Below are 72089 nucleotides of genomic sequence, written 5' to 3'. Positions count from 1 at the left end.
TTCTAAGCCTTTGTGTTCTCCTCTGCAAAATGGGGGTAATAATACACCTACCTCATAAGACACCTGAAGATTAAATGAAATAATGATTTGTATCCAACATTGATATTGATCAAGTCACTTAGCCTGCTTTGGCCTTATATTCTTCATTTAGAATAAACAAAAAATAATAACACCAACTTTCAGAATTGTTGCAAAACTAAGGCTGCTACTTATGAGCCAGTCCAAATTTTAAAAAGACCAAAATGACAATTAGAAACATGACCAAAGTTGTCATCTGTTTGAAGCAGAATGTCTAGGCTAGGCATAGATCAGGACCTTTTCCTTCAAGCCCCTGGCTTGGTGTGTGACCTTGGGAACATGGCAATCCCTTCTATTTTTTAAATCTGAGGGCTGACTCAATAAAAGGTCAGAATTTGAATGAGATAATGCATGTGTCACTCTTTGTCACCTGTAAAGCACTTACATATACAAACTGTCTTTTGATGCATGAGGCTTTGAACTTGGGCAGACCCAGATGCAATTTCATTTCTACAATTTACCAGTTCCATATCATTGGGCAAGTTACTTAAGTTCCTGTGGTTCTAAAATGAAAACAGTAATACCTGCTGCACAGGTCGTGTATGAAACATCTAACACCAAACCTGGGATACAGGATACAGTAAGTGTCCATCTGTCCCACACTTGCTCACTGGGTGATCCTGAGTAAGACAACGGGGACACCTCATCCCTCTGCAAAGGGGAGAAAATGTAGGCCCAAACAAGTATTAATATGACCTCTATACCTGAGGGTGGCGGGACACAGCAAGAGGTATATAAAAGCACACAGGGAAGAGAAGAAATCACTCTCAGCCCTGCACGCAGCCAGCAAAGCCCTGGGCATAATGCGCGATCCCTGATCTAAACAGACCCAGGAGGGAACATGGCAGGGATGGAAGAGGGCAGAGCCCTGTAGTCATTTTTTTCTGCTGAGATATTCCCTAGCTGCTTAAACCCTCCCTTTATCCCCAGAGCTTACATTTTTCAACACCAGCAATCTGTACATTGAAGTCACTTTACTCTGTTGGGAGGCATAAATCTGGCCTCCTCAGAGTCCACTATAGCAAATTGCTAGCACCTTCTCAGACACAAAGGAGAAAATCAAGGTTGACCGCAAAATTCTTCTAGTGGCTTTGAGAAAGTCATCCTACTTGAATCCGATGGACAAGCATTCTTTAAGTTATACCCTACCAAATGCTGGTTCCAAGAGATACTTTTTTTTTGGATTACTTTATGTTCAAAAGTTGGCAAAACACTGCATGCTCTGTCTTCCTTTTTGAAATTGACAATCAGCGTTAGCTTATTACCAGAATGGTATGCTGGTAAAGCATTTTCTACATTTTGATTAGTGTTTCCTTAACTGATTTGACAATGGGGCCCATTTTCCAAAGAACACCTACAGAAGTCTATGTGGGTGCCTGGGTGGCTCAGTTGGTTGCATGTCTGACTCTTGATTTTGGCTCAGGTCATGATGCCAGGGTCATGGGATTGGGCTCTACATCGGACTCCACGATGAGCGTCTGGCCTGCTTAAGATTTTCTCTCTCTCTCTCTCTCTCCTTCCACCCTTCTCCTGCTTCCTCTCTCTCTTTCTCAAATAAAAAATTAAAAATAAATACACGAGTGTTAAGGTCTATGAAATTAGTTTCTAGGAAGGTACGTTTGGCAACTCTGCAAAGAGTCTAAGACTGTTTTCTCTCGCATATCCAAAATTCTATTTTAGGTTTTAACAAGTCTTTGTTAGATCGAGACTATTCAGTATTTGCTAAATGAATGAATGGCTTCCACAAGTGATTAGCCATTCGGCAAACAATCAGAAATTACTCTATGTTGGTTAATGTGCCACCACAGTCAACTAACCAACCTATCAACTCACAAATGTTTATCCAATGCATACACCCTTTGCTGTGAGGGGAATGCTTTCATATGAGACAATTCTGTTATTATAATGCAAAGAATCCAAAGCATTGAACCTCAGCCTTGACTTGGTTCAACTCCAGAGAAATCTGTCAGTTTCCTTGTCTCTCGGTCACTCTTCCCTCTAGCCACACAGGAGGACAGTTACCATCTTAGATTTTTAAAAAAAATGTTTTAACATTTACTTATTTTTGAAAGACAGAGAGACAGAGCATGAGCAAGGGAGGGTCAGAGAGAGAGGGAGACACAGAATCCACAAATTTGTCAGCACAGAGCCCGATGTGGGGCTTGAACTCACGAATCATGAGACCATGGCCGAGCTGAAGTCAGCCACTTAACCAAATGAGCCATCCAGGCACCGCATCTTAGGTTTTTTTAATGTCTGAATTTTCCATGGTCTCTCCCATCTGTCCCATAAGCCACTGAAATGCACACAGCACTCTAATACTTCAATGCCTAAACACCATTTCATAGATTTCTCCTTTCACCTATCATCAGCACAAACATTTCTTATCAGATTACATGTCCTGATGTGAAATTCATAAACATGGTCCCAGTATTCCTAGGTAACACAGTAGGAATTGTTCGTGCCAGATGAGGTGAGGGAAATCTGATCTCTGTTTCCAAGGGTGATGGCAAGGAAAGATATAATTTCATGTCATCTTTTGTCACTGGCTTTGTTTTATAAAAGGCCATTTTGTGGTTATCGTATGTAAGTTTCTGCGTGTGAGCTTATGTACTCAGAAGATGACCTTAGTCTGAAAGGAAATACATACCACAGGGTCCTCACATCAATGCAAATATTACCTTCTTCCCAAGGTCTTCGGAGAGCCAGCAACGGTGGTGGCCGTGATGATTTACATTCCACAGCAAGGGTTAACCTCATCTCATGGCCACTGTTGTCTTAGGACAACTTGTCAGCCCACAAGAACATCCCATAATGGATTTGAAGTGGATTGTGCAGCCCCTTGCAAGGTGGATGCTGTATTTATTGAATAGACATTAAAAAGAACATTTCTCAATTTCTCAGCACTGAACTCAGGGTCAATGGATCTTCTTGGCACTGACATGCTGAGTCAACTCCTAGCTCAAAGCTTTTAAAGGGACTGGGGTTAGATTAAAGGATTAGACTCCGTCTTGAATGTTTCCCTGGCAAAATCGTTGGGTCTTAAATCATTTATGTTGCCTTGCAGTGCTTTACTTGGCCTTTCACTGCTGGCTTTGAAAGAAACACACACAAGCAAACAAACACGGTTACACAGACAACACACCAAGGCCATAACGACCCTCTTTTGCAGACTGGACTAGAGACTTTGAGCCTCTGAGAGGAAACTACTCCAGATTTATCATATAAGTAAATCGCTAGGCCATTAGTATTCATTTGAAGGTAGAAGACCATGCCTATGGACTCTAAATCCTGTACCCCCCAGATGGAAAGCAAGCCTGTAATGGCTGTGCCCTCCTATCCTGCCACACCCCTTAATGTAATGTAAACCCAATTGACTAATTGACTTTGTCTGAGACAACCACATTCCCTCTCACACCTTATGCACGCACCGTCCCTACTTCAGTATTCATGGGAATACCCACCCATGCCGTCAATCATTGTCACCTGTCACTCTGCTGGAAGTTTGTGTACACACAATGCCATTCATTCATTGATGGCTTCTTACAAAAGAAAACAAGGTTTCAGTTCTTGTACACACTACACTCACCTACAGTTAAATGCAGGTCTAACAACACACATGCATCCTTTATGTAGTTTTAGATATTCCAATGTAAGAAGAATACGCGGCATGTTACTCGAAGCAACCAAGAGGTCAGTTCGTGCTATTGATACCCAGGAGCTCAACCAAGAGATGTTTGTGGAGGGGTGGAATTGGATATTTACAGGGTTACTGTAGATTGGAGAGAATACAGAATTTAGGAAAGGCCACCTGGAATGAATTTTGAATTCCAAATTAAACTCTTATTAGCTTATTAGCTATACTACAAACAAAACAAAGCAAACATTCCCTTGTGACCATGCAAGTTAAGAAATATTTTAAGTGTCCTTAAAAATCCATAAATCAAAATGTTAATCTGTTTATTGCTTAGAACCTCCTTATCCCACCCAATTCATAGTTGAAGTCAAGATAGGGACACCGGGGTGGCTCAGTCGGTTAAGCCTCCGACTTCAGCTCAGGTCAGATCTCACGTTCGTGGGTTCGAGACCCACGTCAGGCTCTGTGCTGACAGCTAGCTCAGAGCCTGGAACCTGCTTCCAGTTCTGTGTCTCCTTCTCTCTCTGCCCCTCCCCCTCTCATGCTCTGTCTCTCTCTGTATCAAAAATAAATTTAAAAAAAACATTTTAAAAAAAGATAAATGGAACATGGGGCACCCGAGTGGCTCAGTTGGTTAAGCAATCGCCTCTTGGTTCTGCCTCATGTCATGATCTCGTTGTTTACAAGTTCAAGCCCCACGTTGGGCTCCTCGCTGAGCCTGTTTAAGATTCTCTCTCTCTTTCTATCTCTCTCCTCCTCCCTTGCTTGTGCTCTCTCTCTCTCTCAAAATACATAAACTTTTTTAAAAAAAAGACAAATCAAACAACAAAAAGGTAGCTGTGATGAGGTAAACATTAAAGTATAATAGAAGATGTCAATAATTATCCCTTAAATATCGAATATGAACTCCATTTCTTCCTTTGGGCTTTATCTATAGTACCTTCCTACAAAAACCTTCCCAGCCAGCCAACAATGGCTTTCTCCTGATGTGCCAAGACATATTTACTTCCACTACCTTGTCCAGTGCCTTTCTTCCCACTCAGTCAACTTTTCCCTTTCTATCCCAATCCTACACTTCCAAACGAGGTCAACTTTAAGTGCATCCCTCTGGTGAAGACTTCTCTGACCATCACTCACAGTCACCCTGGATTTTCATGTATTCAATCGCAATGGTTATTCTTTTTCCATGAGAATATTTGTTATGACTTATTTCCTCAGGTAGCTTGAGAACTGAACAAAAGCTACCACCAAGTTCTTATATGTTTTGTTTTTGCATGTCATCTCTTCCCTCTCAGGGTCACACACACATATGCACACTTTTATGTTCCCCACTTTTGTACTGAGCAAACTCTGTTTAGGATAGGTACTCAACAATTATTTGTTTCTTATCTCACTGTGCTCTTGAATAACTGTTCTGAACTATCTAGCTTTCTTCTTGTTTTTTTAACTTCAGTTAAAGTCCTGAAATCAATTCTATTCTATGGGAAGATTTGCACTTGAAATTGTTGTCCTGGTTCTGGTACCTAAGCTACTGCCTCATCTCTGTGAAAAAGTTCCTACTTTGTATACTACTCGTGTACTTCCTTAATTTGACGATGGTTGAAGCTCTGTCTCACAGTCCCACCCACTTCCTCATTTTCTCCAAGAAGAAGACCATATGTAACTCCTGCTATTTCTCTCCAAAACTTGAGCCTTCCCCCAAAGACCCATCCCAAAGCTGAAAGTCTAATATGTGTTCACCAACTGCTCTTCACTCTCTGCTCTCAAACTCCTTGATCTTTAATTCAGCCTCTACTGCACCAACAAATCCTACTCCTACTGGATACTAAACATAAGTTTCTCATGCTCCATTCCACTTTATCTTAACCTGCTCTCCCTGAAACTCTCCCTGACTCTGAAACCCTACCTCCATATCCCAGCTGATTTCTCCCACTGGCCTCCAAGATCTTTCTAACTCCCCTGACATCCATGTAACCATTGTCTGGATCTCTCTGATTCAAACAGTAATACTCCATGTCCCATGACAATGCTAGATTCCCAACTCTCCATCAAGGAGGGGCCAGACTCATAAAGCATCCATTACTATACTTTTTGGACATCATCATTCACTTGCCTAGCTCTATTATCTCTACCATCTGCAGTTGAGCCCAGCTCCAAAGGCCTGCCAGTTTCTAATCTCTATATCCAGATTCCCTCTACCCCATTCTGACAATATCAGTCCCGGTGTATAGTGTGGGACTAGGTCAATGGTGGCCATATTGACTTGAGCTCAATGTTGTTTAATGAGCAGAATCATCTGGGGATCGACTATGGTGTCATTTTAGTAGTTTGTTACATCTTCTAATGCTCTTAAAGACAAAGGGTGCCAATGAATTGCTCAAACAAATTTCATTGAGTTGCTGCCACTCAGTGCCTGTGAACCCAACAAACCAGAAACAATGCTCAGAGGTTTTACTGCAAAGTGACCGGATCAAGAGTTTGTTACAGGGGCTAAAGAAAGGGAAGCAAAAATCATAAGCAAAGAGACAGAATAAACACAAAGTTGTTCCATAGCGGGAACAGGTTTTATACATCTCCTGGGACATAGACTCATTCTCATTTCTTAAGACTCCTTTGAGCCAAAGGATCTTGCTCACAAACTTAGACACAGATGGCAATTATGTTAACTCGGTGTGTGCCAAATCACTGTTATATCTCAGGCCACAGGGAAACTAGTAGTTGTTATCAGAACCAAGCCACAAATGAATAAGTAACAGAAATTCATTGTTAAGAAAGAGGTGACCCTAGAGAGTATACCTAGAGAGCATCTTCTTTGACTGATTTCTTTTGAAAAAAAATTTTCTAAAATTTATTATTGAGAGACAGAGCATGAGCATGGGAGGGGCAGAGAGAGGCAGAGACACAGAAACTGAAGCAGACTCCAGGCCTCCTGACGCAGGACTCAAACTCACAAACCATGAGATCATGACCTGAGCCAAAGTTGGATCCTTAACCGACTGAGCCACCCAGGCGCCCCATGACTGTTTTCTTATACCACTCGAGTGATAGTGAGCTACCGATCTACTTTAATCTTAGGCTTAAAGCATTCATATTAATGCTTTGACTTCGATGCCCATTAGACTAAGCCCCTCCAAAATTCAAGTGTCTCCTTGTCCTATTCTGGGATCCTGTCATCCCCGTGAATTCATGGGATCCACCTTGGTGATGGCATGTCCCATCTGCCTCCAGAGGATAACCATTACAGAGCCTTTGAGGGATGCTACTTCTTCCCTGACCAATATATATCTCAGCATCTGATGAAGGGAGCTCCTCTGTACCCCAGTGGGGGACAGGGATGGGAGAGAATTACAGACAATACATAATAAAGCCCCCCCAGCATTCCTATCACCCTAAGCCTTTAAATTCCTTCTCCTACAGTACACCAAGAAAGTTCTAGCTTCTCACCTTCATTAAAGATTGAGTAGAAGGGGCGCCAATCTGGCTCAGTCAGGAGAGCATGTGACTCTTGATCTCAAGCCCCATGTTAGGTAGAGAGATTACTTTAAAATAAAATCTTAAAAAAATTTTGAAAAGTGAGTAGAAGTTTTAATTAGCCAACTGAGAATATTGTTAAAGTCCTTTGCAGATGCTTGAGATGCATTTAACCTCTGGTTAGTGCTCCTACATTAATCAGCTGGACTCAGTCCACCATTAGATGTCTCCCTTCATGATTTAACACACTCAGATCCATTACCACACAGATATCTCCATAATATCTGCTGATTTAAATTGGCAAAAAGGGGTCACCTGGGTGGCTCAGTTGGTTGAATGTCTGACTTTGGCTCAGGTCACAATCTCAGGGTTTGTGAGTTTGAGCCCCACATCAGGCTCTGTGTTGACAGCCCAGAGCCTGGAGCCTGCTTCAGATCCTTTGTCTCCCTCTCTCTCTGCCCCTCCTCTGTTCACACACTCTCTCTCTCAAAAGAAAATACATTAAAAAGTTAAACTGGCAAATACTACAGATCTTTGGTATGTATGTCTCTCCTGATGAGCCAAACTTCATGTTCGTTCTCTCAGGTGCCAAGGCTTTTGAGTTTAGTTATGAGTCTGCAGGAACTGAGAGATGGAGGAGAGGGTCTTCAGGGAGCCAGCATTCACAATGAGACAGATGCCTTTCCCAAGGTCAATATGGGGGTCCTTCCTTCTAAAAGGGCAGACAGGACTCCTTACACACTGAAAGCGGGGAAGGAAAGCTTGATGGTATTTGGAGGCTCATGAACTCAAATTCATAATAGTCTGTGAAAATACTCAGTTCTAACCTCAGGGTGTCATCCTTCCCTTATTAAGGCTTTATTAACATAAGAGATGGCACAAGCCTATGGCTTTAATTGCCATCTAATTCTGCCATCTCTGGTATCCTATTTTGATTCTGTTTTTCAGAACTCTCAGCCCAATGGTTTTAAGGAACAGAGATTCCTTTAGGGCAGCTCGAGACATTTTCTGGTTCTCTATTTGAGCCTTGTGTTGGGAATTTAGTCTTTGGCTTTTGGTTTTTCTTCTCTAGACTCTCCAGTACAGGAAGAAACAGCCATCCTACCTTCCCAACTCTGTGTGCTCCCCTAAAGTGCTGTCAGTACAACCTGGTGGTCCCAAACCTCATCATCTGCAGACACCTGATTCCAGGAAACTGAAGGGGAAACTTAAGCAAGTATTTTATCATTACATGCTGTAGACTGGTTGTGACCCACTTTCCACTGACAGTAAAGTCCTTCCTTCCTCCAAATCTAACCTGATCACGGAACTAATTTGCAATCCCTACCTTTTAAATTTTCTATTCTCCTGGAAACATTTCTCGTGTCCAGAAACTTGTCTCAATCAAACCCCATCAGAAAAAATAGGAAGCATTAAATGTATTGGGATATGAAAAAGCTTAATATAGGAATGAGGGATTTGTATCATCTTTAGAAAAGCTGGAGAAGCAAAGATCAAGGAAGTGGATGCTGATTATATCAGACCAAAGCCCCAAAGTGGATGATTCTCGAGAGCTTTCCAGGAAATTGCAGAGAAGCTTGCACCAACGGTCTCAGCAAGCCAAGGGTTGGGGGGGAGTTTTGGGGGGTTGTTTTTTTTGAAAGAGAGGGCACAAGTGGACAAGGGTGAGAAAGAGAGAGAAGCAGGGCCCACCTGAAGCAGGTCTTATGTTTGTACCCAAAACATGAGATCATGACCCCAGCCAAAGTCAGATGCTTAATGACTGAGACACCCAGGCACCCCACAGCACAGTTTTTAAGAGCTCCCTGGAACCCAGGTGAATCTCACCTCTGCCCTTGCATCAAGTGCAATTGTGTTCAGGGAATAATGTCTTCTCCTTTTCCACCTTCCAAAGTATATGTGAGTTCTTCATACTGGAAAACACTCTCTAACCTAGAACTACAAAAGGAAAGGGATTCTAAGAAACGTAACATCTGGCTTTACTTCTGCAATACACAAGGGGATGATGGTGATGGTAGTTGACAACAGACAATCAGGACACTCATCAAAAGAAAATAATCACTAAAGATAGACTTCCAGGCATTGGTTTACACATCACAAGGATCATATTGGGGATAGATTTTCTCCAGGAATGTCTAATTCACAATATGTAGATAAATGGTGACTGTAACTAGAACCACACCTATTTTGGCTCTCTCTTATGAGACAAAAAAATTCTCCATATAAATTTCTGAAGATTCTGTTTTCAAGATAGCTCTCCCTTAAGTCTATACCTTTCTGTCTCTACTGGCACTACTATAGACCTACCATTTCTCGTCTAGAAAATTGTTTTACCCTCTCTCAGTTCTCTACACGCAATCCATTCTGTGCAGCCAGAGAGAGCTTTCTAATAATGACACTTCCTTTCTTAGAATTCTTCCACCTGTACCTACACCCTACCCTGTTTCATCCATCCTAAACACTTGATTTTTTGGTCATACCATATTTCCCTTCTCAAGCACTGTTTTCTCTGCCCAGCACAACCTCTCCTCTTTCCTGCTCCATATCCAACTCTTCTGACCTTCCTTTGTACAATCAATGTTCATCAAACCCTAAAACACCATTTCCTTGAGTAGCTTTTCCTGGTCTTACCCATTACTTCATTGTTGCTCTTTGTTCCTTTGGCTGAAGGCTTCTTCTAAGCTGCCTGATAGTCCTAGCCTTTTTACTTGACTCAGATATCTCACCACTGAAACTCTAGGAGCAGGAAATTAGCTAGATCAGGAGGAAAGAGGGTGAGCCCCACCCTAAGGACCAAGGCCACCCAAGCTACATGTTAGGTCTCAGTTGGGGCATGAGGTGCTACTTTCAGGGTATCTCCATGAATAACATCATGGAGCACAGAGAGAGAATGATAAAAAAGAAGGCGCTTAAAGACAGCAAGAGCTTCAAAAATGTCCTTGATAGCATGCCATTACACAGTTCAAAAGGTGGAATCAGCATCGTACCCCACCATCAGCAAGCCCTCGTAAGTACTCATTGAATGAGTAAATACATGAGGACATGGATGGGTAATTGAATGAGGACAGAATTATTCCTTTCTGAGCTACCTTTAGAGTTTAGGTGGCTCAGCTGACAGTAGCCATTAGAAGGGGACAGTGTCCGCTCATATGTCCGATGACCTATACCAGGGCTATTGTGTGCACATGCTTGTGTCATGTTTGATCCTTCTTGTTCTTCTTTTCAAAAGGAATTTATTTCTTAACATAAATTTTCAATCTTTTACTTTAACATACACTTTTTTAAATTTAGGATATTTACCTCCTTTATCATCACTTAAAAATGCATATTTTATATAATTTTAAAATTTAAATCCAAGTTAGTTACTATATAGTGTAATAATGGTTTCAGGCGTAGAATTTGGTGATTCATCACTTACATACAACACCCGGTGCTCTTCCCATCCAGTGTCCTCCTTAATGCCCATCACCCACTTGGCCTACCCCCCACCACTTCCCTCCAGCAACTCTCACTTTGTTAAGAGTCTCATATGATTTGCTTTCCTCTCTGTTTTTATCTTATTTTTCCTTCCCTTCCCCTATGTTCATCTGTTTTGTTTCTTAAATTCTATGCATGAGTGAAATCATATGATATTTGTCTTTCTTTGACTAACTTATTTCACTTAGCATAATACATTCTAGTTCCATTCCATAATACCCATCTAGTTCCATCTTGCAAATGGCAAGATTTTATTCTTTTTGATTGACAAGTAATAGTCTATCATATATGTATATGTATATATACCCATCATATATATATTATATATCTATCATATATATGGGTGTGTGTATATGTGTGTGTGTTTATACATATATATATATATATATGTATGTGTGTGTATATATATGCCACATCTTCTTTGTGTTCAGTACTTCTTATAGGATGTATCCATATCTCTTTTTATGGTACCTGTTCTGTAACCACATGCACATGCATGTCTATCACCTTAACCTTTTAGAGATCAATGTTTTGTCTTCAGTGCTCTACAAACATACTGCCACACAGTAAGTGCTCAAGAATGCCCATTGAATGAGAGACCGTTATCAGAAAGAATTACCATATTTTTTGCATTTTCCCTTCTAAATATGTAATTTGGTGGACATGAATATAAACACTAGACACTTTTACAAAGAACAGAATTATTGGCAATACAATTTTGAACTCATCTATTCATAAAGTAGCTTGATTTTTATAATTGCCCTTCACTATTTCAATTTAATGGGAATGTCTGTATCAAATCACAGTCTTTTTTTCCTTTTTTTTTTTTTTGAACATTTATTTATTTTTGAGAGGCAGAGCAAGACAGACCATGGGCCAGAGAGGAGCAGAGAGAGGCGGAGACAAAGAATCCAAAGAAGGCTCCAGACTCTGAGCTGTCAGCACAGAGCCAGACATGGAGCTTGAACTCACGAACTGTGAGATCATGGCTTGAGCTAAAGTTGGAAGCTCAGCCAACTGAGCCACCCAACTGTCCCCAAATCACAGTCTGTTTTTAAAAAATGAAAAATAAACTGGTTTCCACCTGTAGATATGATATTTCCATAGTTCTAGACCAAAGAGCTGCCAAATGCCAGGTGTAGATCTAGCCATCAGGCTAATGAATCCTTTCTCTGCTACAAAAGAGAACCCCTCTCCAGGAATGAGAAAACTGGCATCTTCTGTGGTGTGTGTTCTGACCCTTTGGACAGTCCTTGGTAAATGCTAATGAATTACAGTTCTTTAGGATTCTGTGTCTTCTACTTTAGGTCAGCTTGCTGTCTTTTAGCATTTCCAGGCGGGGCACAGTACAATGGATTAAATATTCCCTTACCAGCTTTCAATTACATTCAACCCCGCCTCCCTTAGATGAAACCCAGTACACTTGATCGGAGTTTGGGGCACCTTAGATGTTACCATCACATTTTTTTTCCCTCACAGTCATTAGGTGTATTGCCACTGATGGCCAATTTCATCTACTATGTGTGCTTTGGATATGATCTGTTTGGGATACAAAAGGACGGACCCATATTCCCCATTCACAGATTCTTGATGGGGGGCGGGGGGGGGGGCGCAGTGTGCCGCAGACACACAGCATAGCTGTCACGTGGGGCTCCCTGGCTGCATTCAGAAGCTGGTGAAGGGAGAATTCCCTGTTGACTTGAGAACAACAAAATGAAGCCTGCTCGGGGAATCTAGAATCTAGAGTAGCAAGACCAATGCGAAGGTATTTTGACTCTCACACTTTTTCAAACGGTCAGCACATGGACTGCAAAATGACTCCTTGGGGGCATTAGGCTTTTATGTCACCCAGAAAAAGAGCCACAACAGATGCAGGCTATTTGGCCTCTTAGTGGAAATTGACTATAAGCGAATTGTTTATTAGGGCCCTCTATTTGCCTCTATTTGTTTGCCTTCTCTGAAACTCTTGGTGTCTGTGAATGAATCAGTCAGGCATGGTCTATGGTCCCCCACATAACAATTTTGGACTCTGCCAGAGCAGACCACATTCGGGCAGAACTAATCACAATTCTTTTCAAAGCTCATTCCAGTTCAAGAAGAAAGTGTTCACAAGCGCATACTAGGACTAAGCGTTCTCATCACCCCTGTAAGGTCTTCAGGACTCAACACCAGCTTGGCACAGGAGCCCCCCACACGTTTCTGTAAAGATAAGGGGGCGGCAGCATCCTCAGGAAGGATCTGAAGAGAAGACACAGTTAAAACGGGGGAAATTTCAGCGTGTGCTTTGTGACAATATTGTCTCTTTTACAGGAAATGTAGAAATAAACTTTGTAATTGGGAAATTGAACTCTGAAATGATTCCTCTATTAATTATTCTTATAGCTTAAATGAGTGTGAGTTTTTAAGTAATCAATGGGTACTTAACAAGCACGAAGTCATTATTTTTAATAGGACCATTAGTGTATTTTTTCACAAAATGGTGGTTATTGAATCTATACAGCCTGAGAATTAAAATGCCAGATTTCATTATGACTATTCCCTAGTAAAGTTTAATGGGTACATTGTATTCCAGTCTCCGTAGCTATGTTATATTATAAACCATTCCGTATACCCATATTCATCCCCCCCGTAGATATATGGTTAACATATCCATCAAATATTTCTGACCCAATAATCATTAAACCTATCTCAATGTATTCATTCTATTTGGGCTGACAAACCATATGTTACTTTTTTACATTTAATGTTGAAAATATCAGCCTCCTAATACATTAACTCTGATTTTATCCTTTTAATCTATAGTCCAGTCATCTCAATTGATTTTTTAAAAGATGTATCACAAAAAAGTCACCTTTTTTTTTTGCAAGCAAGTCATTACTAGATGCTGGAGGTATGGAGATGGTTTACTTCTGAAAGTAGTACAAATAAAGACAAACGACAGATGCAGCAAATGTGATACTGATGGATTCTAAATATGTAAAGTTCACTGCATATGAAATCTGATCATCTGATACAAAGTTAAAGTTATAAGAGCCCCATAAAACAATGTGGTGACACAGAGAAGCAGCTAAGAATGTATTTTACCTATTTTCACATTCACAGATTTATCTATCCCATTAGACGACTGGTAAAACCTGAGGACAAAAAGATTAACTTGTGACCACTTTACGGAGTCATAAGGATGCGATGAGGAAAGTAGACAGGAATCTAAACTGTGTTTGTGCTGGGATTTGCACATGTCTATAGGATTGGTTGTTTATAGGAATGTAAACGTTGTGTGCATTAACCCTCCACCACCACCAAAATGTCAGTTGGAAAAGACCTTCCTTAAAGGAGAGAGTAAGGCACACCAGCTTGGGCCAACCATGGTGCCCGTCTATCCTGAAGGGAACCTGATCTGGGCCCAGTGATGCTAGTCACTTAATTTGTCCATGGGCCTAGAGCTTTCTAAAATCATATCTGAGTTCTATGGAAAGAAGGCCCAAAGTGCAACTTTCTTCATCAAAACCTCACCGCATTATACACATAGCACCGCGAGGCAGCACTATTTTGTCACCTTGTCATGTAATTTGTTTTAAAACACAAAGACAGGAACAATTGTCCCCTCCTTGAATGGACACCGATCAACGGCACCATCCCCTCATTAATGTCAGAAATATTACTGGGCTTAACCACGGTGCTTTGGGGATTCTAGAACTCACCATGTCATGGATACAGTACAACTTTGATGGGCATCAGCAGAAGGTGCTGCAGCTGGGAAGTATCCTCGTCAGAATTCACAGGTGATAAAGGAAGCAGAAAACAGCCAAGAGTCAAAGCAATAGAAGGGAACAGTGGCAGCAGTCGCATGAGGGATGGAGGTGTCGCTTTCCTGGCACACGTAAAACAACGTTCTACTTCCTCTCCTGGAGAATTCCAAGCCTGCAGACTTCATGGATTAAAGCCTCCGCATCAGCAGAAGGAGGCAGCACCCAGAAGCCCTTTGTGGGGCAGTAGCTTTATTGTGACCTCTTTTATGATTCCTAACCTGTTTGGGAGAAGCAGCACAGATAGAAAGAACACACAAAAAGGTAGACCATGGCCTTGTGCACAGACCATACGTAACAAAGCTAGAACTTCTCCAAAAGCCAACCAGGCAAACTTCCACGAAGCCAGGGCCCCAGCCAAGTTTTCTGGTAGGAGTCCCACACCCAAAGATAAGCCTGATGAGAGCTGAGTGGCTCCACAAAGACAAAATAGTCAAGAAGCCAAAATCAAAGAATAAAAACACGTAATGGTAGAGTACGTGTGGGCAGTCATGGTCAGTCACCTACCAGACAGGGAGGATGGGATCCGGCCACAGCTGGACCAAAACATGGCCAATAGTCAGCACCCCGGGAGAGGAATGTGTCCCAAGGTAAGAAGAGCTAAGTTAGGGACATGGCAAAGCAACCCCCAAAAAGCACAACTCTTTAATTTTTTTTAATGTTTATTTATTATTGAGACAGAGAGAAACAGAGAGTGAGCAGGGGAGGGGCAGAGAGAGAGGGAGACACAGAATCTGAAGCAGCTCCAGGCTCTGAGCTGTCAGCACAGAGCCCTACGCAGGGCTCGAACCCATGAACCATGAGATCGTGACCTGAGCCGAAGTCTGACACTTAACCACCTGTGCCACCCAGGCGCCCCCGCAGAACTCTTTAATAACTGACGTTTCGTTGCTAGATAAAAGACCAAAACAATGAATTCAATTAATATTTGGGCTACTCAGGATGTCACCACTCGACACTCAGTTAGGAATATTGACATGTAGTTAATGCAGGGAGCTAGGACACTACCATCAGGCGGCTTCTTAGCTTCATGTCAAGACAGAACTTATGTGGGTTGGAATCCCTTTCCCACTTCATTCTCCCTCTGTCATTACTGGTCTGAAATCTCCATGAGGCTCCGAAGTTCCTATGGGGCGTGTGAACCAAGCCATCCATTGCCCCTGAGCTAATGTTTGGATAATAGTAATAGTCTTCTGGTGGGAAAGGACTACTGCCACATCAAACATTTCAATTTATTGTGAAATCCATCCGAGTTTCAGAAATATTTAAATGGGCATCTTCACATTGAAAACATTACGGTTAAGACACAAAAGTATTTTTTGAACAAATAAACCAATTCACCCTTCCCGAGTCTGTGTTTCTTTGTCTGCGCAATGGTGATACCAGTCCTGCTGTTACAATGATGAAATGAGACCCGTGTATGGCAAATGCTAGGTCACAGTGACCTTTAGAAATACTTTTTTTGAGCGCTTTCTGCCCTACTTGGAGAGAACGAGGAATTAGGATGTGAAGTGGCTTGTCCATTTTATTTTTTTAATATTAGTTATTTTTAAGAGACAGAGAGACGGAGCATGAGCAGGGGGTGGGCAGAGAGAGAGGGAGACACAAAATCTGAAGTAGGCTCCAGGCTCCGAGCTGTCAACACAGAGCCTGACTCAGGGCTCGAACTCATGAACCGCAGGATCATGACCTGAGCTGAAGTCAGATGCTTAACCCACTGAGCCATCCAGGTGCCCTGTCTTGTCCGTTTTAAAAGAACAAGTACAATATAAAAAGCAACTGTGGGAGCAGAAAGGTTGTGTTGAAGGATATCAGAAACCAAGAGACAAAAAGAGGGGATTCAAAATGCTACAACTTAAGAATCCCACTGGAGTGGCGGGGCTGGGCAGGTAAGCCAAAAGGAACACTTCAGGGCCCCTCGATCTTCTGTTGAATTCAAGGCCCGGGCTGCTCCAGCCAGAAGAGGGACAGGAGGGCCTCCTGAAATCTGAAGCAGAACAATCCTCCACAAACTCTGAGCCTTACATTGAATGTGAGGTGGATGGCCCCTCTGGCTGGAACAGAGTCAAGAGCCTGAGAGACACTTCCCCAGCCCCACTCAGAGACATCGTGTGCTGAGGGCAGAGCAGGGGAACAGACACTGGGCCCTTGAGCAGCTCAAATCCCTGCAAAAGGAAAAATTCTTTCCAGCTTCAAATCATTTGATGCTGTGGTTAAAAAAAAAAAAAAAAATTGAACCAAAGCCGCCACAAAGCGCCTACTCAGGTCAACCACAGAGTAGATGGACTCAATTTCTGACCCCCCTTCACTGTGATCTGACAAAGGGGCATGTCCTTTTCTGAGGTTAAACATTATTTACTCTAGTTTCGATGTGTCTTTTATGTATAATCTGTGGCATTTAATCCCCAATCATTATACATGTGAAGAGGCAAGAAGATGTGGCCAATTGCCAAGAAAGGAAATGGTCAATAGGACCAGACCCAGAAATTGTCCAGATGTTAGAGTTATTAACACAGACCTTAATATATCTAGGCTAAAGATGTGAAAGGACCTGGTGGGAAAAGTTACATGAGCAGATGAGGAATTTCAGCAGAGAGATATAAACTGAAAAGAGTCAAATGGAAACCCTAGAAGGAAACAAAGTCTTATGGGATGTAAAGATTCTTTCTTTTAAAAAAAATGTTTAATGTTTATTTATTCTTGAGAGAGAGAGACAGAGCATGAATGAGGGAGAGGAAGAGAGAGAGAGACAGAGCATGAATGAGGGAGAGGAAGAGAGAGAGAGACAGAGCATGAATGAGGGAGAGGAAGAGAGAGAGAGAGGGAGACACGGAGTCCAAAGCAGGCTCCAGGCTCCGAGCTGTCAGCACAGAACCCGACACGGGGCTCGAACTCACGAACCGTGAGATCATAACCTGAGCGGAAGTGGGACACTCAACCGAACGAGCCCCCCAGGCGCCCCAGAAAGAATTATTTCAACGTGTTTATCAGCAGGATGGACGAAGCTTAGGAAAATCATAATGGGTCCAAAGACTCTCTCAAGTAAGGCAAAGCAAAGTAAGGAACACATGAAAGAGAAGACCTGTTTCCACTAGGCAGCCCATTCAAGCCATATGCAAATTACCGCAGGGTCCCAATTCATTTTACCTGAATTGTGGCCAGAATAACGTAGGTTAGGATTCCTTTATTATAAGTCACAACCTAGGCGCAGAAAACATGGTTGCTGGGATAAGACTGAGGAAACAGGGATCAATAAGGCTTCAAGGAAAAAGTGGAATTTAGGTTGAATGCTCAAAATAGAGATACATCGGTCGGCCTTCTGATTAGTAAGACTGGATGAGCAAATAAAGGCAAGGCAGGTTAAGCAGAAGGTAAATTCACAAAATAATAGAAAGGATCTTGAAAGTCATACTGAGGAAAATAGTGGGTCTGCCTTTTTACAGAAAGGACTTTGCCACACACTTCAGACATTCTTTTTTCTTAATCTACCCCCCATAATTAATACTGTACTATGTGGAAAATAGGCACTAAATAGATATTTATTAAAGAAGAATAAATCAGCAAATAAGTGAGTGAACAAACTGAAGAATGGAAGTAGTTGCCAGCACGTTTTAATAAGAGCTGGTAACAGTGATATCCAATCTGTACACTATCATTGAAAACTCTGGTGGTTCCTTGGATCAGGAGGCCTGACTGCAGGAGGAGACATCTGCAGGGAGAAATAAGAAGTGAGATCGTGAATGTTGAAGCCAGAGCCCTAAGACATTGCAAAGAGAGAGTTAACCAAGAGGAAAATGGTGTCCCCCGTTCTGAAATGGTCACTCTGTGTCTTGTTAAACATGGGTGACCCTGTTCTAGGATTTCTTCCAACAACCACCACTCCAGTCTCCTGAGTCGCTACATCCGCCAGCCAAGGGTCAAGTCACCACTGGATCCGCATGTGAAAGAAGCAGTTCTGATTCTGTCCTCATGAAGCTCACAGACCAGTGGAGGTTTTAAATGCTGTGAACTGCAGACGGGAGTCCACGTGGGTTCTGAGATCCCATGATTCTCGGCTTTCTGGACTCAAGAGCTCTGTTAAGTGGCCTTGGTCTTTAGAACCTTACTCTCTGTCACCTCTCTCCTTATTGACAAGCTACAGAGAGAGATTACCAAATGTAATAGAATTCAAGCCACAAATACAAATCATATGCAATTTGCAATTTCCTGGTAGTCATATTTTTAAAAATAATAGAAACATGTTAAATTAAATTTAACCCAATATCCAAAATATTCTCATTTCTTTTTTTTAATGTTTATTTATTTTTGAGAAAGTGTGAAGGGCAGAGAGAGAGAGAAAGAGAAAGAGGCAGAATCTAAAGCAGGTTCCAGGTTCTGAGCTGTCAGCCCAGAGTCTGACATGGGGCTCAAACCCACATACCGCAAAATCATGACCTGAGCTGAAGTCAGACACCTCCTTAACGGAGCCACCCAGGTGCCCCAAAATATTGTCATTTCCGCATGAACTCAATATAAAATGTGTTCATGAGATATTTTATAGGGTTTATTTTTATCTTAGTGTTGGAAATCCCATGTGTAGCTTACATTGGCTACTCATCTCCGTTCTCGGTAGCCACATTTCCACTGTTCCGAAGCCCCATGTGAATGCAGCTCTAGAGGCTGCCCTGTTTCAAGAGCCATGTAAGCCTGAGGAAAGAGGGCGCTATCAGGAAGCTCTCAAAAGTAGGTATGAGAACAGAGAAAACACAAGTGCTAAAAATATGAAAAATAATACTGACAAAGGCGGATCAAAACCATGCCAACTCAATAGGAAAGAGGAGACACCGGGAAATGGGACCCCCAGCTGAAGGAGCTGGGTAATAGTCTTCCCACGTGCCTGCTGCATGGGCCCCAGCAAGTGACCTCCCCCTGCATGCCTCGGGGTTCTCACTTAACCAGGAGAATAATAATGAAACCTGGGTTCACACAGGTCTTCTCAGCCCAATACTGGAGGTGGGGGGAGGGGGATGGGAATCACATGAACCAGGACAATGGGGATGCTTCTAGTTGTTCACTTATCCTCAAATGCAGGCTCTGTACCCTTTCCAAGCAGTTTCTTCTGTATCCCAGGGGGCTTTTTTTAAAAAGCCCCCAAGGGATGTCTTATAAAAACAGTCTAATCCACCAAGCTAGGACTTCCTTGCCTGGCAATCCCTGTGTCCTGTGGGACATCACTCTCCTCGGGCAGCATTTCAGGGTTTATTAAAATAGGTACACTTCTCCCTGGTGACAGATAGGAGTAAGTCAGTTCATACAGTCAGTTCACATTCAAAGCAGTGTGAACCACAATAATGGCATGTTTTAAGTTCTGTGTGAAACCAACCCAAGACCGATGACACAGGTACAGTCACCCCAGGTCCAAGTTTGGATTTTTTTTCCATGAAGCCCTAAAGGGACTGAAAATAAGTGAAGTCCTGTTGGGATGAAATTAGTGGTCCGATAGCTAAATGTAAGTTCCCATTTCTGAAACCTGCCAGGAAGAGTAGTAGGACATTCTAACATTCCTATGTTTTTGGCATTTTTATCTCAAGCTGTGGCTTCCTCAAGAAGTTCCTGGGATTCATTATTACTTGAATGCTAAAAGCCTAAGAACAAATGGATAAAAATGCAGAATAAATAAGTCACTTGAGGATCAGGCCTTGGTTTAAAAGGGTAAGAGCCCTCAGTGCAGAAGAACTTTATCAAGGGGACACTGATGTCTGAAAATGCATATGAGGAGTCAGTCCTTTGAACATAGATGTTTTACTCTGCTAAACTATAAATATTCTGAGCAATGCAGCATCAAAATGCTGTCAGATACTTATGCCTCCAGCAGAATACATATTAAATCTTTTTTTTTACATAGCCTGTATTTCCTCAAATGCAGAGGCTGAGAAAAAGGCTGACATACAAGTAACTGATTTGGGAAGCAATGCTCTAGAGAGGAAGTAAGTTGAGGAGGGGGGATGAAACAGAAGGAGGAAATGCCAATACAGCACCTTAAAGCACGACAAAGATGGACATCTGATATTCAATCCCCTGGGACTTTCTGAAAGGCATTATGAAGTGAGTTTCAAAGCTACATGCTTTAGATTTGGAAGGACAACAAATTTATCCATTGGCTCCTTCTCCATGTCAAGAGTGGCCCATGGACATACATGTCAAGCATATTTCAACTACTATCTGAGATTGTGGCATCAATACAACCTTGAGGAAAGAAGCAAGAGGTATGCAGTGTCGGTCCAAGTAGAAGTGTAATTAGGTGTCCCCATGCAAAGCTAATCAAAGCCTACATGGAACATGCTTTCCAACATTGGCTGGAATAAGAAATGAGGTTGAGTAGATTGAATGTCCAATACAGTCCACCCCTTCTATCACTTAGCTCTCTGTTAAGTCCAAACTTTTAGTCCTGTTTAAGGTCGTGAATAGCCACAATCTTTGCATGTACTAAATGCAAGAGAGTTAGCGGAACAAATAGTAAGTCTTCAAGTACTAATTGATATTCATCTTCTCCCTCCAGCACAGTCAAGCCTAGATTTTCTTCACCATCAGCCAACACTTCAGTTGATCCAGACTGCTTTCCTGATGGGGTGACCCAGAACTTCATCCTTAAAGAATCTCCATGACTTTGCTGCCTTGCTCTTGTCAGGCAATGATTGTACCTATTATTTGTTCACCCTTTTCACAGGGCATGGAAGCACCAAGAGATGCCATAGTGATTGCTTCAGGTTCTGGATATGCTCCCCTCTGACCTCTTTGTCTCAGCAACCTTAACTCTTGGGGATCAATGAACCCATCAGTATCACTGATCTTCTTTTCCTATTGGTAATGCTGGCATCAGGTGCCCAAAATGAGAAGGTTGTAACTATAGTTTTACATTTAGTGGAACTATGTCCTGGTGAGACCTCCACCCAACTACCATCATCTCAATCCCAGAAACCAGGATGTCTAGTCTGACAACCAAAACTACTGAGGTCTGATAGTGAGTCACAGGGGTGGATCACTGGGAGTGACGTGAGAGAGTCAGTCCTTCTTTCAGTGTTTCATTCACAGACTCAGGTATTTAGTCTATTGGGGGACCAATATTAATTTCCTAAGGCTGGTGTAACAAATCACCATAAAGTGATTGACTTAAAGAAATAGAAATTTATTCTCTTGTAGTTCTGGAGATTAGAAGTCTGGATTCTCTGAAGACTCTAGGAAAGATTCATTCTTGCCTCTCGGATTCTGGTGGTTCATGTCATTTTTAATGTTCCTTGGCTTGCAGCTGTGTCACTCTGATCTTTTATCACATGTCCTTCTTCTCACATATCTCTGTGAGCTTATGTCTAATCACACCAGTCATTGGGTTTATGGGTCACCTATTCCAATATGCTCATCTTGCCTGGATTACATCTGCAAAGACTCTGTTTCCAAATGAGATCACACTCACAGATGCCAGGGGTACAGAAATTGAGCAAGGGGTACTATTCAACACAATACGAGGGCATGTATATCAACATAATACAGCATCCCAGAGGAGAGTACTCCTGTCCCTTGGGGTTGTCTACAAGCTAGTGTTTTATGTGAGCCAACATCAGGCCTTTCCAATATTTCATGGTCTCTTGTATGCATCCTGAAGAAGAAGGTTAGATCACTTACTTTAGGACACTCAGCTAGAATGGATTTCAGAGTCAGGAATTATGCCTAGTCTTCTGTCCCTAAGCCAAGTACTCATTCATTTGCAAAATATTTCCCTAGTTATCACTTTCCTGCTTAAAAGTGTATGTGCCATTATTCCTCATCTCACTTTTCCTGACCTAGTTTGGAAAAGCTACTGAACATTCTATCTCACCATCTTTGCAGTCAGGAAAACCTGGTTTTGAGTCCTAATTCTGCCAACTCTTAGTGATGGAGCTTGGAGCTCTTCCAGCCTCAAAGACCTAATGCAAAAAATGAGGACAGTAATATCTGTCCCACATGGTGAATGAGTAAAATACACAAGACGGTATTTATAAGGTGTTGAGCATGGTCCTTGGCACATACTGAGTTCTCCCTGCGGCACCTCTTCACCGTGCCAAGTGTCATTGTGGGAAAACCACATAGTCACGTAGGGGGCATTTTGTCCAGCCCTCTTTTTCTTTCTTTCCACCAGTAGTGTTGGCCTGAGGCTGGAATTGTGGCTTGGATGATAAAACATGAGGAAAGAGAGACGTCATGTATCAAGGATGGTAGAGCAAAGGGAAGCAAGATGTCTGGGTCTCTGATGATGGTGGAACCTCCATGCCAACCTCCAAACTACAAGCTCCATATTTCTTCTACATTAACAAATCAATCTCGATTCTGTTTCAGCAACTGATTTGTCTTTATCGTTTTATGAAGCAAAACTTAATCATATCTGGCATGGCACATAAAGCCGATATCTCATTCCCTAAAATGTATAACCTCACTGAAAAGACAGAGGATACGCATACTCTCCAGGAGGAGCGAGAAGGGAATGGTTACATTCTCAGCACAGCAGTTGGGATTATAAGCACAAGAGCATGTAAGAGAAGATGAAAATCTATTCAGGTTGCAGCAATCAAAAGTTTCCAGCAGATTAAATCTGAACTAGGCCTTAGACTAAGCAGAGGTTTGGGATGGGGATACAAGGAAAGATGGAACTCTCAGCGTTTGAATTAACGAGAAGGTCAAGAAAAGACATCAGAGGGAAAGAAACAAAGAATCAACAAAATAAATTCAGGGGTATAGATGAAAGCTAACCCTATAGGGGAAAAAAGCATATAGGTTTTTAGTGTGACAAAAAAAAACAAACAAACAGCTCTCTCGTTAATATAATGCAAAGAATAACAAAGAATGAAGGAAAATTTATGGTTCTTTTAAGAAATGTTTAGTCTGGTCCCAGCAGTAGAAATGGTTAATCCTTCACATATTTAAATCCCTGATAATTATTAAGAACTTGTCATGATGGGAGAGAAATGCTATGGGACAAAAATGTGATCAAATCTCAAAAATATGGGCAAAATAAGCATAAGAGGATAGAATGTAAACGAAGGGTTTTTATGGACATATGAAAAACATATTTATGTGAAAGGAATTAGTTGCAGTCATAGAGGTTTTCTTTCCCTTTTTTGTTTCTTTTTTTTCCCCACCCTTTCAGTGCTTGAGCTACTCCCACAGAAGAAACCAAAGAGCCCAAATCTGAAGAAAGATTCTTAGCTGGGTCTGACTCGTATAGATGACTTGATTTTAGTTAACTTCATAGAATGTGAAACTCACAGAAATTATATGTGCATCGATTAACAGCTTTTTTGTTGTAAGTAATAAAATCCAATTCAAGTTAGCTTAAGCAAGAAAGGCGAATTGACTAAATGAATCCAGTTCATTCATGCAATCTAAAGGGAGGATTAGAGCAAGGACTCGTGGAAGGTACTGGAACAAAGCAGCTAAAAGCAATCAGGATTTTCTCCCTGCCTCCCTGGTCTCTGCACCCTTCTGCACAGCTGTTGCTCCTTCTCTTTGCAGACTGACTTTCTCTGCTTCTCATTCCTAGGCCAGGAAGCTCTTCCAGCCTGCCTCTACTCCAGCTCCAAAGTTAATGTCCCTCCGTTTCAAGAAATTGTTCTAAACTGAAATACATTCCACTATTCTCTATTCCAAATTCTCCAAAGAGAAAACTGTGAGTGCTCAAACTGGCTCCAGGTCCAAACAAGCCCTGGAATTATATGGCCCTTCCTGTTTCTCCAACTTTGCACCATGGCCACCTTTTCTATGGTGGTTCTCTTCCTCCTTGGAAACTTTGCTCTGTCTCCCCTTTGATGATGGCATTCTGGCCCCAGATCTGGGCACGCCCGCCTCCATCTCTCAGTTGCAGCCTCCAGGAGGAAGGCCTCACTCATTCTACCTAAAACAGGAACCCCTTGCACGCCCACCCCATTTAGTCTCTATCACAGGATCTGTTTAATTTCCATTTCAATACTCATCACAGTCTAATTATTTTTCCTTCCTCTTTGTCTTTTTCTAGATTTGCATCATGTCTGTCTCCCCAAATTCAGCATCAAGAACATACCATGACTGCCAATGGTTGCCTAGGCAGCGTCCACTTTCCCTGATCGGCTGACTAAGAATTGGCTAGCTGTTTTCAGGTACCTAGTCCCTCCCCAAACTGCCATGTGCATCAGCAGCAGCAGCTCCCTAGCTCCAGAGCTGCATCCAAACGGTCCAAGAACAGTCTCATTTTCCTTGCCCATGTTTGGCTCCAGAATGGGATGTGTTCTTCTCAAAGAGACAGGAGTGAGAGTCCACTGAGGGGACTCTAGGGGAAATAGCCTCACTCCAAAAAGGGAGTTAAAAGTAAAAAGGAGCTATGTTCTAGCTCTGGGTATACTTCGGTCTTGTAATGCCTGGAACTTCATCGGGCACCTTCTTTACAGCCTGAGGATGCAGCCAGCTTGAGGGAGGAAGTGGGACAGAAAGATGGGAAAATCTGAGATGTAATGACACCATTGGGCCACATAATAAATCAGCCCCTAAGTTGGCCTGACGTGGAGGTCCAGTTATGTGAAACTACAAATATCCTTAGGTCTGAGCTACTTCAGGACAAGATTTCAGATACTTAGTCTAGCTCATTCATCCACTCTGGGGAGAGAGACCAAGAGCGTTGTTGTCCATTGTGTTTCCAGGTACTAGTATGGCGCCTGGTTCAGAGAGGCATAGGGATCACTGGCGAAATGAATTTATTCAATTGTCTGAAGATAGTGAGATAAAATCATGTATTACAAATATGACTACTAGAAGCACCAAATAAATTTAACAGAGGAAAGAAATATTTTTACTGAATGGTGCCAGACCACCGGATATTCACCACGGAAAAAAAATAACCTTCAACCCCTACCTCATGGCATAAACAAAAATTGATTTGAGTTGGAATATAAATATAAGTATAAAAGCTAAAATGATAAAATTTCTAGACAAAAACTCTAAAACAATATGTACAGAACCATAAGTGAACAAAGGTTTCTTAGAAAGGACCTAAGAACAATACCATATGCGGAAACATTGATAAATTAGATTCCATTGAAACTAAAAATTCTGTTCATCAAAATACACCATTAAGAAAATGAATCAACAAGCCACAGCATGAGAAGAAATATTTGCAATACCTGACAAATAATTTGTTTCCAGAAAAAAATTGTGTCCATGAAATTGATTACTATTGTTGAAATACAAAAACACAACTCGGGGTGCCCAGCTAGGTCAGTCAGTGGAGGGTCCAACTCTTGGTTTTGGCTCAGGTCATGATCTCATGGTTCCTGAGTTTGAGCCCTGCATCGGGCTCTGTGCTGACAGCGCAGAGCCTGCTTGTGCTTCTCTCTCTCAAAATAAATCAACTTAAAAAAAAAAGAAATACAAAAACAACAATATGTATAATAACATGGATGGGTCTCTGAAACAAATCATCTAAAGGACAAAACATCTGGAAAGAAAAGAATATATTCTAAATTATTCCATTTGTAGGAAGGACAAGAACAGGTCAAAACAAATATATGTTGATAGAAATGAGAAAGTAGTTGCCTCATTGGCGGTGTGAGAAAGATGGACAGGGAAGAAACATGAGGGAACCTTCTAGAGTGACAGAAATGTGTTATGCTTTATTATGGGTGTATACAATTGTCAAAGCTCATTAAATGAAGCACTTAGTATCTGTGCATTTTACTAAATGTATATTATTACTACCTAACACATCTGTGTGTGTGTGGAGCTTGACTGTCACCAAAAGTCAGCTCTTATGGGTAAGGGGAGCCATGTAATAAATGAAGTCCTTATGGAAAGTTACATCAAAGAGAATTTATTATAATAAGATATATTCATATGGATATTGCTTTATCTAATGACTGTCATGAAGAGTATGCTCAAGCTAGACCGCCTTATAAAATGGATCGGAGAGTACTTTCTCATGATGTTGGCTGACGAAGGATAACCTTGAAGTGAAATGCAGGTAACTATGTTAAAGAAGAACAGCATTTGGAGATTAAGAATGTAGATTTAGGGAGTGGTTAATTATGGACAATTTTTCAAATTGTTTTCCACAAAAAAACTAATATGCCTTAAGAAATTAATCTGCATTACATGAAAAGAAAATGACCTGATCCAATGAATATGAGCAATACTGCATTATATATTTTCTTCTTTGTCATTTACAGTGTACATGACCACACTAGAGACCCGAAAGGCACTAACACAGAAACTCTTATGTTCACTTAACTCAACATTTCCCCCAAAGCACCCCAGTACAATTTTCAACATGCAGTAGATGTAACGATTTTCTAAGTACTCTTCATTTAGCCATTTTTTTCTTTCCCCTGATTTTTTAGGGGGGTGGGGGAAGGGGGTGGTAAGAGATTTTCCGTAGACTCTATTTTACAGATGAGGAAACTAAAACCCAAAAAGATTAAGTAACTTTCCAAGCTCATACATTTCAATTCTGAAATCTTTTACTTTTATAGATAAGGAAATGGAAAATGAGACAGGTGAAATAGTGAAGATCCTGCATCAAAATGTAAATAAGTAACTTCGAGACTGACTATGAAATCTAGCCACAAAATCTGCTGCCTGAAGTAAAATCTGTACATTGTGTTCCCCCATTACTTTGTCATAACAGAGAAGGAATGCATGCAAGATGTGACTGCTCAAAGTCTGTTAGAACACGTGCTTCTAGTTGGATAATAGACCTCGGAGATAAAATATAATTCTCTTCACAGATATCTGCTTTGCAGACGTCTTTATCCCAAACATATCTACACTCAAAAATAAATAAAACATTTTAAAAAAATTTTTTAAAAAGACAAGGAAATGACCAATAGTATTAAATGCTGCTGGTAGGCCAGGCAAGAGGAAGACTAACACAGAGATTACAGGTAATTGTGACACAAGTTACTTTAGTGCAGTGGTGGAGTGAAAGGCCTGACTGCAGGGAGTTTAAGAGAGAATGGAAGAAACAACCTGACAGTAAGGACAAGATAAATATTTAAGTGAATTTTGCAGGCAGGAAGTGGGGACCTACCTGAGGGAGAAGTAAAGTGGAAGACAGTTTTTGTCTTGGGATAAGAGGGGGGAAAGCATGTTTATGTTTAGAAAAAATCCAATAGCAAAATCTGTTGATGCAAAAGAAAGGGGAGGCTTGCTGAGCGTCAATAAGGAGGGATGGAAGTTTACGCCCGGGAGGCCACGGATGCAGTGAAGAGAGTTCATCCACACAGACAAAAAGGCAGATGGCGGCCATGAGCACAGCTACATACCTAGGTATAGACCATACATGCCCAGGTGCAGTGGGGGGTGGGGAGGGGTTGTAGAAGCTGTCCCCTACTCACCTCAATTTTCCCATGAGATAGGAAGATAGTCTTTAGCTGAGAACGAGACTGGGGAAAGGGGAAGGCAGGCAGCTGGCACAGAGCAGAAGGGTGATGGACTGTCCCACCAGCCAGCCAGCCAGGAGCCCATTTGTGCTTCTGCAGCTGTGAGTCTAAGGTCAGGCGTCATGACTGTGCTTTTCTCCAGTGGGTTCAGCTGTGTGGGTGCAGCAGAGTAGGTAGTGGGTCAGATTTAGCCGGGTATGTTTTTGTCCCAGTAAATCACTGTTGCAATGAAACTTCCAGATCCCAGCTGCGCCAAGGGGCACTCCACCTCCGTAGTGGATGGAAAGGACGACACAGCAAAAGGAAAATAGCATTTACCAGAGCCCTTCCCCATGGGTTAGGAGTTTTTAATTTCATGTAATTCTCACAACGATCCTGTGAAATAGATATTTGCCTCATGTTACAAATGGAGAAACAGACCAAGAGAAATTACGTTAAGCCATTTTCACCCCAAGATAATTCAGCAGGAAAGCAGAGGAACATGGAGAAGGTAGCATGGAGTTTTCTGAGACCCTCACAGGTCAGACTGGAGGGAAAATTTGGTACAGTCTTCTGGGGACTCCCATGGGCTCAAGGGCCAGGCTGTGGCTGAGTCAGCTGGCCAGACATCAGGACACAGCTTCCTGCCATCAAAACCCCAGGTGGCAGACACAGTCACCAGTTTGGCCAGAGATGCATGGCACCACCACCCACAAAACCACTCATTTGCTCCTATAAAACAGTCATCACCTAGCAGGATGCCAAGAAAATCAATCATGACTAAACTCCCAGTTTGGTTTGATTCACTGACCACGTGTAGACATGATCATAATGTTTGGTCATCATGCTCCATAATTACCATCCTCAGGTCTGGAGCAACTGTGGGCCCAGCCAAAACCAGTGATGTGTGGGTGAATCTTCCTTGACACAAATTTCAGTGTTAAAAATGTATCGTTTAGTTCATGGGGGATCCCCAATTCTGAGAGAGGGTTAGTTAGCCTCCTAGAACTAGAAGAGGTTTTCGAGATGATTGTGCCCAGCCTCCTGGCACAGGCTTAAGAATCTTAATGTTAGGGGCACCTGGGCAGCTCAGGCAGTTTAGCGTCCAACTTCAGCTCAGGTCAGGCTTGTGAGTTCAAGCCCCACGTCAGGCTCTGTGCTGACAGCTCAGAGCCTGGAACCTGTTTCAAATTCTGTGTCTCCTTTTCTCTCCACCCCTTTCCCACTTGTGCTGTCTCTCTCGCTCTCTCTCTCAAAAATAAACATTAAAAAATGTTTCTCAAGTATCTTAAAGTTATATAAGATGTATATAAAATGTGTGTTATCCTGTTTCGGATACTAACTCCATAATGAGAGCACATATAAGAGAAATCGTTCTCTAGGATAAGTGATTTTGTAAGTAGGTACATCTCATGAATTACTGGTTCCTCTTTTCCTCCTTATATGGACACTGTTCTTTGCAAAAAACACACACTCACTAACTGTTTATTAAATTCTTAACTGGCTGGCTGAAGGGAATGAAGCCACAGCAAAAAGAAAAATTGTCAGGAGAACTTCAAATCCCTGGCAGTCTTTCTCCCAGACTTCATGTCCCTACATGAAACAGTATGGAGGAAAATGAGAACAGATAGTAGATGTCATGAAAAAGGAAAAAGCCTATCAAGGTCACATAGCTGTGAGACCATCTTCCTGAATTCCCAGCCCCAACCCCAAATCCACACAGAACCTGTGGCTGACCGTTCAAGAGGCTATTGTCAGATATTAAGTCAGAGACGTGCAGTGGAGACTGATTTCCGAGCTGCAGATGAACACGGTCAAAAACAACCTTAATCTGACTAAACATTTTAAAACCATCTCCTCAGACCAGAGAGAAAGGGGTATTGAAATAGAGCATCAAGGACGATTTAAGGACACAGAAAATTGTATTTCCTTCACTTCAAGTTTTCACAATTTGTTTACCTGTTTGTCATCCATTGTTTTCAAGGTTCGCGAGAGGTATCAATTAGGTGGACTCCTTCTTAGGTTGAGAGATGCGTAGGAGACAGTTGAGACGTGCTCAAAGGACCCTGCACTGAGTGGCGGATGGTGATGTCACAGAAGCCGTGGAAACAACATGGTGAAAGGGGTCGGAAACTCTCTTCCAGCTCCTCCAGGCTCATTTTCATCATGGCTACTCAGGTCAGGATTACTATCCCTGCTATACAGATCAGGATGTTGAGGGGTCAAAAAGTTTAAGTGTGGTACCAAATATCCTACGGCTAGAATAGAGGCTGGGTGTGGAGGTTCAGGGTGTACAGGCTCAGTGGCAACAGGCTCTGTGAAACAGAAGGAAAAAGGGACACGGAGTGGTAGAATGTTCCGTGTGTGAGGACCCTGGTGGTGAAAGAATGGCCAAGGATACTAGTGTGGGTTTGCATGGTGGCCTGACAGTGAATGTTTGCAGAGACCTGGTGTTGAGCACTGCCCTTGGTGATAAGGGCTCTCCGGGAGGTGAGGTCCCCAAGTGGGTCTTTGCCATGAGTAATGAAGCTAACTCAGGCACGAGACAGACCCTCTGTCATGAAACAGGTGGAAATATACAATGGAGATCAGGAGACCATGTACACAAGCACATGGAGAGACCTAACTCACCAGATTATAACCCTCATCAGAGTCTGGTCATCTCCACGGCACAATCAGATTTAGCCCCTTGTGACTATTCATGGCTCATTAAAATAATTTCATCAGGCTGGCAGTACTGGGTTCCTAACATTCTCAGGATTAGGAAACTGCGCCATTGCTGTGCTGAGCCCGACTACTTGGAGGATCTGATTTGTCATGGAAATCTCATCATGATTGACCCCATGAGACCTTAGGCAAGGGTGCTGGCCTTGGCCTCTTGGTTCCTCTTCCTTTGCCATTTGTCACGTTGCTATTGGCTTAATTATCTGTCTTCTCCCCTAGACTATTGCTTTTTGTGGCCAGAAACTATGTCGTTCTTGCCATTTTTTTCCCACAACACTAGCAATAGTCCCTAGCATAGAGTTTGTGGTAGATAGATGCTGTTAAAGAAATAAAGTAACATTTGCCTTGGATGGTGAACCATGAATAAATATTGATCGAGGGTCTGGGAGAGTGGGATACCAGAAGGTGAGCATCATTTCATCCAGAAAGAGTGCTGTGGGGAAAGCTGGAAGGACTAACAGAGAGAGTTCAGGGTGGCTGTGTAACAGTGGGTGGAGTACGGGCTTTAATGTCAGAGGCCTGGGTTCAAGTCATATTTCTATTCCTCAACAGCTGAGTACTTGGACTATCATTCAGAAAAAGAGGGGAAAACTGCCAGAGCCTTGCCCCTATTCTAGGGAAGGGACAAAAAGAAGGAATCGAGAGTGTCTACATTATCTATCTGATATTCTCAATTCCTCGATGAGGCAGAAGAAACGCATTTTTGCTTATTCATACATATTTTATTTTCTAAAACATACATGTTGGCACTCATTTTGGAACCACATTTCTGTGGTGTTGGACAAACAGAGACTTCTAAAATGATCTCACATCAAACCACAAGAAGCAGCAATCAATTTCTGGATAAATCCTAAGAAAATCTTATAAAATTCATAATGCAGAACAAGTTTCTATCAAGAGGCACCAAGAAACTCTAATTGAATCGTCTGCGTAAGCATACTTTGGAAACTGCTATCTGTTCTACAAAAATCCTGCGAGAGACCATAGAGCATGAGGAAAACATATGTGGGTGGAGTTAAATTATGGGCTCTGTCCCCAGTAGCTGTGTGGCCTTTGGCAAGTGATGTGCACCCTGTAAGTCTCAGTTTTTAGGGTGACAGTAAGACCTACCTCGTGGGCTTTCTGTGATGATCAATAGAAATATGAAGTATGAAAGTGCTTTACTATTATGATTATGGCAATTGTAATAAATATTAGTTAAAGAGGGACAATGTTTCATTTCCCTCACAGAAAAGAGGAGTGGAAGAAATGTAGTAATGTCTGGAAAGTTCCAGAGAGGAGATATAAATGTTTGCGGTGAGAGTCAGCATGCTATTGAGACAGCTCCACCTGAGGACCTGATTCAGCCCAGTACGAGATGTGTTGTTTGGGGCAGTGATAGGTTATCACTGAGCTTAGGTTTCTCACCTGCAAAACTGCAGCAATAAAAGCACCACTTTGGGGGTACCTGGATGGCTCCATTGGTTGGGCTTCTGACTTGGGCTCAAGTCATGATCTCATGGTTTGTGGGTTCAAGCTCTGCGTCAGGCTCTGTACTGACAGCTCAGAGCCTGGAGCCTGCTTCAAATTCTATGTGTCCCTCTCTCTCTCTCTGCCCCTCCCCTGCTCACTCTGTTTCTCAAAGATGAATAAACATTCAAAAAAATGTTAAATAAAACCTCACTTCACAGGAAATTTGTGAGAAGGCCAGAAAATTAGTGTCAAGTATCTGGAACAAAAGAGACACTCAATAACGATGGCTCTATCATTCTTGCTTTCTTCCTCCCCACCATCACTGCATCTTCTCCTCCTTCTGCAGATTTCAACCAGGGTAGTGGCTAAAAAAGATACCTGCTACCAAACAGCAGCTTTGATGGAGGCTTTGAGGTCTTTACAGAGCTCTTAATCTACTGAAAAAAAGCGCTCCCCCCATCCACCGCCACCGCCACTTTAGAATATAGTAGATTTGCCAGTTTCTTCACTCTGCCATTGATATCCTCCCAAAGTTTGTAGATTCCATTTCCTTGTGTTAAACATGGAAGCCAACAAGAATTAAAGTTTTGCCAATGCAAAAGTGACCTGGCTTCAATAGGAGAAGCAGAATGAAATAAGCAAGGCAGAAATTCATTCAGAAATCTCAAGGTCAATGTTTATATCTATTAAGTACTCTAAGTGTGATTTACTTATTTGAGGTCACTGTGTAGAAGGTGCTAAATAAATAGGAACTATCATTTTGACAGTCTTAATGACTGCTACTTAAGTATGTGAATGCTGAACAATATTCAGAGTAAGCAATTTAATAAACTAGCAATTGCTCATGCAAGGGCAATTACCCCCATTTTGGTTTAATTATTAATGTGGGGTTCTTTATATATTCCCAACTTTAGCAAGCAATCTTGTTGTAATGAAAAAGAAAGTACAAAATATTACATGCTACAATATATAAAATGACCATTTTATTAACATCATGGAGCACCTATGAATAGCCAGCTAATAAAATCTCTTGAGGTCCCAAAATTCTTTCTTTCTCCAAAGGAAGTGGCAGAGTTGGAAAAGTCAGTTTTGTAGAAGCAAAGTTGTAGGTAACTTCAGAGACAGTGGGACACTCTGTGGTCACATATATTTCTTTCATAGGCCTGGTATGGTTTTCAAAGGTCCGTTGTTCAAGTAGAAGATGTTTCTGAACCACTTAGCGCTATATGGGAGGCTAAGGTCTAAAAACTATGTGGGAAGTTAGTAGTTGGGGTGCGAGGCAGGAGTATGAGGCCAGAAAGATCTCAAAAGGCGAAAGAGAAAACCTGAGAACTCAGTTCTACCTTCTTAACTAAATCATATAGGGCATCCTTTAAAGTAGACCAGGGTATAAAGGAGTGTCTGCCGTGGACACCTCTGTGGCACTAGGGAGAATATTCGAGATCCCAGTCCTGGAACAAGTCTCCGAGCATGACCACTCCATGATGCTCCACACTTCTGATGAGCTCAGCTGTGATGAAAAATTCAGACCTCCTTCCTGTTCATCCCCTTCCCCACAAATCACCTGTTCTCTGCCTTTTTGCTTATTCTGGTCCAATCCTTCACTATTCTCACTTCCTTAAATCTTTCTTCACCAACTTATGGACCTGTCAGTCTGTAACCAGCCAACTTCCTCACGTGGCCCAATATCATTTCACATCCTCCCTGGGAAACTGCATGTACTAAAAAATAACCATAATCCCCAAGTCCCTACCTTCCCTAAACTCTATTCAACTGTGAGCATATACATCTTATACTAGCAGACCATGAGGAAGGATCAGTTCTTCTCACTCTTTATAACTAACTAGATTTCTGTTTCTCTTATAAGATCTCTCCTGCTCTAAGAAATCATCCTGTTTCACTATTTTTTTAATTTCTCCCAATATCCTGTTAACATACCTCCTCAGTCTTTGAAGTCCTGAACTCCCTGTTCATGATATTCCTTTCCAACCTAACTATAATCATTATATTTGGCAATTTCGGTATTCATGTGGATGACCTTGGCTTATCCAAACTCTGGCATTTCTTCTTCTGTCCAAAGACCATTTTCTCCACTCTACATCAGCCATTCTATTTGTTTTACTCAGTGACAGGAACAAAGAGCCCCAACATCACAGCGCCTTATAACAGTAAGGATTTCTTTTGTTTCTCATGTGAAATGTTGGCTCCTGGTGAGATGTGGGTCCTGTTCATGTGTCTGAAATCTAGCGTAAGAAGTAGCCCCTGTCTGAAACACATTAGGTTTGTGGCAAAGCAATAACAAAACGGGGGTGGGGGTGAGGCGGGGTCATGTAAGAGTCATATGATGATTCTTAACATTGTGGTTCAACAATAGCTAATGTCACTTTTGTTCATATTCCATGGACCAAAGCAAGACCTATAGCCACGCTTGCTGTAGTCAGGCAAGCAGATTCATCCCTCACAGGGACACACTGAGAAGAAGCAAGGAACACATAAGGGGAAATAATCACAACACAAGACACAATGCTTAAAGACAATGGCTTGGTTTAAGGTCTAAATTAGTCTAACGAAAAGACGACTACTCTCACTACTCGGTAAAGTAGAATAAAACCAAAAATTTAAGTGTGGGGTCTCCTAACTGGTAAGTCAGAAGAGTGTGCAACTCTTGGCCTCAGGGTTGTGAGTTCGAGTGTGTTCTACCCTGGGTGTAGAGATTACTTATGTTAATAAATAAAAATAAAAACTTACACAAAAGACACATGATAATCAAATTACTGAAAACCAGTAATGCAGAGAATATATTAAAATGGTCAGAAGGGCTGGAAAAAAAAAAACCACATAATGATAATGTATAGGGTAGCAAATGCAAGAATTACTACTAACTTCCAATTAGGAAAAAAAAAAAGTAAACCAAAAAATGTAAACCAAAAGACAAAGGAATGAAATCTTTAAAGTACAAAAAGCAAAAACAAAAACAAACAAACAAAAAAAAAACCCTGCCAAGCTAAAATTCTATACCTAGTGAGAAAGCTTTCAGAAATGAAGTAAAATAAACACCTTTTCAGACACACAGATCTGAGAATTCTTGACTTCAGACTAACAATATAAGAATGGTAAGGAAGAATGTTAAACAAAAGCTTTAAAGAAAATGATGCTAGATAGAAACTCACTGACTGCAAGGGAAAATAAGTGCCAGAAATAAGAAATATGTGGGTAAATATAAACACTGAAAACTGTTTCATTTTTTCCACATAATGACTGGTTGTTTAAAACAAAAATAATGTATTTGAGCTTATGACATATGCAGAAGGGAAAGTCATGAAAACAACAACACAAAACAACCAATGGGAAAATGAGAAAATATTGTGAAGTTTTTACATTACATGTGACCTGGTATAATAATATTTACAATTAGAGTATGATGAGTTAAAGATGATATTGTAAATAATAGTAAAAACTAAAACAAGGAAGTGTAGATAATAGGGCAATAAAAGAAACAAAATGAAATCACACAATGTTCAATTAATTCAAACAAAGCAGGAAAAGAATAAGAATAAAATAGATACAAAGAACAGAGAGAATGAAAAGAAACAACGTACCAAATGACACAAAACCCAACTATGTCAACACTTAAATGTGTGCTGCAAAAGACATCGTTAAGGGGTGCCTTGGGTGGCTCAGTCGGTTGAGCTGATGGCTTCAGCTCAGGTAGTGACCTCATGGTTCACGTGAGCCCTGCATCAGACTCCGTGCTGGCAGCTCAGATCCTGAAGACTGCTTCGGATCCCATGACTCCCTCTCTCTCTGCCCTTCTCCTGTTCATGCTGTGTGTCTCTCTCTCAATAAATAATTAAATGAAACATCAGGAAAAAAAGAATAAAAAGGAAAAAGTTTAAAAAAAGATACCATTAAAAGAAACACAATCCATGGGAGACAATATTTGCAAAGATTTATATTAAGCAACTTTTACCAAACTCATGATGAGATACCACCTCACACTCTTTAAGATGACTAAAAACAGAAAGCAAAGCAAAACAAACAAACAACAAGTGTCTTCTGGAACATACCAAAAAATTTTGGAACCCGCACTCACTGCTGGTAGGAAGTGGCCATTTTGGAAACAGTTTGAGATTTCCTCAAAATGTTAAGCATAAGGGTTACCATATGATCTAGCAACCACACTCCTGATATATAGATAATATATAATACCTATATATTAGACATCCACTTAAAAGAAATGAAAATATATATTCACACAAAAACTTGTACGTGATGTTTATAGCAGATATGCATAATAACCCCAAAATGCAAACAACCCAAATAGCCATCACCGGATGACAGGATAAACAAAACATGTGGAACATCCATTAAATCTAACATTCTTTAGACATAAAGAGGAGGGAAGTGCTGATTCGTGGTTCAATATGAATGAACTTTTGAAGCAATATGCTAAGTCAAAGAATTGAGTCACCAAACACCAAGGAGCGTACAGTGAGAGAAAGTAGACTACTGGTTCTGGGGACGGTCAGAAAGGGAGATGGAGAAGAAAAGAATGATGCATGACTGCTAACAAATACGAGGTTTCTTTTTGCATTGATGGAAATGTTCTAAAATTAAATGGAGTGGGAGTGATGGCCTCTCAACCGTGTGAATATACTAAAAGTTACTGAATTACACACTTTAAGAGGATGAATTTTATATGTGAAATATATATATCAATAAAACTGTTATTATATATGTATAAGGAGAGAGAGGCATTTAGCCATTTAGAACCAAGAGCACCTTCCAGAAATGTCTGGAGTAAGGAGAGAGGGTTCAAAATGACCTTGGCTTATGGAGGGAGAATCTGAATTTGAAGCCATGCTCTAAGCCAGCTTGTTGCGTATGCACTCTACTTATAAACCCAGTCACGTATAATAGAGGCTGGTATAAAAAGAAGGTGAACCCAGCCTTGGAAAATGGAGAATTAACTAGAGAGGAGAGCTAACAGGATCACAGGAAGAGATTGCTAACTGAGCCCAGTTATCTTCAAAATAGTGTCTCTTTGATTAGCAAGCGTGGTGAGAAATGTAGGTGGCCTACAGGAAATAAATCTGGACGTTTCCTTGCAATCTAAGAATATAAATTACAGTCATGGTTTGAAGAGACAAGAGCTTTGTTTTGCGTTTATGGGAAAAGGACGTTTCAGCCACTTGCTCCTGGACTTCAGGACCACAGTCACAGCGGGCAAGAGGAGTGTCAGGGGTTCACTCTGGTGGCGGGACCAGGCTCAAATCTTGACTCTATCACTTAGCTGTGTGATTCAGAAATAATCCCTTCTGAACCTCAGCATTTTCATTAGTAAAATGTGAATAACAAGATCCGTTTCATGGAATTGACATGTAAATCAAATGAGCTAATGCATGGGAATTTTCATACCTGATACATACATCTATATACCCCACCCTCCCTGTCTGGCTCTCCAATATTTAGTTCCCAGCTATTCATTGCACATCTATTCTGGGGGAAGCACTGGGCTATAGAAATTCCCAAAATGCAGGGAAATATTTTGGGTAGAATACAGAGGACATGCCTCTGCCTTGGGAAAGCTGTGCTGAAGCGATGGACTGTGCCTGATACATCTTTTGAACCTCAGTACCGAGCAGAGTGCCTGGTGAGTAATAGACACTTGATAGATGTTAGCTGAATAACTGAATGGGTTAATTCAAAGAAAATGTGGCAATTTTCCTGTTGCTAAAACTTGAGTTATTTTTGTCCAGTGCAGAGCTAACTTGGAAAAAAAGTAACTCAGAGGCTAGGCCTTTTTTTTAAATTATTATTTAATTTATATCCAAGTTAGTTAGCATATAGTGCAATGATGATTTCAGGAGTAGATTCCTTAATGCCCCTCACCCATTTAGCCCATCCCCCCTCCCAAAACCCCTCCAGCAACCCTCTGTTTGTTCTCCATATTTAATTCTCTTATGTTTTGTCCCCCTCCCTGTTTTTATATTATTTTTGCTTCCTTTATGTTCATCTGTTTTGTATCTTAAAGTCCCCATATGAGTAAAGTCATATGATATTTGTCCTTCTCTGACTAATTTCACTTAGCATAGTATCCTCTAGTTCCATCCATGTAGTTGTAAATGGCAAGATTTCATTCTTTTTGATAATACTCCATTTCTTTATCCAATTCATCCATTGATGGACATTTGGGCTCTTTCCATATTTTGGCTACTGTCGATAGTGCTGCTATAAGCACTGGGGTGCGTGTGTCCCTTTGAAACAGCACACCTGTATCCCTTGGATAAATACCTAGTAGTGCAATTGCTAAGTCATAGGGTAGCTCTATTTTTAATTTTTTGAGGAACCTCCAAACTGTTTTCCAAGGTGGCTGCACTAGTTTGCATTCCCACCAGCAGTGCCGAAGAGATCCTCTTTCTCCACATCCTCGCCAACATCTGTTGTTGCCTGGGTTGTTAATGTTAGCCATTCTGACAAGTGTGAGGTGGTATCTCATTGTGGTTTTGATTTGTATTTCCCTAATGATAAGTGATGTTGAGCATTTTTTCATGTGTTGGTTGGCCAATCTGGATGTCTTTTTTGGAGAAGTGTCTATTCATGTCTTTTGCCCATTTCTCCCCTAGTTATTTGTTTTTGGGGTATTGAGTTTGATAAATTCTTTATAGGTTTTGGATACTAACCCTTTATCCAATATATATGCAAATATATTCTCCCATTCCATTGGTTGCCTTTTAGTTTTGCTGATTGTTTCTTTTGCTGTGCAGAAGCTTTTAATTTTGATAAGGTCCCAGTAGTTGTTTTTGCTTTTATTTCCCTCGCCTCTGGAGACATGTTGAGTAAGAAGTTGCCGCGGGCAAGGTGAAAGAGGTTTTTGCCTGCTTTGTCCTCTAGGATTTTAATAGCTTCCTGTCTTACATTTATATCTCTCATCCATTTTGAGTTTAGTTTTGTGTATGGTGTAAGAAAGTGGCCCAGGTTCATTTTTCTGCATGTCACTGTCCAGTTTTCCCAGCACCACTTGCTGAAGAAATTGTCTTTATTCCATTGGATATTCTTTTCTGCTTTGTCAAAGATTAGTTGGCCATACATTTGTGGGTCCATTTCTGGGTTCCCTATTCTGTTCCATTGACCTGAGTGTCTGTCTTGATGCCAGTACCATACTGTCTTGATGATTACAGCTTTGTAATACAGCTTGAAGTCCAGGATGGTGATGTCTCCTGCTCTGGTTTTCTTTTTCATGATTGCTTTGGCTTTTTAAAAAGTTTTTATTTTTTCATTTGAAAGAGACAGAGAGAGTGCAAGTGAGAAAGGGGCAAAGAGAGGGAGAGAGAGAATCCTAATCAGGCTCCTCGTTGTCAGTAGAGAGCCCAACGCAGGGCTTGAACTCATTGAAACTGACATCAAGACCTGAGCTGAAATCAAGAGTCAGATGCTTAACAGATAGAGCCATCCAGGCACCCCTGGGCTATTTTTTAATGGGAGCTGATATAAGAAATCATGAAATTCAAGTCACACCTATGCAAGTTTTCAAAACCAAGATGATTGCTGCCCCACTGGTAGGACTTATGATGTGTCGTTCTTGACATTTACAGGCTGGGATGCACTGGTCACGGTACTCAACAATCAGACCCCATTCCTTCTTCAAAGCAAAAGGGATCATAATATTTAAACCAGGGAGTTGACAATAGTATCCAAAGAATACCTATAAGTGTTTTATGTTCTGAAAAATAAAATCCAGGGAAATATGAGATGTAATTATTATCATTATTGTATTTTTATTACTGTTTCAACCTTTCCCAGTTAAAGTTGTCCAGAACAATTTTTCTACATTAAGAAAGCCATAAGTATAGCTTTCTGAAGAATGACTATATATGCACCTTTTAAAAATGCTAAAATCCACTAATAAAACATCTTTAACACATTAAAATTTTATAAACAACTTGCTTGCTATTATTTGACAGGTTTCCAGAAAAGTTAACTACACATAAAAATTTTGTTTAAATAATAACATCTTCATTACACTAATTTAAACATGGTAAGAAAATCTCCTCTGTTTTAGAGTAAGTCTAAGTCTATAACAAAGAGATACCCAAAAATGCAAAGAATAATTTATGTCTCTTACAGAACCATAGAGGTGAGCTTTCAACTTGATAGGCAGATACACCCCATGTGCTCTTCATGCTTCCTTCCATTTGTTCCATCACTCCAGGGTGTTGTTCTCTTCTATGTAAATGAAGTAGGCTCAAAATAAAAGGTTAGAAAGATGGAACAGAGACAAAACATTCCACGGTCTGAAAGCCTAGGCCCTGAAGTGGTATGTTATACAGAATTTCTCTCATGAGGCATCTGTTGTGATGGATGCAGTGCTTGCACAATTATACTAAAGGAAAATCAGGGTGTGTACAGAACATGATGACAGTGAAAGTTGCCTTTTATTCAGTGCCATTTATATACATTTACTCCTCACAATAGCCCTGAGACATATTATCCTGATATTCAAGGTGCAGAGACTAGAGACCATGGTGATTGTGACGTCCCCACAGCTATGCAGATAGGAGGGGACAGAGCTAGAGTCCCACCAGTCTGTCCGATTCACAGCTCACTTTCCTGCTTTTTATGAGCCAAAAAAACCTTTAGGAAACTGCTGTCTAATCTAGACTCTCAAAAAGTATCTCTTTACCCTGATACGCAAGGACTTCCTGTTAAACAGAAACGTTTCATTTTTTCATCTCCTTACAATTCATGGAGTGGTTTGGCTTGATTTCATTTTCTTTTCATAACCAGACGAGCCCAACAGCATATGTGTGATTATCTCCATTTCTTAGATGAGGAAGAGGAGGGTGAAAAAGCTTAAATAATTTGCCCGAAGAAGGAACAAACCCCCTGTCCACTATCTTGACCTCAAGTCAATGAACAGCATTTAAGCACATAAATTGTATGTTATACTGACATTGGTTACAGTGGGGCTTTACTTGTATGATCATTATAAGATCAACATGACAATGGAGCACATAGAGCACTCAGCGCAGAGGCTGTGTATAGGACCTACATAGTTCAAAAATTAAGACTAATGTTAAAATAGAATACACTACCTTTTAGGAAGCAAAATAGAGAGTGATGCAAACTGGCTTCGTGTGTCAAGGCAGAATAAGAGATATTGATTTTAAATTACAACAGAAAAACAAATGACTATTAGTTATGAGAACGGACATTTGCACCAAAGACAAAAACAGCAACATTTAACATTGTGCTGAATCCCGTTCCCTCAGTCTCTAACATGGGATCAATAAATCAATTAGACAACACCTAGGTAGAGTTGGGGAGAGTCTGGTCCAGAGCCTTGAAGCTGGAGCAAGACTCTTAACTCACACTTTCCAATGAATCCAAGCATTTTGGGATAGAGAGCCAAAGACTGCTCCGGTCATTATTACACTCCATGTAATCCATGGAACCTTGAGCAAGGCACCGAGTGCCACTGAACCTCCATTCTCAACTAGAAAAATCTCGTCTCAACCCCTGCCCCACATCTCTCACAAGACATCATAAATCCCACGTGAGATCCTACCTGAAGAGACTTTGTGAACTGTTAATACCTTCAGTCACATTCGCTGTTCACGTGTTGACCTTTTGTAATTTAACCAATAATCAGTACATGTTGCTTTTTACTTACATAACTGCCTTGAGCCCATATCTCATTTATAACTCTTTTCACTTAAAAGAAATGCTTCGACGTCATTTTAAATAGGTTTGTTTAGGAAATCAACTTTTCTTCGGAAATCAGGATTCTCCTGAAGTTGGTCAGGGCATTGAGCACACTGGAGAATTTTTGCCAGTGCTCCAATAATCAGCGGTAGTTAAAACTCACTCATGGGTCTATCCATTTCTTAGGGTTATGCATGACTTTAGTTCTCTATGAACAGCTATCCTTCCATTAATATTGGATGCTAAATTGTTTTTGGCTCTGCTCTCTAGCATTACCTCTTTCCCTATTGATTTGTCTTTCTGAATTAAAGAAGTACAGGTCCCCCTTTCTTCATGCTAAATGGCTCTATAAAAATTGAATTTTCCATGAAAATATTCTAGGGAGTGTGAATATCAAGGCAGAATTAAGATGAAGGCATTGCTATGGGATTTGGTATTAAGGGGAAGCTTATAAAAGGCCAGACAGCAGGGAGGAAACCTGTAGGGCCCGCCATCAGCTCTAACACAGAGTTTGAAGGTGTGGGTGGGAAATGGGTCCAGTCCCAAGATCCCACTCCTGATGGCTACTCATGCAGAATATCTAGGCTTCCTGCATCATTATGTTGCATTTCTCAATGCAGCGGTAAATATTTAAGAATTAGAATTCAGGTATCTAGTGATTAAAATTAAACATGAGAAGGATAATCCAACCTATTGGATAATTCTAAAAATAAGCAAAATTTAAATTGAGGCAGATAAAATTTTTACTCAAAGGCAGAAGATGTAGTATTGGGGAACTGAAAGCGGGGAGTGGGAAACACAACAGATTTTCTTTTCTTGAAGATTTTTCTTCTCAACAACCCAGCTCCAATTAGACATCGCCAGTTCTTTATCTCGAGATATCCTTGATTGCTACATTTTTCTGAGCTACAAAAAATAGAACGAAACAAACAACGAGGCTTGGAGTTTGAGACAGGTCCACTATATCAGCCACTGTCGACGCTTAACATGCGCAGAGTTCTCCTTTCTTCCGAGTCCCCTTCCCTCAATGCTTGGCAGATGCCCTGTGCGACTCCTTCAATAACATTGAAGTTGTCCCTTCACATTTTCTAGGCTGTAGAGATCCACCAAAATTGTCTGGTGATATGGAAGTCCTATAATTTCTCTTTCTTTTCCCATTTACCTACAGATTAATTTCCTCTGTCTCTTTCAAAATGTGGCCTGAACTTCACACTAAAAATACTTTACCATTCTGCATTTCTCAGCTGCTATGGTTTTGAAACTTCAGGGGTCAAAAATGCTCCCCCCTTGGGGCACCTGGGTAGCTCAGTGGGTTAAGCATCAACTTAGGCTCAGGCCATGATCTCCCAGTTCATGAGTTTGAGCCCTGTGTGGGGCTCTGTGCTGACAGCTCAGAGCCTGGAGCCTGCTTGGGATTCTGTGTCCTCCCTCCGTTGCTGCTCCTCCCCGACTTGTGCTCTGTCTCTCTTTAAAAAATAAATTTAAAAATTAAATTTTTTTAAATGCTCCACCATTTCCTCAATCCAATGGTTTCTCATGCTCTTTCCTATTCTGACTTCTGATCTCTTTTCCTTGTCTTCTCCTTTTGCCCACCCTCAGGGTTCCATAAGGAGATGGGCATCACCTCCATTCTTTGGAAGGGAGAAATACTTGAGTGATTATTTTTATCCCTCTCTTCCTGCTGTCATTGCTCATCAACATGATTATCAGATCATTGAAGTTGTGGAGCACCTATGGCCAAGAGCAAAAAAATTAAACAAATTAAAAAAAATTAGAAAGCAAGCTCTACCCTATCGTGCCCATTATTGCTCAAAACCAACCTGCCTTTCAGTGAAGCAAGCTTCTCCGAGTTTCTGACCCCTAAAGAGGTTCTCTCCCGGTGGCGGGATCTCTCACCTGTGCTTCTCCAATTTCTCCGCCGTGCCTGGGCTGGGTACACTCGTCTTGGAGCCAAACACAGAAGGTTCTGTCGCGTTCCAGTCTAACCAATCTAAAAGCTAATATTCCAACCTCCATTTGGCTTCTTGTCTGCTCTTAATTGCTTAGAAGCCAAAACAGAGACTGGTGAGTGATTAACATTCCCTAAACACCAACATTTCCTCTTCTTTTTCTATCTCTTGGCCTCTTGATTTTAATTAATTCTGTGTAGTATGTCCTGAGCTTCTTTGTCTGGAAGAAACGGCTCACAGCTAAATCATGGACATAATGAAGAATTCAAAACAGCCCCCTAATAAGAATGTTCTGACCCTTTTCTGTTAATAAACGGAGTAAATAGAGAGCATATTGTGGGTCTAGCATGACACCTGGCACATAGTAGGTACAAAATAGTTATTTCTTGAAAGAATACCAAAGACAGCAGTATTTTTTTTAACAATATGGCCAAGGATCTACACAGTGGCATAGGAGATTATTTATAGATTTTCCATTTTGGAGTAATATTTCCTGATTGTTAAAAATGAATTTTTAGATATTTTTAAGTATTGACCAAATAAAGCTTACAGTTGAATAGGGGGGAGAAAAATCAATATTTTAACTGTTTGACCAGAGACCTGATAATCAGCCTGTCATCAAAATAGAGCGTGTTCGATCAAACCAAAGCACTATCTTCCACGTCGGAGAAAATTTTCCCTAAGTCATCTAACTGAGCCTTTATTGAATTTCTACTATAAGCAAGACACTGTATTTAGAAATAACAAGAAGAATGAGACACTTTTTCCCTAAGAAGGTTATGATCTCGTAACTTAATCGCAGAAATAATTCACATGTATAAATGGTTTTAATATAAAGAACCATTTGGTGATATATGAGACGTACTTCAAGGGAGTAAGAAGAAGGTGGAATCTCTGGGGAGTGAGGAAACTCATTACAGCCGGAGTAATTAGGTAAACCTGAATTAGGAATTGACGATTTTTAGGGTAGAGCTGAGACGAGGGAAGTGCAAGGAAAAGGGGGACCGTAAACAATAACACAGACCAGAATCGAACTAGAAGCACAATTCCTAACAGCCAAAAGCCCCAAACAACCCGAATGTCTATCATCCGAAGAAATGGATATCCCGTGCTATGTTCGTGTAACAGAATACCACGGAGCAATGAAACTAATGGGCCACTCACAACTGCAGCGACACGGATGAATCTCACAGGCATAATCTCCGGCACAAGCAACTAGACACGAAGGAGATCACGCTGTGCACAGTTGCACTTACATAATCTTCCAGAGGCGACAATGGCTTTAGCGTCAAGAGAGTGGCTGCAGTGGTCTTTGGAGAGAAGAAGGGTAGTGACCAGGAGGGGGTACCCGGGAGCAGGGCCGGGTAGAACTGAGGGCCCGCAGTGTTCTACGCTGGGGTTCACACGGGTGTGTTCACATCGTGGGAATTCCTTAAACTATCCACTCACGAGTTGTGCATTTCTGTATACTCATGCTCTACTGCAGTAAAACTGAGATAAAAGCAAGCAGAAAACTGAAAAACTCAAGAGAGAGAGAGGCCGGTAGGTCCACCTGGACTGAAGGCTTAAGGTAAATAAGTGTTGGGGAAGTAATTTGTGGAGACCACGCATCCGATAGTAAAATAAAAAGTAGGGCAAGTGCCATGCGTTAAGACGCGTTCCTCACCTCGTTCCTCACCTCCTCCTCGCCCACGGCACACCCAGCTCCTAAATTTGTCATGATTCTTCCTGGGTTTGTGACTCTAGGAGAAGGTGTTCGGGACATGCCGCCTGGGAGGGTTCAGTGTGGGTGGTGCTCAAGTCTGCTTTATACCCGGTGACAGAGTAAAGCACTTGAATGCAACTTGGGGATGATACAATGTTTCTTTGTTCAGCTGTTCCCTCCCACTTCCTGTCTATTGAGCAAACGGCTCCTGAGGACGGTGTAGAGAGGGGTCAGGAGAGTCGCTGGTGACAAGTGGGAAAGTATCGCTAGATATTCCTGGGTTTTGTCCACTGTAAAACAGGGAGAGAAAAATGGAAGGAAAAGCACTCAATCATCATGTCTGGCATTTGCTAAGCATCTCTGTCAATGTTTTTTCTCCTTTAACGCTCACTTCTTGAGCGCCTACTGTGTGCCAGACCCTCCATTCTGGCAATACAAGGCTAAGCAAGACATGCTGTACCCTAAATACACATTCCTTGGGTGTGTTAAAAACCCCTCCGGTATCACTTAGAGGACTGGGATCACAAGAAAGATAGAAAATACTTGGCGGGGGGGGGGGGGGGGGGGGGGGGGGGGGGGGGGGGGGGGGGGGGGGGGGGGGGGGGGGGGGGGGGGGGGGGGGGCAGGGAGAGGGGGTTCTGGAGCCCAGAAGGATCTGGGAGGGTCCTCAAACATTGCTGCTTTGGACAGTCCACTTGGCAATCGACTATTTCATAGGACATTTAGAATAGGATTGCGCCTGCACTAGTGCAGAAAGGATTTGCCAAGCAAATTACTGGTGGAAACAAGAGAAGTGTTAGCCTAGTTAAGAATGAGGAGATTTAGAAAGAGCATTTGCATTCAGACAAAGAATATGCTAATTATAACTGAATCTTATCCACTTGTTAAAGCAGTTACAAGAATTTCCGCCACAGATACCTCGGCTCCGCGTTTCCCCATTAACAGTGTTCCGATAAGGAGCTCAGATTAATAAGATCACATCCTCAGCTCTGCTTTGGGCCTCTCTCCTAAACGTTTGGACATTATAAGCTCAATAGACATTCTGCAGATACTTCACAGCTTTCCTCCGGAATCTGCCCAGTCCAGCCCTGACAGCCATTACTGGCCACTCGGTGCTACAAATCAGAAGCCTGAGAATCTTCCTAGACTCTTCCTCCTCCCTCACCCCAAGCAATCCACTGAGTCAGTCTCCTTTGTTCAGTCTTGCAATTATCTCCAGAATTCGTTTCCTTCTTTGCATTTCAAGGGCACCAGTTTCTAGCCCGTAGCATGTCTCACTGAACTTTTAACATGAATTATACTCTTTTTAGGGTTCTTATCTCCTGTCTCTCCTGCTTCAGCACACTCTCCCAAGCCCTCTGCTACAGATAACTTTCTCGAATGCAAATCTGATCACATCAGCATTCCTTCAAAGACTACTGCCAGGAGAAAGAGAATAAAGTTCAAATCAAAACGCTTAGCAACAAAAAAAGTGGGCAAAGGATATGAACAGATGTTCCTCGGGAAAGGAAAAACAAACGTTTCTTACACGTTCATAATAAGAGAAACGCATGAGAAAACTATATGGATTCACTGGTCAGATTGACACACACACACACACGTTTTACAGCAATGTCTACTAAAGAAGCTATACAGACTGAGACTTTGAAGCGTTGCCAGAGGGAAAATAAATTGGAAGGATCTAGAAAGAGTAACGTGGCAATGTCTCCCCAAATCGTAAACCCACAGACCTGCAATCCCGTTTCTAAAAACATATCCTTTATGGATACACACTCACACTTGAGAAATTGTTCCTGGCCCAGCTGTTGGTCACAACACTTTTTATAGTAGCAAAAAATTAGAAACATAACATCTTTTAATAGGAGATAGGCTGAATAAACTATCCTACAGTCACAGAATGTAATTCTACACAGCTTTTTAAAAAAAAAAGAAAAGGATAAAATGAAAATATTAGAATAGTTTTATATGTACCTGTATGGGAAGATCTCCATCTTGAGTGAAAAAACGCACGATTCGAAGTACAGAACCCACTTGTGCTAATAACACATATATACACACATTTTTATTGGCTTATATATGATAAAATGAACTCTGAAAACTTTCACTTTATTTCTTTATGTATATATATATATATTTATAACGTTTCTTTATTTATTTTGAGAGAGAGTGCAAGCAGGGGGAGGGACAGAGAGAGAGGAGAGAAACAATTCCAAACAGTCTCCATGCTCCGTGCGGAGCTCTGACGTGGCACTTGATCTCCCAAACTGTGAGAGCCAGAATCAAGAATTGGACAGTTAACCAACTGAGCCACCTGGGCCCCCTGAATCTGGGTTTTAAACTCATGTGTTCTGATGTTGGAGTCTGTGATTTTAACATTTGGAATAAAGGATAAAACACAGGAAATAGCAGAGTCAAAAAAATGTATACACATTTTGCAGGCATGCAAACAAAGCACAGATTGTTTTATTATTTAAAAATGTTTATATCAAGGCATAATATATATGTATACTAAAATGTAGTTTATAAGTTTTACAGTTCAGTGAGTTTGATAGATGCACAAACTCAAGCTTCTGCGCCCTACTCAGAAAAGACCTTCCAATACCCCCAGGAGTTTTCTCGTATTTCTTCCTGTTAATCCCTACCAACTCCAGCCACCAAACTCAACCACTCTTCAGATTTCTGTCACCGTAGATTGTTTTCATCTGCTCCAGAATTTCATAGAAATCATTCGATCGGCATTCTTTTATATCTGGCTTTTTCCATTTTCCATAACGTTTTTGAACTTGATCCATGTTGTTTTTATCAGTAATCTGTTCCTTTTTGTAACTAAGTAGTATTCCACTGGATGAATATCTCATGGTTTTTTTTAATCCATTATCCGATTGATGGACGTTGGGATTGCTTCCAGTTTGGGGATACTATGAGCAAAGCCACTATGGTCATTCTTACACAAGTCTTTTTGCACATATGTTTTCATTTCTTTTGCTAAGTGTCTAGAAGTCAAATTTCTAGTTCATGGGGTAAGCACATGTTTAACTTCATACAAGGCTTTTAACTTCATTGCCAAAGTGATTGTATTGTTTACATTCCAGTGATGATGTGTTAGAACTTCAGCTATTCCAAAAACTCACCCATCATTTACATTTCTTAGTCTTTGTAATTTTAGCTATTTTAGTGAGTCTATAATGGCATCTTGTGTTTTTAATTTCCATCTCCCTAATGGCTGAAAATGCTGAGCACTTTTTCATGTGCTTGTTGGTCACTTGCACGTCTTCCTTTGTGGAGTGCCCATTTATGTGTTTTACCCATTTTTTATTGAATTGCTGTTTTTTATTATTTTTCTTTGAAGGGGTTCTTTGTATATTCTGGATAAAGTCCTTTGTCACAGACACATAAGTTTTGAGAATATTTTCTCCCAGTCTATTGCTTCTCCATTGATTTTTTCTTTTATGCTGCATTATATTGTATTCTATTTATTCACCCACTCATACAGTATTTTCTTTTTTATATATTTATTTATTTTTGAGAGAGAGAGTGAGTGGGGGAGGACAGAGAAAAAGGGAGACATAGAATCTGAAACAGGCTCCACACGCTGAGCTGTCGGCACAAAGCTCAAGGCGGGGCTCAAACCCATGAACCAGGGGATCATGACCTGAGCTGAAGTCAGACACTTAACTGACTGAGCCACCCAATGCCCCTCATATAACATTTTCTTTTGACAAGTTTAAATTTTGATGATTTCTGGAGCACCTGGGTGATTCAGTCAGTTGTGCATTGACTTCAGCTCAGGTCATGATCTTATGGTCAGTGAGTTTGAGCCCCACGTCAGGCTGACAGCTTGGAGCCTGAGCTGCTTTGGATTCAGTGTCTCCCTCTCTCTCTCTGCCTCTCCCCCACTCACACTCTGTGTCACTCTCCTTCAAAGATAAATAAACATTAAAAAAATTAAAATTTTGATGACTTCTAATGATTATTACTTTCTGGGTTCTATCTAAGAATTATTTGCCTACCCTATCAGTGATGTCACACAATACTCTCTTAATGTTTTTTCCTATAAGTTTTAGGTTTCTGTAGTTGACTCTCTATGGAAGACATTATCTTTGACTTCTACAAAACAGTGTTATCAACAAAGTGTAGAGGAATATGCTGGATTGTTTGAGAGCCAATTTCTTTATGCTGGGAACCGCATATCTTAATGTCCTCTTTTATGTACGGATTTGGGCGAAGGCTGGCAAAAACGAAGTCACTTGTGTTTGGCAAGGACATACAAGTGGGTCAGCCACAGTTTATTGAGGTCTTCGTTGGGTTGAGGTGATGAGAGGCAGACATGGAAGCCCCAGTAGGATCCAGTCTTCCTCTCAGTGATCCAGCTGTGCCTGATGAGCTGTGCCTGAGGCCAGCAGTCACCCGCCCCACCAGACACTTTGCTATGAACTCACAGGGGGGTAGCCATTAAGAACCAACAGCCGTTAGGAGAGCTCTATGCCAGCCCTTTTCTGTGTTCCTATAGGGGCACCTTGATGTCCCCACCTTCAGATTTCCCTGTGAACTTCAGCTGCCTGTTCAGCTCTGCCTGGGCTCCTAGTGACCCCTTTCTGTTCTTCCTCTCCCCTATTGGACGTTTACTCCCTGGCTTGCTTCCGCATTTGTGTATTACAATCCTAGTACTCGGCTCCCCTGATTGAATCCTTACAGAGACAGTGAGGAAGTGATGGAGAGAGTGGGAAAAAGAAGGCAGGAGGGGTTAATAAGCTTAGTGTTGCAGAGACTCATGTGAGAATGGGTTGGAAAGCACTGGCTGTTTTCCTGCAGCTCAAAGGCTGTCCTGTCACGGCTGTATTGTATAAAGGAAAAAGCACTGAGTTTATTCCCATTTCTGCCACTTACTCTAGTGACTTGGATCAGTCCTTTTAGCGTTCATGTCTGGCTTTAGCACTTCTTCCTATCCTCGCCCTCTTACCGCACAACGTTGTTTTAAGGAGATACCGTAGGATGCAGAGTTTTACACTCTGTAAACTAGCACATGCACTTGAACTTGCCAGCACCATTATTCTTGTCCTTACCATCATCATATAATTGCCTATTTGCATCTCTATCTGTTAAAACAAGACCGTGCTGTGGCTATCTTTTGGAAGACCCAGATGAAAGTTCAGAAGGGAAAAGAAGAGAGAGAGATGCCACGCTGCTCTGAAGTTTCTGGATTTCTGTTATTTCTTACACCAGCGGCCCCTCGCCCGCAGAGACCAGACTGGTTGCACCACTTTTGCCCATGGGAGAGTTAATGCATATTCAGGTTAAGAAATCCTGTGTGGGTCTTGAAAAGCATCCTGTCCACTAGGCTCTCAGCGGCACCGCAGGGTATCCCACTCGGGGTGATTGCTTGCTAGGAGAGAAACCAAGAGATGACTTCAGATGGCAGCAGCTAAGTCACAAGGGTCTGCCCCTTTTAAACTAATTGATGAAACAGTCTGCCGTCTTTCCTTTGTCTTGTTGATGGGGAACTGAGAAGGGAAACAGTCGCAGAAATAATGATGAGGTAACAACATGGCAGAGGTGAAAAAGCAGCGTTCATTCAGGAGACCTGAGGTCCACTCTTCACTTGAGAAATAACCTTGAGAGACTTCAATAAATTCTGGCTTCATATGGAATTCCCTAAGTCTATACCAGCAAAGTTGCCTCCGTGCTGCCTTCCACAGGGATGGGAGGATCCATGCTGGGGACAGAGCTCCAGTCCAACCCGTGGAGGAGCCAGGGAGGTTGGGGATACTGGTGTGAGCATCTCTTCTTCACCTACTTCAGTTTTATACCCTCTCTGCCTCATATTTTATAAAGTTCACAGTAATATTTTATTAAAATCACAATCCTTTTACTTAAAGAAAAGAAAGCTTAAACACGTACAGTACTGGATGTTCTCTAAGACTACTCACAGATTTAAGTGCTATGAAATGTTATTTACAGCCAGTTCTCCACATCCTAAGAGAAGCCATATATTGGCTTCCATCACGCAAAGCTTTATTTATTCATTCACTTGTCCTTTAATTCATTAAATAATTGAACAAAAAAGTTTTATTGAATACCAGATATAGAATTTGGGGGCTAAGAGAAGAAAAATGAATGTAAAAGATCCCTTTACAATTGGCTCCCATAGGCCTAGGGGATCAGACAAACAAATGAAAAAACTATAATAAAATGTGATAAATGTTATAATAGAAGTTGGTAAAAATTGCTATAGGGTTATAAAGGAATTCATTCATTCTGCTAGAGGGCTTTGCAAACATACCACATTATCGTTTCTTATTTCTGCAAGGCATTAACTTGCAGACTTGCATTTTGTGTGGGTTCATATTCAAATGATTCCTTCATTTTCTGAGCAGGGAGGAATTGTTCTAAGATTTGCTGGGCGACAGGGTGAGGCCATCAGATTTGGAAAATGTGTCACAGATAATTCACGAGTGGGAAAATCCACATACGGCCAAGTCAGAGATGACTATATATTGCCTCACTGTCAAGTTGAAAAAAAATCTTATGAAGACGGTCCAAGTATACCCTTTCAAGCACACAATTGGTACATTACCTTAATATAAAAAATAAGCTCAATGGGGAAAGAGCTATGTTTTCCAGGTGCCTAAATCATTGCCTCATGTTCTTCTCTAACTATGAGAAAGGTTCACATCCACTCTCAAGACACATATTTCACTTGGCTTGTTGACAGTTTATGAAGGGCAAGAAGAATTTCTCCGTCTCATGTCTGATCAAATGCACAATGAGAGGTGCCAGCAATTAACTTAAAACTTTGGCAATGGCAGTGTCCCATGCCTCATTTAACAATAAGTCTACAATTTCTGACCCCATAATGATGTCGTTCCTCATAACTTATTCCTTTGGTTATCCATTGCTCACTTATCATAGGTTTGCAGCCTTGAACCCTTCTTTGCCCCTATAAATTCCCAGATCACAGCCCTCCATGCAAAGTATGAAAATCTGTGGGACTTTTTAATATGAAGCACATACATGTATAGAAAGTTTTGCTTTCTCATCTACATTTAACATTGTGAAAAAGTCATAAAACATGGGGGACTTGGGGGTCTTTTTCCAAATGAGTCTTACATAATTCAAAACCTGTATGTCTGTAGACACCATTAATTTTCTTATTAACATTGAAGGTAATTGTAATAAGACCCATTGAATATAAAATGTTATTCAAAGTGCTTCATTCATAGCCATAGTGTACCCATAGCAATACCTCATAACTTTCCAGGGTGGGATACAATTTTAGTGAAATTAACACTGGACAATTCAAATTTATGTAATTCATTATATTCAGTGCCAATTATCAGATTTCTATAATGATACTTAACTCTGATGCATCCTTTGAGACTCATCCCAAGTGCCATCTCCTCGATGAAACCAATCACCATTTCAACTCATGTATACTCTCCCCTCTTTGAAACAAGAGCACTTGGTTTATTTACCTGTCATCATACCTTTGAAATGCACCAAGTCCTGGTGTAAAATATCACCAACATTCTTACTCATCATTTTCTTCTTTTCACGAAAGTAAGGACATCATTTCCCCAGGGACCGAGTAAGTGCCTCATGCTTTACTTCTTTTCATACTACACATCACAGCGAGCATTCGTTCATTCATTCAATCAAAAGGAAGGTCATGAACAAAAGCCTGGAGAAGCCATAGATAGTATTGCGCTCTAGAGATCGAAGGCATCGTAAAATTGTTCGTTAGTTGAACTGACATGAGCAGAGAAGTAAAGGGGGGGATGAAAGGGAGGAAACACAAAATTAAACGGAATTTTAGGGTTTTTTAACACAAAATATTAAAACGTATTTGCAATTTTAGTTCTTTGTTGGAAGTCTTCTGAAGAAAACTACTCTGTAAAAACACAAATAACCTGATTACTAACTATTGGATTCACTTTCAAAGAAAGTGAATAAAATGCTCACTGGGAAAAAAAAAAAGTGTTCAGCTACCTGAGGCAGCTTGCCTTGTACGGGGAGCTACATGTCATTATTTCCAAGCAGGACTGTGTTTTACTCACTAAGATAAGACTTGATTACACCTTTCCTTTTTAGGCTCCCCGAGGGCTGGTTAATTCTATGATGGTGCTATTCTTCCTGAAGCAAATAAAAAAATCACTCTCTGTGTGTTGAGGGGACAAGGTAAGAGGAAGGAGTCAAGTAAGATACTAAGAATATTCTTAATTGAATCATTTCATTTACTGTATAGGAGTCGAAGATTCTCAGCAATAGGATTTTTTAAGTTTGTCTACTTTTGAGATAGAGAGAGAGAGAGGAAGAAGAAGAGAGTGCGAGCAGGGGAGGGGCAAAGACAGAGGGAGACAGAATCCCAAGCAGGCTCCATACTAAGAGTTAAGAGCATGGAGCCCGATGTGGAGCTTGAACTCATGAACTGTGAGATCATGACCTGAGCCAAAATCATGAGTCAAACACTTTGGGGCACCTGGGTTGCTCAATCAGTTAAGCTTCTTACTTTGGCTCACATCATGATCTCACAGTTGTCACTTCAAGCCCCACATTGGTCTCTCTGCTGTCAGTGCAGAGCCTGCTTTGGACCCGCTATCTCTCTCTCTCTCTCTTTGCCCCCACCCTACTCTCTCTCTCTTTCTCTCTATCTTTCAAAACTAAATAAAGATTTTTTAAAAGTGGGGCACCTGTGTGGCTCAGTCAGATGAGCATAGGACTCTTGGTTTCGGCTCATGATTTCACAGTTTGTGAGTTGAGCCCCGCGCCAGGCTCTGCGCTGATAGTGGGGAGCCTACTTGGAATTCTCTCTCTCCTCTCACTGCCCCTCCCCTGTTTGCTCTCACTGTCTGTCAACATAAATAAATAAACTTTAAAAAAAGATTTTTTTAAAAGTCGTACACTTAAGCACCTGAACCACCTAGGGGCCCCAGAAATAGGATTGTCTAAAATAAATCAATGAATATATAGGAAGTGATGTTCCCTTACCTTAACTCAAACCTCTCAAGAGACAGTAATGGTAATATCTACCAGTTATCAGGAATTTATTTGTACTGAAAATGTGCTAAGGACTCTATACATTCTTCTATCATCACAACCACCTTGAGAGTAAGGCATTATTATTTGCATTAGGAAGAGTAAATGTTTGTTAAATGAGCGAATTGCTCAATTCAACTCAATTTCCATTCAATTTACTCATCCAACAAATGTGTGTTATGTACCAGGCAAATCTTCCAACTTCTTGGGAATCTGAACCCAGTTGGCCCTTAAAAAACATAGCAATGCAAATATATCACCCATCCATGGTAGTTGGTGCATATTAACTATTTGCCAAATGACTGTATAAATGAATAAATGAGTGAATGAATGTATACAAGAACCCAAAGGTGCTCCCAAGCCAGTATATCGAGGAACCCTTTAAAACACCAAAGAAAGAACTCCCATTGCTTCATTCTGAAACTGCAACCAAAATAAGCCTTTTCCCCGCAATGGTGGGGGCAGTAACCTTATTCTCCACTTCTACCTTCCTCACATTGCTGTACGTTACCCTCCAGCCAAATGGGAAGAAGAATGTACCATAGACAGAAACGGAACATCGCCAGTCCTTGCCTTAACACTAAAAGAGTTGGGACAAATTCGATGGATTTGATCAATGGATCTAACAAAATAATTTGAGACTTTATGGCTTATTGATCAAGAAACTATGCCTGAGAGGTGCCCATCCATCACCTCTGAGGCCAGAGAACTCCCAGAGAAAACACTGCTTCTGCTGCAAATCACAGTCCCCCTTCTGAATTCACAAGTTCAATGGCTCTGTCTACCAGAAAAACCTCAGCAAGGACTAACAAGGCAATATTCTTTCTGCAGGAGGGAGGAATGAACAATAAGGAGGCACAATGAACCAGAAATTGAGTATACATGTTGAATTTAATCCTCACCATGACCTTGTCAGGTAAGTAATGGAATCCCTCCTTATTCCACAGACAAGGAAAATGAAGTTCAAAGCAGTTAAGTGCCCCAGCAGAGACTCACAGCCAGGAAGTTCCATTTGTACCAGAATTTCCCAGTTCCTATCCCATTCTTCCTCTCCAGCCAGCTCAGCATACTCTATGAGACTTAGAGTAAGAATATATCTAGAGTAAGGAATCATAGCATCCATATAAAAATAGTTCATTTCAGAGGAAGAGGTGGTGGTGATGGTGGAGGGCACTTATGGGGAAGAGCACTGGGTGTTGTATAGAAAACAATTTGACAATAAAATATTATGGAAAAAAATAGTTCATTTCAATCCTCTAGAATTCGTTTTCCATTGGAAAAAAATTTCTGAGCAGCTCTGAGGTGCTAACAGTCTTCTAAGCCCTGGGAGACAATAGTGAACAAAAGTAGACAAAAGCCTTGCCCCCATGAAGCTCACCTTCTGGTGTAAGAGACAGAAAATGCTCTTACATTTTCTGTGCACATGTGTGTGTGCAACAAGTTTACTTAACAACCTAGATTCAGTGAACTATGAGGTAAACATCTTATTTTTTTTTAATCATCATGAACGCATTTTAATGTGCTATGCGGAAGCTTCCTTTCTGATGTCTGGATGAACTCTAAGCCACCTAGCATAGCATTTCTCTTCATTTTCAGGTATTATTGAACAGTCTCATTCTCAGATATTTTAAGGATTAATCCAAATTAATATCAAATATCACTCATTGTTTTTTTTAAGTTTTAGAACATCCTCCATATTAGACTGAGAAACAGGCAGCATGAAAGATTTGGAGAACATGGCACTTCTTCTCTCTCTTTATTCTCTTCACACCTAATTTCATTGTCTCTGATTCCTTCAGTCCTGGTGGAAAGTGAGGAGGGGGAAGAAGGAGGACAGTTGAGGGGTATGATAGGTCAGTTCCACAGAACGGCAGGGCAGTCTGGCCCTTTCTCATGGGGGCACGTCGTAGGGCCTTCGGTGATCTCATCTCACTAGAGATCTCTCTCAGGAACGTATCCTGGCAAGAGTCTTGCCTCCCAATCAAGTGGCTTCCTAACTCATGACCACTTATGGCCTCACTCACCACCTCACCGTTCTAACCCACGTCCCTCCAGGGATAGTCAACACAGGAATCCCTCTTGGGTAAGATCTTATCCAAGAAAATTAGAGGATGGTTACATTATTCAGGCTAACTTGATCTCTTGAAAGACACCAAGGCTACCATTGGTGAATGAGCCTTGGCTTTCACTGTGGCCCTTCCCGCTCCCTCTGCCTTCAAAGTGGCTCCAGCCAGCCTCCTCTGAATCCCACCTTCTGGTCTAGACAGGAAGGAACCTGGTACCAGTCCTCATATCCAAACTCTCCCTCCCACCAAAATCCAGGGACACGGGTCACATTTGCTGGGTACTTTTCTTATAGACCACTTAGTTGACTTATGTTAAAGAGGAAATTCTTCTTCCTCCAGAGAGAGGGAGTCAATGCACAGCATAGCCATTGGCAATTACCTTCACAGGGATCCTTCTTGTCATCAATCACCTCACCTCTGCTTATGTGCCCTTGAGATGATGAAGGGCTAAGGGCAGCTGGACAGTTTTTTAAGTCTTCTCTCATATATATATATCGAGAGAGAGAGAGAGAGAGTCTGACACTTTTTGTTACATGTATAAGCAATTAACACCTTTTACTTTCCCCTTTGCAACCTCAGATAAATCTAAAACAACAGAAAAGCTTTCACCATGCAACCTGTTACCTACGTGTGATCAGTTCACTTACTAATGAGTGTTAGGGAAAACATTAAGGCAGAGGAAGTTCAGAAAATATCAAAGCTGTAGGGGCCATTCTGGATAAGATTGTAAGAGATGGCCGCTCAGAGGAAGAGACATTGAGACAGAAACTAGAATAAATTTAAGGGAAAAGTTGTGCCAACCGCAGAGGCAAGAGCATGAAACAAAGACACAGCAAATGGTCAAACCCAATGTGGGGACACTAAGTTTGTCCACAAATTACAAAGACAGAGTTAGAGTTAAGTGAAGGGAAGATGTGGCAGAAGTGACCACAGGAGAGATCGGTAGGAGCCACACAATGTGAGACCTCCAGGTCATAGAAGGCTTTGTATTACTCGGAGAACAATGGAAGTCACTGGAGAGTTTAGAGCACAGTGGTATCACACGTCTGGTTTGGTGTTTCAAACATCACTCTGGCTGTTACGTGAGTAATAGATGGTGGAGTGATAAAGATCCAGATGTGTAAGTTCTGCTGAGGATCTAGTGAGTGTACCGTGTTGGATGTGGACATTCTGCTTAGATGTAAAATTTATACCCACAGAGCAATGAAGGAGCTAAGCAAGATTCTGTGTAACACTACTCCAGTTTTCCTTACACATCATCCTGCCCAATGTCCCAACTTGAGGTTGGAGGTGAAAGAGAATGTATCCAAGATCACAGAAATATGTTAACTCGGTGAAGCAAAGTTAGTAAGTGTTAAATGCGTTCAAACGAAAGCTTTAAAGCATGAGTATTTGGACTCTGTTGCTGCCTAACAAATCACATCAAACTTGGCAACTTAAAGTGTAAAAACAACACTTGGTCACAGCTCATGACTTTGTGGGTAGAGAACTCGGGAACTCAGGTGGATCTGGCTCGGGGACGCCATGTGGCTAGTCACACATAGCAGAAGCTGGGACGGTAGCTCTGGTTGTATACTGCTTTATTTTCATTTTCATATAGTCTCAGTGTTTCTCCACATCATCTCAGCCTGAACTACTTTGGGTTTCCTCATAGCATGGTGGCCTCAGGACACTAATATTGCTTCTGTGAAGGCATATGGCTTCAGCAGCAGAATTCCAGCCTCCTGGCTAGAAACTCTATCTCTTCTGCCACATTCTTTTGATTAAAAGTGTGTCACAGTCCTTCTGAGACTCCAGGGGGAAGGACATGGCCAGCCCCACCATCTCCCAGTGGGAAAAATGTCCAGGTCCCATGGCAAGGACATCCTGTGGAACTAGAGGTATTATCACAACCAACTTCAGAAAATACAGTCTGCCAATGACACCTAATATGGAGGAGAGTATTACAAGAGGGATCAAGACTGTAAGGAAAAATGCAAGACAGGAGACAGAGAAAACTACTTGTGGCAACCAGAACTGTTTAGCGGTACATCAAAATAAAAGGGGGATCAGATCAAGACACTTACGCATAACACTGGAGACAAAAGTGATATGTGCCTGTCCTAGATGCCTACACTCGCACACTCATGCATGTACACACATCCATGAACATACATGTGCACGTGCACACAGACACACAAATGCACAGGCACACACAACCTTGCCCCCAGAACCCCCTAACCCCAAACTTCCACTCTTACCAGTATGTTTTATCCATGGACTTGCAGCAATGGCAACAGTGCCCCACCTCCTCCCCTCTTGGAGAGCTTCCTCTGACCTCCTGGAGATTTGTTGATGGTTGTCCTCCCAGCTCAGGGAAAAGTAATTTCTTTGGAATTCTGTCCTCATCCATCGTCCTCACACGAGGAGCCTGGAGACGTGGAGTTGCAAAGTGCATGGCTTTGATGCCGTGCATTGGCCAGGCTCCAGCCTCTTACTCTTAGCAACCTTGTTCTGCCATTTGATGTTAAATATAGAACATAAGGGGCAGGGTGAGAACTCCAGAGTCCTAGACAAATTCTAAATCTTTCTGTCTCTCCGTCTATCACCATCTGCTTATCTCTCTATTGTATGGTGTTTATCATCACAGTGCTTTGTTATTTGCAGCTCCAGTATTTGGCTACAAGTTAATCCATATTTTCATAGTGAGTCACGAAACATAATAGTATCACAACTACTAATGATACCATTAAGATATTGACTAACCAGAATTCAGCCTTCCAGAATCCTCAGTAAATGAGAGATGAGGAGGTAAAAAAAAAAAAGACCATCATATTACAGAGAACAAGAAATTTATAGAGATTTTGCTGAACACGCATCCTCTGCCCAATCTGTGCCTTTTGTATCTATAGCTACTCCAAAACAATGTAAATGTCAAAAGATTTGGCAATAAGTACTACGGTACATTGAGCAGAGCGGCATTAAATTTTAGAGACCCAAGATGGAAATGCTAGCACGAGGCCCCTGAAAGCCATCTCTGTAGTCTTCGGTGACTCCATAGGCCTGCTTCCTGATGGGTTAACTGAGAGGATGGAGTGGGTAATTTTGATGTTTCTTTTTAGGTTTGTGCTTTGAAGATTCTGAATGGTGTGCATGAAGTGTCTCCGTGAAAGAGAAGACTCAACTGACTAGAACATTCATTGCCCTACTTCTTTTAAACAAAGTTCACTTTAATAGTAACAATGGCTTCTAATTGTATGTCAGTATACCTCATGTGCTTTCACATCCATCTACGTTCCATCTCACCTTCAAAATATTGTCCAAAATTGATAGATGGCCTACATCCCTACGTCCTACCAACTACATGATATTGAAGGTTTAGATGCAATTTGGGGACAGGCAAGGAGATTCTATTTGGTTTAGTTTTTTGAGATTAAAATTGGTTCTTTTTTCCTGGGTTAGAAAAATATTTTAGAGTCATTCAGAAATGAAAAACAGAATTATAGAAAGTAAAGTCGTTCAGAATGTTCTTGTATCAGTATTATAATAATCTTTCACAAACATCTGGAAGAAATACCTGAGCTCAACTATAAGCCCAACTCAGTTTGGCTAAGTTTGAATGAATTGTCTAAAAATAATGCCTCTTGGAATGACTGGGTGGCTCAGTCAGGTAAGCATCTGGCTCTTGATTTTGGCTCAGGTCATGATCTCACACTCTGTGTGTTCAAACCCCATGTTGGGCTCTGGTCTGACAGTGTGGAGCCAGCCTGGGATTCGCTCTCTCCCTCTCTCTCTCTCTGCCCCTCCCTCACTCTCTCTCTAAAAAATAAATAAATAAACAATAATTTTTTTTTAATTAAAAAAATAAAATAAAAGGAGAACCTGTGTGGCTCAGTTGGTTAAGTGTCAGACTTTGGCTCAGGTCATGATCTTGAGGTTCACGGGTGTGAGCCCCACATCCAGCTGTGTGCTGAGAGCTTAGAGCCTGGAGCCTGCTTCTGATTCTGTGTCTCCCTCTCTCTCTGTCTCTCCCCTATTTGAACTCTTACTCTCTCTCTCTCTCAAAAATAAATAAACATAAATTTAAAAATAAAATAATAAAAAATAATGTTTCTTATCTTTAGAGCACTTTGAAATTTGAGAAGACACTTTGACACACATTATTTCAGCTGAATCTCACAATGACCCTGAATCTTTGTTAACTGAAATGGAATTGTCAATCTCATTTTATAGGTGAAACAACAGAGCTTAAAGGATGAGTGACTTGCCCCAAAACACAAAGGCAACTAGAGATGGGATCCAGACACAATAGAACCCTAGATTTCAGAGTTCGTAGGGACCTTCAAGGTTATTCAGTGAACCTCTCAGCAGCTTCAGTTCCACAGCAGTAATGGACAGCTGCCCATCAAAATTGAAGCTCTTCTTTCCATAGTGTAGATTTGTAACTAGGATGTGGCCTCCTGTCCAGGGACCACATTTCCCAGGCTCTCTTCTATCTAGGAAGAATCATATCACCACTTGTCAGCAATATAATGTGAGCAGAAATGACATGTATCACTTCTGGGCCAAGATGATAAGGGGAATTTCTCCTTATTCCCTCTGCACCATCTTGCCCATGACTTAGAGGACGCGGAAGCCCAAGAAGACGGTGGAGCCAAAGAGAGCAGATACCCTGAATCACCACAGGGAAGAAAGTTATCTGCCAATGGGAACACTCACATGGTCTCTACATGAACAAGAAAGAATCTTAAAGTGTGTTAAGACACTGACATTAGAGATTCACTTCTTTCCATAGTTAGCATTATACAAACAACCCCCCGACACACACACACACACACACACACACACACACAAACTCCCCACCTCTAATTAAACACAATGACCAGGGAAGCCTACCACAAGCAGATCATCACATGTTTGAATGGTTTCTATTAAACAGCTTCCCTTCCACTGGGCACATATTTTCTTCCTGTTATCTGAGTTGGATCGGTGTATGCCTTTTGCACTCACACAGAACTGACGTAATACCTCTTCCACATGACTTATGTCTGTCTCTAGCCCTGTATTACAGACTCTCTTTATTATAGACTAATGATTCTTTATAGAAATCCTGTTTCCACAGTAAGGTCTTTTTTAAAAAAAATTTTTAATGTCTTTATTTTGAGAGACAGAGTCAGAGAGTGAACAGGGGAGAAGCAGAGAGAGGGGGAGACACAGACCCAAGCAGGCTCCAGGCTCTAAGCAAACTGTCAGCACAGAGCCTGACACAGGGCTCGAATCCATGGACTGTGAGATCATGACCTGATCCGAAGTCGGACACTTAACCTACTGAACCACCCAGGTGCCCCAGTAAGATCTTAAGCTCTTCTCTGAAAATGCTTGCTGCAGCTCTGGGCAAAGAACAGCAGTTTGATAAATATGAGTGTCTAACGGAAGTTTGTCCTGATAGTGGAGTTGAGTTGTCCCCTCCTTTGAATACATTTACAAATTCACTTAGACCAATGTAGATTCTTTCCCAGGTGCGTTCCTACAGCACCTTCCATGTTTTTCTATTAGAACGCCTCACATATTAAAACTTTAATCTACCCGTCTATCGGATAAAGGCACCCAAGCTGAGTCTACCGGCAGCAAGATGCCCACTTTCCATTGGTTCCTTACACACAGAACCACATCCTGCATCCACAGCTCGTGTCATTCCCCTAGACTCCGTACGCTTGTGCCATGAGGTGGCCCTGAGCACAGAAACTTTTGGAGCCCAGGGGTGATGCCAATGTGCCCTTTCTTACTCTTTTCCTCAGGCTACCCCTCAACCCACTCTGTTTCTGCCTGGAGAGCTCATTCTTTCTTTTTCACTCCTTTTCTCGTACCTCCCTCCCAGCACACACACACATACACACCCCCCCCCCCCCCCCCACACACACACACACACACACACCACTGACAACCTATCCTGTGCACCCTCCATGCCCTGCATTCAAGTGGAGCAGATATACTGTGCTCAGAAATGGAGTACCAAAGAGACAACGCATTTCAGGCTGCTCACACAGATACCTCTTGTAGCACTTCTTGAGAGAGCCTTACATGAAGGGTGGCTCCGTTGGTTAAGTGCCTGATTCTTGATTTTGACTCAGGTCATGATCTCACAGTTCATGAGTTCAAGCCCCACTTTTGGCTTTGTACTGCTCTCAGTACAGAGCCTGCTTGGGATTCTCTCTCTGTCTCTTTCTCTCTCTCTCCCTCTCTCTCAAAATAAAGAAACTTAAAAAATAAATAAGGAGACATTCTTACATTAAGACATCTCCTCTGTGGGGAAGAAGACTGACATGAGGGAGGAAACTGAGATGTTAGATGAAGAGGCAGAAAGAGTAAAAGAAGTCCCATCACGACACATGACTTCCTTATTTGCTTATACATCTTTTCCTTAACTTACTATAAATTCATAACTCGCTTATTTCAAACTTCTATAACATTTACTAGGCAATAGGCATTATTCCAAGTATTTTGCAAATGTAAACTCATTTTCCCTTCAGTCACTCCCTAAGCTGGGGGTCTTTTTATCCCCATTTTACAGATGAAGAGACTGGAGACACAGGTCTTGTGACTTGCCTAATGTAACCAACTAGTAAGAGTTGCAGTCAGATTTGAACCCAGAACCCACTGCTGTGTAGAGGAGCTCCTTGAGAGCCTGTTGGAGGTTTTCCCAGGGGAGCACAGCTACTCATCCACCCCTGACCAAACAATGGTCCTCCTGTGTTGAGGAAGGCTGTTCTCTTTGGCCAGGTCCGCAGCTTCAGGAGGTATGAACTTGGAGTGGTGAGGGATAAAGGGACAGCTGTCTAGTCAGCCAGAACAGCCATATCAGCCCTGGCGATCAATAGCATGACACATGTCACAGCCAGATGGCCCTCACATCCTGGAGGAGATCTTTGAAGATAGAGACTGGATCATACTCTTTGGTATCCCCACCACCTGGCACTAGTTTCTGCAACACAGTAGGCATTAAAAATTGCTTTCATTGGGGCACCTGGGTGGCCCAGTTGGTTGAGGCTACAACTCTTGATTTTGGCTCAAGTCATGATCTCATCATGGTTCGAGAGTTCAAGCCCTGCATCAGGCTATGTGCTGACAGTGAGGAGCCTATCTGGGACTCCCTCTCTCTCTCTCTCTCTCTCTCTCTCTCTGCTCTGCTCTTTCCCTGCTGCTTCTCTAAAATAAATAAAATGAAAAAAACTTTAATTGCTTTCATCAATGAGTGAATGAATGAATAAATGAATGAATGGATGGATGAATGAATAAATATCTCACCAAATGTACTCAAAAAGGGGGGCCCTGGAATGGGAACTGACTCCTCCATGAGTTTGCAGCCATTTTCAGGCTCACATTGTCTCTGCAGCAGTTGCTCACCACTACAGAACAGAGGTACACCATGCTTCTCCCAGATGCAGAACAACAAGTTGAAATCAATCTACCCCCTTGCAAACAGAAACATCAAGGGGGACATAATAATCCTGTCCACTTCTAAATGGATTCTTTACATACCCAGCCCCAAAGAAGATTCCTCAGGAGAAAAGCATTAGGTCTTCCATTTCAGGGGCTCCTCCCCATAGAATGCAAGTTAATAGATGCTCCTCAACAGTACAGAGTTCTTCCAATCACATCCCTTCCGAGGCAGAGGTGTGGAGAGGGGAGATAGCCATGGGGGCTGCTCATATTTCTGCCTAGGAAGAAGCCCAAGGGAATTGACTGCTCACCTAGAGGTCACCTGTATGGCCTCTTTTGCCTTGTTCTCATCAACAGATTGGAAACCTGGTTTGCCATATTAGAGAAGAAGTGATGTTAGGCTCACTCACAGTGTTTAAGTGACATGCCCAGGCTCACGTAAACTGAACTTTGGGCCCGGACTTTGGATAAGAACCCATTGGTTTTCATCTTTGCAAAGGCCATCTTTTGGAATCTTATATAGAGTAAGCCTTAAGCAGAAGAGAAATAGCCCCAAGATGCAGGGCCTGTATGCAGGTTAATCTCTCACTTGCCCTTCTCAACTTGAGCCATACTTGACAAAGTTACTATTGCCTCCTTGGAAAAGTCTTATCTTGGACCTGAGGCCAACAATTTCCTTTCATTAATCAAATCCTTGCGAGTATGATATCAGGAACCTTCAGTGGACCCAGAGGAAGGGGAAGGCCAAAGGCTGCCATTCTCCCACCAAGCAGCTGTGGCTTTTGAATGAATCGCTTAACCTCTCTGGACTGACTTTTTGTGTTTTTGCACATAAAACAAAGGGATTGGACTGAACATGTGCTCGGTCTTGTGTGGGTTGACACTGAAAGTGTAGGTGAGCTTCATTGCAGGCAAGCACAAATGAAAAGCAATACAATTAGGGAGAAATTATCCAAACCTTAACCATAGACGAAGGGCTGTGAACTCGAGGTTGTGGTCTAAGAAATGGATTCAAGAATTTATTGTAGACTGCTGAGGACAGCAGCCCTTTGCTGTGGCTGCAAAGGTCAACAAAATGATGAGTGTTATCCAGAAGGGTATTGTAAAACACAGAGCTGAGCACGTAGCATTTACCGAGAAAACAGAACCCGTCTATTCCCTGAGAGAAGCAATGCTCTGTACCCGCTACAAGTGTAGAAATAGACTGAGGAATTAGAACAAATCTAGAATGAGAAAATTTTAATGGCTTAGAGCATGGAAAATGCTAATCATCGAAGGACAGCCTGAAAAGATTTAAATTACACCACGATTATGAAAAAGCAATTCTCTGCCATTAGTATCCCATATAATATTTAATAACATTCCTTAATTTAGTTATACATACATATTTAAAGTCTCAGATTAAATAAAGTAAAATGATATTTTAGAAATAATGCTTCTTCTAACTCACATTTCATGAAACAATTAAACTCTTCAAGTGCACCTCTAGTATGAATAAGTTTTTCATTATGAAAGTCACATTTTGAGTCGTCTAAACCAGTTTTACAAAGCACATCCTCCTTGCAGTCATGGAAGTCATTTGAGATGCAGAACTTTTGAATCCATATGTGACGCTTTACGGGAAATTGTTTTCCAACTCAAAAGTTCCCACTCAACATAGCAGTTGGACAATCCATCATTTCATTCATCATATATTTATAATTATGATCATTACAGCACTCTAATTTATATGTTCTCTCTAAAACTTTAACTACTGATCAGTACTGCTTTTTAAAGTTGTTTACAATGTCATCAAATACTCACAATTGTGAGATTATACCTTCAGAAATAATGACTGAATTACTAAGATCTTTGCTTTCTTTTATTTTAACAGTTTTGTCAGAGGACTTCTCTAAGCATCACAGGCTACCATTGATTGAAATGATTTAAGGATCACTTGTCGTCTTCTAAAAAAACACTTTGTTGTTTAGAAAAAAGAATTACTTGAGACACCATGTCATAATATGAGCAATTATAGGATCAAAGAGAAAGCCACTCCCTCTTTTCCAAGAGATAACTAGAAGATAGCTCATCTGATATTCACACATACCAGAGATGTTAATTATGAATTTTAAAATTATGTAAAGGCTACACTTTGATGATTTCTTCTATATATTATTACCTAGGGCTTTGATTTTTAAAGGGTTGGACAAGACGCCTAACATTTATTGAACACATATCATGTGCCAGGGGCTTACATGTATGATTTCCCTGAAGACTTAAGGTAACACTCAGATATAGGTTTAACTATGTCTAGCTCACAGGTGAGTAAACTGGGACTCAGAGGTCTTAAATAGCCTATTTCCTCTCACCACCACATACCTGTACCAGAATTGGAAGGGAATGGGTTGTCTCCGAATCCAAAATCCATGCTCTTTCTATCACATCCGAAAGTTCAAAACTCTAGAACAGGAAGCGCTATCTCAAAGGGTTAGAGAGATACCTATAAAAGAGCATCTATTACTTCATATGGTTACAGGGATTTATGTTTTCATGCTTTGCAGTTTTTATAGTCTTTTGCATTTATTATCTCATTTGATATCTGTAAAAATTAAACACCTCCTGAATCGATATCTCCCAAATCGATACCTCCCGGTATCTCCAGTATGGCATAAAAATATAAAGTGATTTAAAGCAGATTTAGCTTTATTCATTAGCAATATGTATACATAGTTCAGAAAACAAGTCCCTGTGGGGCTGTACCAACAGGCACATTACTGTGGTCGCAGTAAGAGATCCCTGACTTCTGCCTCTGACACAAGTTGGGCGGCCATGTTGTTCTGTGTAGGAGACAAATGGCTAAGTGGACCTCAGGCCCATCTCTGTTATTTTTTTAAATAATTGTTTATGTTTATTTATTATTGATATAGAGAGAAACAGCATAAGTGGGGGAGGGGCAGAGAGAGAGGGAGACACAGAATCTGAAGCAGGCTCCAGGCGCTAAGCCGTCAGCACAGAGCCCAACGCAGGGCTCGAACCCACAAACTAAGATCATGACCTGAGTTGAAGTCAGACACTCAACTGACTGAGCCACCCAGGTGCCCTCCATCTCTGTTATTTCCACTGTAAATGCTTCTAAGTGATAAGGGCTTTTTAAAACCTAAGTACAGTTTTATTTTTCCACCTAGAACTAACAGGATTTCCTTTACTGCCAAACACACCACCAGTGTTTAAATTTCCCCAACGTCATGACTTATTTTATGTTCTTTTAAGATTTTCGTTTCTCGGTTATGTTTGGTTGATATGGTTCAAAGTGTTTTGGAGTCTAACTTTCCTTCCCTGATTACATTCCTTGCCATTTATTTAGCGAAGTTCATTTGCCATTTCCCACATTCTGGACTTTGCTGACTGTTTCCCTGTGATGCGTGACTTGTTTCTCTGCATTCTGTATTAGAAAAAAAAAGTCAGGTTCTTACATATAAAGATTTGGTCAGATTCAGGGTTTGGGGAGGTTTATTTTGGGTTTTTTGAGGGGTTTTGTTTTCTTTAAATATGTCTCACTTTTTGTGATGTTAAGACTCATCAGTGGGCTTAGAAATTGTAAGCCTGACAATCCAATTCTAGTAGCGATAAATGGTCATTGCCTGTTTTTTTTTTAATGTTTATGTATTATTGAGAGGAAGAGAAACAGAGTGTGAGTGGGGAAGGAGCAGAGAGAGAGAGAAGGAGACAGAGAATCTGAAGCAGGCTCCAGGCTCCCAGCTGTCAGCACAGAGCCCGACATGGGGCTTGAACTTCTGAGCTGCGAGATCATGACCTGGGCTGAAGCCGCACACTTAACCTGCTGAGCCACCCAGGCGCCCCGGTCATTGCCTGTTTTATTAGTGATTGCAAAAAGGGATCTCTACAGGACTCAATTTTAATATATTTAGTAGCTTGAAATCTAAAAAGAACTTCCCCTCATCAGTTATTTGATGTCATCAAAGTACATACTTGTCAGGGAAGTTCAGAAAAATGTTTAATTCTGTATTTATCGCTTTGTAGAATAATGAATTTTTTTCTTTAAAAGCTTCCAAAGGTGACAATTGACATTTTTATTTTTTCATATCATAATGAACTCAACTCATGGAGTTTAACATATCTTACATATGTTAATCCCCTCGAGATTTTTTTTTTGATGTTTAAATTATCCTGACTTTGGTTGGGTTAACTTTGGAGACTTTCTGTCACTGGTCTTTCAGCAGTTTTACCAAACTTGCTACTTTCTGATTCCAGAAGATGGTTCAGGTTCATTGGACCTTTCCTGCCCCAGACTCAGAATCAGCCACTTTTGCAATGAGCCTTTGTTCCATGTGGTGCTAGATGGTAATGGAGTTCACTGTTTCTAGCTCATGTCAGTGGACAGTTTAAACTGGAAAACAACCTTTCTTTTTAATTCTTTGACTTTATAATTGTACTCTTTTACTCTTAACTACGAAAATCTCATCTGCTTGCTCTAATGTTTTTTCTTTAGAATAACAATTAGGAATAACACTATCATTGATAATTTAAGATTTGTGTGTAGATTTTGTCCTGAAAACGTGTCACAATAGGAAGGTATATTCCAATTACTATGACTTTGAGATCATTTTTTTCATGTGGTAAATTCAGTAACTTGATGCATATAGGTTTTTTTTTTAAATTTTTAAGTATTGCTTTTTTTTCCATCTTGATTTGACTCTGTTTTATAATTTTCTAAAATATTTATGGGGTTTCAAAATACATACAGTGTTGGGGCACTTAGCTGGCTAGGTCGGCTGAGCATCCAACTTCGGCTCAGGTCACAATCTCACAGTGGTGAGTTTGAGTCCCACATTAGGCTTGCTGCTGTCAGCTCAGATCCTGCTTCAGATCCTCTGTCCCTCTTTCCAGCATTGCATCTCCCCTGCTCTCTCTCTTTCTCTCTCTCAAATAAATAAGTATTGAAATTTTTTTTAAAGCATACAATTGTACATTTAGCCTCTCTGCATCCCAAATGTCTCCTCCATCTCCATGTCCATCCTCCTAGCATAGATAATCTTTTAAAACTTTGATATATCTTCATTTATTTTTAAGGAAAATGTCTATACACATTATGCATTCCTACTGCTCCCCCTTTTTTTTTTGGCTAAAAGCAGAGTTTTATACACACTCTAATGAATCTTGCTTTCTTTGGTTAACAATAACCCCCGTCACTTCACACTACTATACAAATTCCCTTGTTCCTTTTCAAGAAGCCTAATTGTTTAGTAGCTGTATGTGCCATAGTTTATTCAACCAGTCATACATGGACAGACATTCAGCATGGTGCTCTTGATATGTGGAAATGATAGGCATTTGTAGTCAGCGGTTACCAGGGCCGCAATGAATACTTCTGTTGAATGTCTTCATACTTTTTCCAGTGTATCCTTGAAGTAGCCTTATTGGGTCAAAGTGGAAATGCATGTGTAATTTTTGCCGAATTCCCCTCCATTAGATGTGTACCCGTTTGTGTTCCCACCCACCTTTTGCAAATACCTATTCCCTGCAGCCTACTCAATACAATATGTTAATATTACCTTGGAATTTATCCATCTGAAAGGTAAGCAGTGGTATGTCAATGTCTTTTTTATAATAAGTGAGATGGAACATATTTTAATATATTTAAGGTCCTATGTGGTTTTCCTCCTGTGAACTTTTTATTCATACCTTTTGTCCAGTTTTTTTTAATATGGTATTTGCGTCTTCTTGTTTCTCTATTTTAAGCTTCTTATGTAGCCAGGGTACTTACTAACTCTTTGTGCTGTAATTTGTAAATATTTTTCCAGTATTTCTTTTATGTTTTTATTTAGCTTATAGCTTTCATTGTCATGACTTGCTGGAGGTTTATTTTAATTTTTTTAAATTTATACAGCCACACTTGCCAATCTTTTTCCCCATTGCTTGTATAAGATGAAGCAGAGTGAAAACATCTGAAATATGAAGGAATTCTGTGTTTTCACTTAGATGTCTATGATTTTAGTGTTTACATTTATTATTCATTTGGAATTCATGCTAGTTGGGAAATGAATCATATTGTATTTGGAATTCCAGTTCATGGTTTTTGAATTTTTATTTTTCTAAACATGTTTTTGTACATCCCCCATTGTTAATAGTTTAAATAGTTATAGAATCGCAGTCAGAAAATAATCTTAGAATTTAAAAAAAATTTTTTCAACATTTATTTATTTTTGAGAGATGGAGAGAGAGAGAGCATGAGTGGTGGGGGAGCGGGAGGCAGAGAGAGAGGGAGACACAGAATCTGAAGCAGGCACCAGGCTCTGAGCACATCAGCACAGAACCTGACGTGGGGCTTGAACTCAAGAACCATGAGCTCTCGACCTCAGCCAAATTTGGGAGCTCAACCAACTGAGCCACCGAAGCTCCCCAATTGCCTCAGAATTTTTAGCACCCAGTGTCCTCCAGCAACCAGGGTTGGTCTGGACACATTCAATGATATTCTGATTCTTGGGTTTCAGTATGTCACCTGGACGTAACTGCCTCCATCCCTTCCCTCCTCTCTCACCTCTCTCTTTCTTCTCTCAGCATTTAGAAGCTCCTGTTTACTTCTGTTGTTTTGAAATGTCATGCTAAGATGTCTTTCTAAATGAGTTATTTTACATAGTGCAAAACACTCGAGAGTCTTTTCAATTTGGAAAAGAGTTCAGTGTTTGGACATTTTTCTTGTATTATATCTTTAGCAATACCACCATCTATTTTCACTACTTTTTCCCTAGAGATACCATTAATCAGTGCTGGATTACTCATCTAATTTTCTTCTTCTTCTTCTTCTTCTTTTTGTAAAAATGTTTATTTTTGAGAGTGCGTGTGTGTGTGCGTGCATGTGCATGGGAGGGGCAGCGAGAGAGAAGGAGACAGAGAATCGCAGGAAGGCTCTGCACTGTCAGTCGCATTCCTGTCTTTGTGTCTTGGAAGCAATATTTTCTCTTGTTTCTTTGGGGATATTAATTATAGTTCTTGAAGGTTTTCTGTTTTCTTGTCTACAGAGTCTCTGCTTCCTCTAGGTTTCCTTTTTCCTTTTCATTTCAGCCATGCTCTCATTTGGGAGGCTTTCTCCAACTGTCTGACAGCATTAGTTTTCATTTCGAAGAGTGAGCACAGTTCTTGGTGCAAAGGTGGGCTTTCTCTCAGAGATCTCTTTGGAAAATGATAGGACCTTGAGGTTGTCATTCATTGGGAGCCACCAACTCTCACTGTCCAGATGTCCTTTCCACAGAGACAAATCTTCCATTACCCTCTGAGGATGCTATAGAGAGAAAGAATAAGGGAGAGACTTCTGGCCCCTGACATTCCAGAGCCTGAGCATGAGAAGGGAATTGAAGTGTCTCATGGCTTAGTGAGTCAATTCTCATTAACCCCTCTGGTTTGGGGGCCTCTGGGTGCCTTAGTCAGTTGGGTGTTCAACTTCAACTCATGGCTTGTAGTTCAAGCCCCATGTTGGGCTCTGTACTGACAGCTCAGAGCCTGGAGCCTGCTTCAGATTCTGTGTCTCTTTCTCTCTCTGCCCTTCCCCTGCTCAAGCTCTGTCTTTCTCTTCTTCAAAATTAAATAAACATTAAAAAAATTTTTTTTAAATACTCCCTTTGGTTTTACCCTGCATCTCAACTCTGCATTCCACTATACCCACAGCTGTCCCAGAGATTGGTATATGCAATTTCTCTACAGCCTAAACCCTGTCTTACCTGGAGAGAAAGGAGGGCACCACCTAACTCTAGCCCATGGAAGGGATGGTTGCTTGGAGATCCAGCCACTCTGTATACAGACTTTGAATCAGCCTCACTTCCAGTCTGGTCTTATCCCTGTGTTCCAGGTATGCCTCAAATCCTGACCTCCCGGGGGGTTTTCAGAGTTAATTGGTTCATTTCATATCAATTTTCACAACTATAGACACTTAATTATAACTTCATCCATTCCACAAAGGTAAGTAACCCTCTTCTCTCCTTTCTTCAAAAAGTGTGTTGAATTCTCCCATCTACTCTTATCTCCTTTCTTCTCTTCCCATCCACGAGGGTTAATGATTCCTTTATACCTTTACTACTTTGTTTGTAGTTGTGTGCTTGTGTTTACTTGATTTATTTATTGTTGTTTGTATAAGTGATGATTGATTCCAACCTACTTCAAATCCTTTCTGCCAAAAAGT

At 41.2% G+C, this 72089-nt stretch overlaps 1 long non-coding RNA gene across 1 annotated transcript; it reads left to right on the top strand.

The window, feature by feature from the left end:
- The first annotated feature begins 29969 nt into the window (after nucleotides 1-29969).
- On the top strand, nucleotides 29970-59696 carry LOC115287243. Its single transcript, XR_003906363.1, has 3 exons — nucleotides 29970-30038; nucleotides 55260-55344; nucleotides 59596-59696. It is a non-coding gene; the product is annotated as an uncharacterized LOC115287243 (long non-coding RNA).
- Nucleotides 59697-72089: the final 12393 nt, after the last annotated feature.

Source organism: Suricata suricatta, chromosome 3 (genome assembly GCF_006229205.1).
Source record: "Suricata suricatta isolate VVHF042 chromosome 3, meerkat_22Aug2017_6uvM2_HiC, whole genome shotgun sequence".
In the NCBI taxonomy this organism is placed as follows: Eukaryota; Metazoa; Chordata; class Mammalia; order Carnivora; family Herpestidae; genus Suricata; species Suricata suricatta.
Note: the sequence above shows the minus strand (reverse complement) of the source record. Positions and strands in the feature narration are given on the sequence as shown.